This window comes from Lynx rufus, unplaced genomic scaffold (genome assembly GCF_022079265.1).
Source record: "Lynx rufus isolate CCGP_SWC_20201006 ecotype Redwood Valley unplaced genomic scaffold, mLynRuf1.p SCAF_5, whole genome shotgun sequence".
NCBI classification, from domain to species: Eukaryota; Metazoa; Chordata; class Mammalia; order Carnivora; family Felidae; genus Lynx; species Lynx rufus.
In genome coordinates, this window is record NW_025814867.1 from 102058681 (window position 1) to 102130769 (window position 72089).

Genomic DNA, 72089 nt, shown 5'->3' on the forward strand with positions numbered 1-72089 from the left:
AATTATAGTGGGCTTCTAATCAGAAACTATGTCAGCCAGAAGATAATACAATGACATCTTTATGGTGCCAAAAGTGAAAAGAAACACCTTCAAAATGAAGATAAAAACTTTTTTAGCCAACATTGACAGAGTCCCTTGATGTAGGATAAGAAATATTTAAAGAATTTTTTCAAACAGAAGACATATGATATGAGGTAGAAACTTAGATACTATGGATGCATGCACACTGCCCCCCCCCACACAACTAAGAGTACTAAAATCATAACATTGTAAGCAAATGTCAAATGCAATTTTTAAACTTTAATTTTTTCATAAGATAATTGACTAAGGTAAACATAGAAACATTGTATCATGTGGTTTATAACATGTAGAATTAAAGTGTATAACAGTAACACAATTTAAAATATAAGGTAAATTCCAATATGTTCACAATTTATATGTGAACTGGCATTACATGCTTGGGAGGTAAACTATGCAAGTTAAAGATGTGTATTATAAAGCCTAGAAACTAAAACAAAAATTAAAATGTGTATAACTAATAAGCCAATAGTGGATATAAGATGATAATAAAAAATTCAAGTAATTTAAAAGAAGTCAGAAAAAGAAGGAACAACAACAACAACAAAAAGAACAAAGAACAGATTCCCCAAGTAGAAAACAAAAAAAAGTAAAGCGGTAACTTTAAACCCAACAATACCAATAATTGCATTAAATGTTCTAAATAGTGAATTAAAAGATAGACACTGCTAGTCTATATAACATGTACCTTGTAAAAGAAACATATTTTAAATGTTAAAGACATAGGTTAAAACTAAAAGGACAGAAAATAATATATAATGCAAATACTGAGCAACAGAGATCTGGAGAAGCTATATTAATACAAGACAAAGTAGATTTCAGAACAAAATTTAACACTAGAAGTAAAGAAGATACACACACACACACACACACACACACACACACACACACTACAATTAGACAGGAAGTTATAACAATCCTAAATGTGTTTGAAGCTAATGACAAAGCTTTAATACATAAAGAAAAAATATTAATAAAACTCAAAGTAGAGATAGACTAATTCACATTTATTTTTAGAGTCTTCAATATTTCTCTTTCAGGAACTCATAGAACAGTTAGATAAAAGTATCAGTAAGAATATAGATGATTTGAGCAACACTATCAACATATTGACCTAAATGACACTTATAGAATACTCTATTCAGCAAGAGCAAATACACATCCTTCTCAAGTGCACATAGAACATTTATGAAGATGGACCATATTCTGAACCATAAAAGAAATGTCAATAAATTCTCAAGATTGAAATCGAGCAGAATGTTCTCTGATCATAATAGAATTAAGCTACAAATCAATAATATGAAGATATATTTGAAAATCCCTAAACATTTAGGAATTAAACAATATACTTCGAAATAATCCATTAGTCAAATAAAAAAAATCACCAGGAAAATTAGAAACTGCTTTGAATTATAATAAATACTTTGAAAACAAAACATACCAAATGTGTAAGCTGTAGTTATTACTGGGAAATTAACAACATTAAATGTTTATATTAGAAAAGAAGAAAGGTCCTAAGTCAGTGACCATGAAAATTTTAAAAAAGGAGAGACAGAAAATTAAAATGCAAAGCTAGCATAAGAAAGAAACTTAAAGTAAGAGCAGAAACCAATGACAGTTAAAAAATAGAAAAGTCAAAGAAACTAAGAAAGATCAACAAAATTAAATTCCTAGTCATACTGGTCAAAAACAAAAAGGAAAGAAACACAAATCATCAATATTAAAAATAAAAGAGGAGACATCACTAGAGAACTGAGAGGCAAAAAAAGAATGATAAAGGAATATTATAAACAAGCATGCCAATAAGTTTGATAATATGGATGAAATAAACAAATTCTTTGAAAAAGCAACTAATTGAATTCATTAAAGAAATAAATACCAGGATTACTACTTCGATAGCTTTTAAACAAACTGAACTCAAAGTTCAACCTTACACAAAGTTTAAAAACCTGCCCCAAATAGCATTCCTGTGAATCCTACAAAATATTCAAGGAAGAAACAATGTGGTTTCTACCCTAACACTACCAAAAATTGAAGAAAAGAAATATTTTTCAATTCACTTTTTGAGTTCAGCATTACCCAGAAATAAAAGGCAGGCAGACATTACACAAAAGAAAAAGAAGAACTACAGACTAACATCTCTTATGAAGTCAGATGCAATAGGTTCTTAACACAACACTAACAACTGCTCCACCACATGTTGGTGGTCCTAGTCCAAGTGGCAAGAAAAAGCCATTGGAAACATAAGAATTGGAAAGTAAAAGGTAAAAATTCCTTTGTCATATAATAGTTGACATATGATGAATGATGAATTTAATCATCTACACAGAGAAGCCCAAGAAGTCTACAAAGACCATGGGATATAAGATCGATATAAAAAAAAAAATCAATAGGAGTGTCTGAGTGGCTCAGTGAGTTGAGCATCCGATTCAGCTCAGGTCATGATCTCATGGTCCATGAGTTTGGGTCCTGCAATGGGCTTGCTACTGTCAGCACAGAACCTGCTTCAGATCCTGTAGGCCCCTCTCTCTCTGCCTCTCCCTCTCTCAAAAATGAATAAACACTTAAAAAATCGATAATGTTCATATATATATAATTTAGACAAAATATTTCCTAGGAAATTGAAAGGATCCTATGGAATAGCCATAGCTCTTCCTTTCTCAGTAAGTAAGATCTCTCACACTCAATTTGATTTCTGATATATCATATACTCTATAGAATCCTCACAGTGAAAGATAAGGAAGGTTGCCCATTTTTACATTGCTACATACATTCCCAATGAAATTAGATTAATAAATTGGTTGCAAAAACATCCTATACTGGTTGAATCATTTGACTTCCTAATGTTGCACAATAGATCATCTGAAATACATATTTCTTTGTGCTTGACAATCTCTGACGAACTCTTCTCTTGCAGAATTCTTAAGGTTCTTTGCATGTCTCACATCAAATTCCATCTTCTCAAAGAAGTCTTTCTTAGCCACCATATCTAAAGTAACCCTCCCTTACTCTTTTCCAGTCTATCACAACCTCTTATTTTTATTTTTTATATTTTTTTATATTTTTTAATTTTTAAATATTTATTTTTGAGAGAGACAGAGCGCAACTGGGGGAGGGGCAGAGAGAGAGAGGGAGATACAGAATCTGAAGAAGGCTCCAGGCTCTAGGCTGTCAGCATAGAGTCCAATGCAAGGCTCAAACTCATGAACCACAAGACCATGACCTGAGCCAAAGTTGGACACCTAACTGACTGAGCCACCCTTATTTTTATTTTTGAAATATTCATTACTATCTGTAGCAATACACACACACAGCCATGATGTTTATTACCTGTCTCTCCCACTAAATATGAATTCCGTAAGAGCAGAACTGGAGTTTTTTGTTCACAACAATGTCCCTAGTACCTAGAATATAGTGCATATTTGAAGCTCAATAAATCTTTGTTGAATTAATTAATGAATAATATTTATCAGTTTATGAAATTTCCTTGTCCTGTTATTTATGTATTCCATTTTATTTCTAGAATATAAATTCTTGAGGATAATAATCATGTGTGTCCTCTTTACTGCTATATCACTAGATCTTATAACGGTTCATAGCTCATAGGAAACCTTTGTTTTTTTCTAAAATTCCAGGAAGCACCTATGAATCCATATTTATAAGTAGGTAATAACCTTCACTTCTTCAAATGTCCTAAGTCCCAATAAATAGTTAAATGGCATTTTAAAATTCCTTATGAGGCTGCAGTAGTATTCTTCATGAAGGCAGTTAACTTCATAAATAGTCCAAGCTGTACATGATAACATGTGACTTGAATCATAAGATTTGTTTATACCTGGCATTTGTGTCAGGGGATGCCATAGTTAATTAACTAAATTGGTTTCATTCAGGTTACACCTGTTCCTAATATCCAAGGGATTTTTTCTTAAATGGCATTTAATATTAAGGTGTCCTGCACCTCCTTTTAGGTGGTGGGTGATTGTTTTGAGGTAAGTATTATATTATTTGTCTCAAATTTTTCCTTCATCATTTCTTAAGAAGAAATAGTACAGAGAAATTTAACTGCGGAACTAACACGAACATTTCCAGAGGTTAAGGGATGAACATTTGCATGATATAGTAAGTGTAGAAGAAGTGGCAATAAGCAAGTATTTAGCAAACATTTAGTGATCAATGAAGAATTGAGGATACCTTCGGAGACAGGAGAAACAATAAGCCAATACTCCCTTAAAGCTGATAGGCACCCTACAGGCATCTATGAATAAAAATGACAAATGAGCCAAAGGCTTGACAAGTGATGTTGTATATAATTTTTAACAATGAAGCTCAAGAAACTTGAAACTAAAAAACAGCAATATTGTCAAGATAGGCCACATACATACACTCAAAGGCAAAAGAGAAATAATCATAGTTTGGCACACGAGAGAGTGATTTTTTTCTGAGACATCTTTTGGAAATAAGAAACAGGATTTCTCTACTGAGATCCATAACCCTTGAAAAGAACAGGGTCTGTTAACAGTTTATGAACAAGAGGGGAGAGGTGTCACCTGGACCCACATACAACTGGTTGAAGGTGGTGAAATTCTATGATTGTGCCAGTTCAGTATCTTACTAATTTTCAAAGTATGAACAGTTCAGTTATTAGAAAATGTGCTTTGAAAAGTTTGGTAAAATAGCTTCTAAAGCCCATTCATGTCTGTGTATTATCGGCTTCAGTGAAGCACATTTGCTGTAGCTCTGGGTGAGCTTTGTGATTCTTCATTCTTAATGTTATTCTAATTTTTCTAGGGCTTCAAGAAGAGAGTTAAACTACAAGGAGCCTGGCACATTCTACAATTCCATTTCTTCAGAAAATATCAAAGATAGGCATGTCAGTGTGGTGCCTTGAGAGAAGGAGGGATTATTATGTACTTTCCATTATAATCCTAAGCATGTTTTATTCTATGCCTCAAGGTCTTTGGCTTTTAAAATTGATAGTTCCCTTAAAAGGTAGACTGGTTAAGATATTTTAGTCAATCTCCATTCTTGGATTCATAAAATACATTTTCCCAAGAAACCAGGTACACTCACATCTGTCATATTTATCTCTCCGCACTTAAAGAAGATATGGCTTGTACTAGCTATGTCTTCCTTAGTAAGAGTTCTGACTTACTGCCATCTTATTTTCCTACACTTTTCCACTTCATTTAAAAAAAATGTTTTGGAATAATTTACTACTTTTTACTGAAATGTTTAGTAAGAATTAAAATACAGTAACCATTTTCCTTTAAGAAATTTCTCTCTATTAACTTAGGGACAGCAAAAATGTGCGATTGACTCTTCCATCAGCATCCTGAGTATGCAAATTTTAAATTATATTGTCCTCACCTCTTTTTAAGGGTTAAAATAGAAAAGGATGCTGAAAAGTAGCTGATTAATCCTCTGACCATCTCATTACAGCTATTTTTCCACATTAGTGCATCTCTTAGATAAAGTTTGTATTAAAAACCTCTTGCCAAAAAAATGATATATTTCATTATCTCTTTAAGCAATAATCGACAGGTCTATTCATCAGTAATACTCCAATGAACTTCCCTGGAAGTATTTGCTCCTTGTTTTGTATCTTTCTTTTCTCTTTTTGCTAATACAACTAAATGAAACTGTCATTTGGTGCTAGATAAGCACCAAATAAGTGAATCAGTGGCAGCCGTTTCTGAAGACACCATATCTCCTGAGGCTTTATTTCCACATGGTGTGGGAACAATTATCCATTGTGATAACATCAAGGCTACTAATTGCTTTTGTGTTCAAGGTGTAAAAATCCGCCGTGGCAACAGCTGAGCACTTGGCTTTAAATCTTTGGGAATTCCTTACTCTGTGTTGTTTCTTCCTTGAACCTCTAAATGTTCCATGTACAAAGTTAGTCCATGGGGTGTGTGTGTGTGTGTGTGTGTGTGTGCACACGCGCATGCATGTGCACATGTGTGGGACAGACAGTGGAAACCAGGTTTATGTTTCTAAGTTGATGACTTATGGCAATAAGAATCTAACCCTATTATCACTTGACAGAGTTCTAAAAGACAATTTCATCCATTGAGTATAGTCGTTCAATCAAAGGAGGGATGCTATTTAGGGTGGGAACACTGCCACTGGTGAACTATTGAAATAGACTATAAGTTCAATTTCCTATAACATTCATGGATACTTTAAGTAGTTTGCTTTAGTCATTTTCTTCTTTCTCTTTTTTCCCCTATTTCATTTGATGTGTGTGTGTGTGTGTGTGTGTGTGTACTTGTATGCTATACTGTGTTTTCCTTTGTTGCAATTAAATATTAAGATTATTTCTGATGTTTAAGTGTCATCCAAACTTCTTACCCTTCTTTCACAGATTCTCTTTTTATTAAGGCTAATTATTGATCCACTAGATTAGTCCCTCCTCATAATTACATCCCTGTATTTCTTTTGTTCTTTGATGACTTCTGTTCTTCATAATTGACATATAAGATGACTTCTTTTTTTTTCTTTTCTAAGAAGTTAATGGATCATTATCTCTGTAGGTTAAATTGATCAATTTCTGTGCTTGAAGCTGTGTTTGGATATTCTCATTCTCTGTACTAGTTTTACTCCTTCCATTTATTGCTTGGAGCCTGGAGTAAAGAAAGTTCCAAGCAAAGTAACAGTTAAGGCAGATGAGTTTCTCACTCAATAATTTTTGGTGGCTAAAATATTTCTTCCAGATTTTATCTTTTTCTGTATTTAGTCTCTGACCCCCTGCCCCAAGGAGCAAAAGGGTAAAAAGAAGTGAAGGAAATGTCAATGAAAATCAGAGTACAGTTATTTAGAATATTTCCCTCATTCAGAAGTCAATAAGTATATGCCAACTGAAAATATAATAATGACATTAATGGCAGGGCAACCAATAAAGGAAAAGAGTAGAAACAGACAGCAGTAGGAATCCAACTGCCAATGTCACTCTTATCTGAAATTCTGTGATATCAACAAATAATTATTGAGTAGTGTTTGAAAAACAATAGGCTGAGCCCTTAGAAACATGAAGGAAGGAAACACAAATTTATTGATTTCCTATTTTATGTTCATCTATTTCCTAATAGTGTATTCTCAATAATGCTTGAAAAATGCTAAAACATCTTTTCAAAATAAGGTAACTGAGGTTTAGAAATATAAATACCTTACCCATGTTTATACAACCAGTAAAAATGCAGACTTAATATTTGCAACCACTTCTATCTGATATCCAAGTGCATGCCTTTCTAGTACATAACACTTACCCCTTACTAAAAGTTAATCAAAAGAACATATTCCAAACCATGTGGGAGTTTAATAAAAGAACAAGTTAATGAACCATTAATACAAATATCTGCAGCATGGAATATTTGACTAACAAACTACATATAGTACTAAAGATTTCAAAACATGGTTCTAGGTATTCTGATTGAGAAATATCCTTTTTAATTCAGGGGTGCAAAATATAATAGTACCTGAAAACCACTGAGCTAATACAAAATAATTTAAAAATTGCAGGTCAGAATAAAACCTAAATTGGAGCATTTTAAGCTCTGGCAAAAACAATCATTTGTCCCCCTTCAGTAGTATTATATGCATTATCCAACTATTTCTAAGCCTTCTTGAATCTTAGAGTAGAGATTTGGATACAAATATGTAACATTTATCTACATTCCCAATGTCTATGGACAAGAACTGTATTATTTTAACACCTTCTGTAGCATTAAATACTGCTAAAAGTTGCCAATAAGAGAATGGTAATTAGTGGTCACAATGACAATTGTCAAAGTCTTTCTTCTTTCTCAGCTTTTCTAAATTGGAAACATGTGGGCAACCATAGACTAGCAGCATTTCAATAGAATTTGATCAGAGTTTTTCACATTTGCAAGAGAATAAGAACCTAGAGTAAAATCATTTAGTACTTCAAGTCCTACCTAGTTTGCAAAGACTCCCGAATTCTGCTGGGCATTGAATTCAAATTTAAATCAGCATTCACTGCTGCCCCTCTCCTTTCAGCTAAGAAAGGAATTAACAGGTGACCTCCCTGTACTCTTCTGTCTGTACCACCAAGAATGGCATCATACATAAAATAAAATAATATAAGCATGGAAGTTTGAACCTAACAAAAATTCCATGAGTTTAAAAAAGACACAGCTTGGCTAGTGGGTGGATTTAAAAACATTTTTTTTTTTGGTGCACCATCAGTTTCTTTCTTTTAGGTTCCATTTGGTTATCTATTTCCTCCGTTTTCTTCAGATATTGTCTCTGCACTTGTTTCTTGGTTGGATCATATTTTTAAATCTAATTGGAGAGGCCACCTGTGGATTCCACCTTCTGTCTGCTAACATTGCCACTGAAAGCTTCCCTTTGTTCTTTTCCCATTCTGGTTTTGTGCAATTTCACCAGCCTGATTTTTTTTAAATTCCACACTGACAGAATATAGACTTCTGTAGAGAACAAGACATGTATTTCAGGATACTTAGAAATCTCTGTGGGGCTAATAGTGGGGAGCTTTATGCTGTTTCAGAAAAGGAAACTTATAGTCTATTTTTGATTGCAGAGAGACATTAACCTATCCTTATTTTCATGGAGTTAGGGCCTGCTTTATTTATCCCTAACTTATGGTTGTCCCCATATTAAGTCAACCCTCTAAAAGGCAATCCAGGGGTGCCTGGGTGGCTCAGTCGGTTAAGCATCTGGCTTTGGCTCAGGTCATGGGTCAGGCCCCACATAGGGTCCTGCGCTGACAGCTCAGAGACTGGAGCCTGATTTAGATTCTGTGTCTCCCTCTCTCTCTTCCCCTCCTCCACTTGCACCCTACCTCTCTCTCTGTCAAAAACAAAATAAATGTTAAAAAAAAAAAATTAAAGGGCAATCCGAACCACCTTAGCCAGCACTATTTCTCCTTGCTACATTGTTCTTTTCTCCTTTTCGCGTTGTAATTCTTCATATCTCTAATCATCATTTCTCTATCTACCCCTACCAAAGTTCAAAGCCAATCTAGGACAGGCTCTTTAGTGGCAGAATTAAAATATGAACTGTGAACAAAGGAAGGGTTTCTTCTCCCAGTATGCCTTTTGCTTCCTACAGAAGGCAAACAGTGTTTCCATAGTATCATTACCATACACCCACCAACGCTCTTTTATTTTATACTCCAGAATCTGAGTTGTTTACTTACTCATATTTGATACTTTATATCTATTATATATGCTAGACTCTGTTTTAGATTCAAGGGATACAGTAGTGAGAAAAAAATAAAAGAAACTCCATGTGCCCTTTAACCATATAGCTTAGTATGAAAACATGGACATCAGAGAGGAGGAGCCAGTATGGCAGAACAGCATGAAGTTTTTTGTGTGTCTTGCATCCATGAAATACAGCCAGACCAATAATAAACCATCCTACACACCTAGAAAACTGACTGGAGGATTAACACAACAATCTGCACAACCTTAACCACAGAATTCAGCAGGTACACGGCGCAGAAAACGGAACTTGGGGAGTGAGAGGTGCAGGAAGGGAGGTACTTTTGTGAGCCAAGAGAGGATTGAGACTGGGGTTGGGGGAAAATGTGGGAAAAGCACCCCTCCTCAAAAGCAGCTGGAGATAAAGTGGAAAATTGGAAACAGAGGCAGAGACTAAACTAAAAAGGAAGAAAGGAGAGGGTTTAAATTCCATTAAGACCGTAAACAAGGGGAGCACAAAGTCTGCAACTCTGCAGCTCCATACCTGGCAGTGCTCTGGTGGGAAAGGTGAATCCCCAGGAACAGAGTGGGGTCTGGGAGGATCTCGGGCCACACGGGGAAAAGCGGTTCCACTGCTGGAAGGACATTTGGTAGAGACTGTTGAAGTCACCTGGTCCCAGCAGACCCCAGAAAACAGCCACATTCGCTGGTGCTAGAACAAGGTCGTTAAGGGTGAAGCCTGGTGCCAGATGTGTGTTGTGATCTTCCTTAATCCCTGAAACGCTGTTGCTACACTATCTCGCAAATTTTTTCTGTGGCGGGCTGGCACCTGTCTGTAGTCTCAGGGAACGGGCAGCAGCAGGGTCCAGCAAGTGTTCCAGGGTGCAGCTGGCATTCGGCCATTGCTCGGTGAGACCCTCCCACAGAGGGGCGGAACGGGTCAAAGCCGCAGTCCTTCAGAAGTAAGGGGCTGGGGAAAACAGCCGCATCTGAGACAAAACTCAGGAGAGAGGTACTGCCTGGGGGCTTGGTCATGGACAGTGAAAAAGCAGGGAGTGGACAAAAGCTGAAGACAGAGGACAGGTGCACGATTGCTGATCTGGGAGAACAAAGGGCGGCAGTGGGTGACACCATGTTCCTTCCCGCGCATGCGCATACGTACCTACTAGCACCAAAACACTCCACCTCAGTAGGCTAGCAGCGCCATCTAGCGAAAAGCTGAGCCGTTACACTGAGCCCTGCCCAACTGGGCCAACTTCGCTCTCCAACAACGCAAGTCTCACCGCCGGCTTAGTTTATGGACTATAAAGCGTTACACAGACTGACTTCTAGGGGAAAACGAAGTAATTTCAGTCCTACTTCAAACTGTTAGCAGGTCCACTCTTCAATTTTCTTTCTTTCTTTTTTTCTCTTTCACACTTCTTTTTCTTGAATACAGAAAGAGAAAAAATTCATTTTTATTTTCAATTTTTATTAAAATATTTTCTTTAATTTTTATTACTACACTTTTTACTTTTGTGTAAATTTTTTCAAATTCTATTTTACTTCCATCATTTTATTTTAGTCTACTTCAATGTATTCACCTTTCCAAATTTTCAATCACCTTTTTTCTTTTTCTTTTTTCCTCTTTTTTCTTTTCTTTTTCTTGAACGCAGAAAGAGAAAAACTTCATTTTTACCTTCAATTTCTATTAAAAATATTTTTCCTTAATTTTTTACTGTATTTTTGCTTTTATGTAATTTTTTTTTCAAATTCTATTTTACTTTGATCATTTTGTTTTAGTCTACTACAGTGTATTTACTTTTTAAAATTTTCAAACGATTTCCTTTTTTACTTTTTTCTTTTTTCTTTATTTTTGTTCCTTTTTTTTCTTGAATATAGAAAAAGAAAAAAATTCATTTTATTTTTAATTTTTTTTTCAACGTTTATTTATTTTTGGGACAGAGAGAGACAGAGCATGAACGGGCGAGGGGCAGAGAGAGAGGGAGACACAGAATCGGAAACAGGCTCCAGGCTCTGAGCCATCAGCCCAGAGCCTGACGCGGGGCTCGAACTCACGGACCGCGAGATCGTGACCTGGCTGAAGTCGGACGCTTAACCGACTGCGCCACCCAGGCGCCCCTATTTTTAATTTTTAATAAAAATATTTTACTTTATTTTTTTCTACTATATTCTTTACATCTGTGTATATTTTTTTCAAATTCTATTTTACCTCCATCATCTCATTTTAGTCTACTTCAGTGTATTCATTTCTTCAAATTCTCAAACGATTTCCTTTTTTTTCTTCCCCCCTCTTTTTTTCTATAATCGGTCAAACCACTTTCAACACCCAGACCAAAACACACCTATGATCTAGCATTATTATTCGATTTGTGTGTGTGTGTGTTTAATTTTCTATTATTTTAATTTTTTTTATTTTAATTTTTCTACCTCATTAATTCCTTCTCTCCCTTCAAAGTTACAAAACGAAGGAATTCACCCCAAAAGAAAGAGCACAAAGAAACGACAGCCAGGGATTTAACCAACACAGATACAAGCAAGATGTCTGAACCAGAATTTAGAATCACGATAATAAGAATACCAGCTGGAGTCAAAAATAGATTATAATCCCTTTCTGCAGAGATAAAAGAAGTAAAAAAATAGCCAGAATGAAATAAAAAATGCTATAACTGAGTTTCAATCATGGATGGATGCTGCGGCAGCAAGGATGGATGAGGCAAAAGAGAATCGGTGATATAGAGGACAAACTTATGGAGAATAATGAAGCAGAAACAAAGAGGGAGATTAAGGAAAAAGAGCATAATTTAAGAATTAGAGAAATCAGTGACTCATTAAAAAGGAACAACATCAGAAACATAGGGGTCGGAGAAGATGAAGAGAGAGAAATAGGGGTAGAAGGCTTAAGTGAGCAAATCATAGTGGAAAATTTTCCTAACCTGGGGAAAAACACAGACATCAAAATCCAGGAAGCACAGAGGACCCTCATTAGATTCAACAAAAACCGACCATCAACAAGGCATATCATATTCAAATTCATAAAATACTCAGGCAAGGAGGGAATCATGAAAGCAGCAAGGGAAAAAAAAAGTCCCTAACTTACAAGGGAAGGAAGATAAGGTTTGCAGCCACCTATCCACAGAAACATGGCAGGCCAGAAAGGAGTGGCAGGATATATTCAGTGTGCTGAATCAGAAAAATATGCAGCCAAGAATTCTTTATCCAGCAAGGCTGTCATTCAAAATAGAACGAGAGATAAAAAGTTTCCCAGACAAACAAAAATTAAACGAGTTTGTGACCACTAAACCAGTCCTGCAAGAAATTTTAAGGGGGACTCTCTGAGGGGAGAAAAGATGAAAAAAATATATATATATACACACACACACATATGTATATGTATGTATATATATATATATATATATATACATATATATACACACATGTGTATACATATGTATACACACACATATATATATATACATATATATACACACATGTGTATACATATGTATACACACACATATATATATATATATATATATATATATATATATACCAAAAGCAACAAAGATTAGAAAGGACCAGAGAACACCACCCAAAACTACAACTCTACAAGCATTTTAATGGCAACAAATTCGTATCTTTCAGTACTCACTCTAAACGTCAATGGACTCAATGCTCCAATCAAAAGACACAGAGTAACAGAAAGGATAAGAAAACAAGATCCATCTATATATTGTCTACAAAAGACCCACTTTAGATCTAAAGACACCTTCTGGTTGAAAATAAGGAGCTAGAGTACCATCTATCATGCTAATGGTCAACAAAAGAAAGCCAGACTAGCCATACTTATATCAGACAACCTAGACTTTAAAATAAAGACTGTATCAAGAGATGCAGAAGGACATTATATCATAATCAAGGGGTCTATCCACCAAGAAGACCTAACAATTGTAAACATTTATCCTCCTAATGTGAGAGAACCCAAATATATAAATCAATTAATCACAAACATGAAGAAACTCATCGATAGTAATACCATAATAGTAGGAGACTTCAACCCCCCACTCACAGCAATGGACAGATCATCTAATCAAAAATCAACAAGGAAAAATGTCTTTGACACACTGGACCCAATGGACTTCACAGATCTATTCAGAACATTTCATCCTAAAATAGCAGAATACACATTCTTCTCCAGTACACATGGAATATTCTCCAGAATAGACCATATACTGGGACACAAATCGGCCCTAAGTAAGTACAAAAAGATCAAGATCATACTGTGCATATGTTCAGACCACAACGCTATGAAACTTGAAATCAACCACAAGAAAAAATTTGGAAAGGTAACAAATACTTAGAGACTAAAGAACATCCTACTAAAGAATGAATGGGTTAACCAAGCAGTTAAAGAGGAAATCAGAAAGTATATGGAAGTCAATCAAAATAATAATATCACAACCCAAAACCTCTGGGATGAAGCAAAGGTGGTCATAAGAGGAAGGTATATAGCAATCCAGGCCTTCCTACAGAAGGAAGAAAGATCTGAGATACACAACCTGACCTTACTCCTTAAGGAGCTGGAAAAGGAAAAGCAAATAAAACCCAACACAAGCAGAAGACAGGAAATGATAAAGATTAGAGCAGAAATTAATGCTATCGAAACCAAAAACAAGCAAACAAACAAACAAAAAAAAACCCAGTAAAACAGATCAATGAAACCAGAAGAGGGTTATTTGAAAGAATTAACAAAATTGAGAAACCACTAGCCAGTCCAATCAAACATAAAAAGGAAAAGACTGAAATAAATAAAATCAAGAATGAAAGAGGAGAGATCACAACCAACGAGCAGAAATAAAAATAATAAGAGAATATTATGAGCAATTATATGCCAATAAAATAGGCAATATGGAAGAAATGGACATATTCTTAGAAACACATACACTACCAAAACTGAAACAGGAACAAATGGAAAATTTAAACAGACCATAACCAGTAAGGAAATCAAATTAGTAATCAAAAATCTGCCAAAATCAAGAGTCCAGGGCCAGATGGCTATCAAACATTTAAGGAAGAGTTAACACCTATTCTCTTGATGTTCCAAAAAACAGAATGGAAGGAAAATTTCCAAACTCTTTCTATGAAGCCAGTATTACCTTGATTCCAAAACCAGAGACCCCACTAAAAAGGAGAACTATAGACCAATTTCCCTGATCAACATGGATGCAAAAATCCTCAACAAGATATTAGCCAATCGGCTCCAACAATACATTAAAAAAAATCATTCACCATGACCAAGTGGGATTTATACCTAGAATGCAGGGCTGGTTCAATATCCACAAAACAATTAACGTGATCCATCACATCAATAAAAGAAAGGACAAGAACCATATGATCCTCTCAATAGATGCAGAGGAAGCATTTGACAAAATCTAACATCCTTTCTTGATAAAAACCCTCAAGAAATTAGGGATGGAAGGAACATAACTCGAGATCATAAAAGCTATATATGAATGACCCAATGCTAATATTATCCTCAATGGGGAAAAACTGAGAACTTTCCCCCTAAGGTCAGGAACAAGACAGGGATATCCACTCTCGCCACTGTTATTCAACATAGTTTTGGAAATCTTAGCCTCTGCAATCAGACAACACAAAGAAATAAAAGGCATCCAAATAGGCCAGGAGGAGGTCAAACTTTCACTCTTCGCAGATGACATGATACTCTATAGGGAAAATCCAAAGGATTGCACCAAAAAACTACTAGAATTGGTTCCTGAATTAGCAAAGTTGCAGGATATAAAATCAATGCACAGAAATTGGTTGCATTCCTGTACACCAACAATGAAGTGACAGAAAGAGAAATCAAGGAATCAATCCCATCTACAGTTGCACAAAAAACCATAAAATACCTAGGAATAAATCTAACCAAAGAGGTGAAAAATCTATACGCTGAAAACTATAGGAAGCTTATGAAAGAAATTGAAGAAGACAAAATAATGGAAAAAGATTCCATGTTCCTGGATAGGAAGAAGAAATATTGTTAAAATGTCGATACTACCCAAAGCAATCTACATATTCAATGTAATCCCTACAAAATCACACCAGCATTCTTCACAGAGCTAGAACAAATAATCCTAAAATTTGTGTGGAACCAGAAAAGTCCCCGAATAGCCAAAGCAATCTTGAAAAAGAAAACCAAAGCAGGAGGCATCACAATCCCGGACTTCAAGCTATACTATGAAGCTGTAACCATCAAGACAGTATGGTACTGGCACAAAAACAGATACTCAGATCAATGGAACAGAATAGAGAACCCAGAAATGGACCCACAAACTTATGGCCAACTAATTTTTGACAAAGCAGGAAAGAATATCCAATGGAATAAAGACAGTCTCTTCAGCAAGTGGTGCTGGGAAAACTGGATAGCGACATGCAAAAGAATGACCCTGGACCACTTCCTTACACCATACACAAAAATAAACTCAAAATGGATGAAAGTCCTAAATGTAAGACAGGATGCCATCAAAATCCTCAAGGAGAAAGCAGGCAAAAACGTCTTTGACCTTGGACGCAGCAACTTCTTACTCAACATGTCTCCAGAGGCAAGGGAAACAAAAGCAAAAATGAACTATTAGGACCTCATCAAGATAAAAAGCTTCTGCACAGCAAGGGAAACAATCAGCAAAACTAAAAGGCAACAGACAGAATGGGAGAAGATATTTGCAAGTGACATATCAGATAAAGGGTTAGTATCTAAAATCTATAAAGAACTTATCAAACTCAACACACAAAACCAAATAATCCAGTGAAGAAATGGGCAAAAGACATGAATAGACACTTCTCCAAAGAAGACATCCAGATGACCAACCAACACATGAAAAAATGCTCAACATCACTCATCATCAGGTTTTGATACAAATCAAAACCACAATGAGACACCACCTGACACCTGTCAGAATGGCTAACATTAAAAACTCAGGCAACAACAGATGTTGGCAAGGATGTGGAAAAAGAGGATCTCTTTTGCATTGTTGGTAGCAATGCAAGCTTGTGCTGCCACTCTGAAAAACAGTATGGAGGTTCCTCAATAAACTAAAAATAGAACTACCCTACCACCCAGCAATTGCACTACTAGGCATTTATCCAAGGGATACAGGTGTGCTGTTTCCAAGGGACACATGCACCCTCATGTTTATAAAAGCACTATCAACAATAGCCAAAGTATGGAAAGAGCCCAAATGTCCATGGATGAATGGATAGAAAAGATGTACACACACACACACACACACACACACACACACACACACACACAATGGAGTATTACTCAGCAATCAAAAAGAATGAAATCTTGCCATTTGAAACTATGTGGATAGAACTGGAGGGTATTATGCTAAGTGAAATGAGTCAGTCAGAGAAAGACAAAAATCATATGACTTAAGTCATATAAGGATTTTAAGAGACAAAACAGATGAATATAAGGGAAGGGAAATAAAAATAATATGAAAACAGAGAGGGAGTCAAAACAAATATGGAGAGCAAACAGAGGGTTACTGGAGGGATTGTGGGAGGGGAGATGGGCTAAATGGGTAAGGGGCACTAAGGAATCTACTCCTGAAATCATTATTGTACTATATGCTAACTAATTTGGATGTAAATTTTAAAAAATAAAAAAATAAAATAAAAATCTGGACATCAATGAAAGAAATGCACACACACATATAAAATATTCCTGTGATAAGTACTACAAAGATTATATGATGCACACTGTATAATCAATCATAAAGGGACCATTACAACAAGAACATTTAACAATTATAAATAATTATGTACCCAACATAAAAGCACTCAAATGCATATAGCAGCTAATAACAAAGATAAAAGAGGTAATTGATATTAATACAATAATAGTAGGGGGTTTTCATACCTGACTTTCATCAATGGATAAATCATGTCAACTGAAAATCAACAAGGAAATGGTAGTTGTGAATGCCACATTGGACCAGATGGATCTAACATATATATTCAGAACATTCTATCCTAAAACAGCAGAATATGCATTGTTTTTTAGTTCACATGGAACACTGTCCAGAACAGATTACATATTAGGCAACAAAACAAGTCTCAACAAATTGAAAAAGACTGAAATACCACCAATCTTTTCTGACCACAACACTGTGAAACTAGAAAAATATCACAAGAAAACTTCTGCAAAGACCATAAATTCAAGAATGTTAAATATCATGCTTCTAAACAATGAATAGGTCAACCGAGAAATCAAAAAATACATGGAAACCAATGAAAAATGAAAATACAATTTTCAAAACCTTTGTGATGTAGCACCAACAGTCCTAAGAGGGAAGTTTATAGCAATTCAGGCCTCAAGAAGGAAGAAAAATCTCACTCAACAACCAATCTTACACCTAAAGGAGCTAGAAAAAACAACAAACAAACCCAAAACTAGTAGAAGGAAGAAAGGAAATAATAAAGATTAGAATAGAAATAAGTGAAATAGAAACTTTAAAAAATCCATAGAACAGATCAATGAAACAGAAGATGGTTCTTTGAAAAGATCAATAAAATTGATAAACTTCTAGCCAAACTCATCAGAGAGCGGTCCCAAATATACAAAATCACAAATGAAAGAGGAGAAATAACAACCAACACCATAGAACAAACAATTGTAAGAGAATATTATGAAAAATTATATGCCAACAAATTGGACAACCTAGAAGAAATGGATAAACTCCTAGAAACATATAACTCCCTGAATGTAAAGTGGAAAAATAAATTATTTGAACAGACTGATTACCACAATGAAACTGAATCAGTAATTTAAAAAGAAAAAAACAAAAACCAAAAACTCCCGAGCTCCTGGGTGGCTCAGTTGGTTAAGCATTCGACTTCAGCTCAGGTCATGAACTCGCCACTGGTGAGTTTGACCCCTCATTGGGCTCTGTGTTAACAGCTCAGAGCCTGGAGCCTGTTTCAGATTCTGTCTTCTTCTCTCTCTGCCCACACTTGCACTCTGTCTCTCTCTCTCAAAAGTAAATAAACATTAAAAAAAACTAAAATAAACAAAACACCTCCCAACAAACAAAAGTCCAGGACCAGATGGCTTCACAGGTGAATTCAACCAAATATTTAAAGAAGAATTAATATCTATTCTTTACAAACTTTTCCAAAAAAACAAAGAGGAAGGAAAGTTTCTAAATTCATTCCATGCAGCCAGCATTACCCTAAATAGATAAAAACAGCACACACAAAAAAGAACTTCAGGCCAAACCTCTGATGGACATAAATGCAAATATTCTCAACAAAGTATTAGCAATCCAATTACAGCAACACATTAAAAAAATAATTCACCAAAATCAAGTAGGATTCACTCTTAGGATGCAAAGCTGATTTAATACTCACAAATCAATCAATGTGATATATCACATCAGTGAAAGAAAAAGTAAAAACCATATGATCATTTCAGTAGATACAAACAAAACGTTTGACAAATTCATTCCAAAACTCCTCAACAAAGTAGGTTTAGAGGGAAGATACCTCAACATAATAGAGGCCATATATGAAAAACCCGCAGCAAACGTCATATTCAGTGGAAAAACTGAGAGCTTTTCTCCTAAGGTCAGGAACAAGGCAAAGATGTCCACCTTCCGTACTTTTATTCAACATAGTACTGGAAGTCCTATCCATAGCTATCATACAAGAAAAAGAAATAAAGGTCATCCAAATTGGTAAAGAAGAAGTACAACTTTCACTGTTTGCAAATGACATGATACTATATATAGAAAACTTAAAAGACTCCACCAAAAAAAAAAGAAACAAAACCTATTAGAACTGATAAATGAATTCAGTAAGGTCACAGGATACAAAATCAATATACAGAAATCCATGTATTTCAGTACACTAATAATGAAGTAACAGAAAGAAATAAAGACAACAATCCCATGTACAATTCCACCAAAAATAAAATACCTAGGAATAAACTTAAACAAGGAGGTAAAAGATCTATACTTTGAAAACTATAAAACATCGATGAAAGAAATTGAAGGTAACACTAACAAATGTAAATATATTTTATGCTCATGGACTGGAAGACCAAATATTGTTAAAATGTCCATACTACCCAAAGCAATCTACAGATATAATACAATCCCTATCAAAATACTAATAGCATTTTTCATATAACTAGAACAAATAATCCTAAAATTACTATGGAAGCACAAAAGACCCCAAACCCCAATACAATCTTGAAAAAGAACAAAACCGGAGGTATCACAATCCCAGATTTCAAGATATCGAACAAAGTCATAGAAACCAAAACAGTATGGTACTGGCACAAAAAATAGATATATAGATCAATAGAACATAATAGCCCAGAAATAAACCCATAATTATGTAGTCAGTTAATCTTTGACACAGGAAGAAAGAATATGCAATGATAAAAGACAGTCTCTTCAACAAATGGTGCTGGAGAAAATGGACAGCTACAAACAAAGGAATGAAAAAGGACAACTTTCTTATACCATACACAAAAATAAACCCCAAATGGATTAAGGATCTAAATGTGAGGCTGAAACCATAAAAATCCTAGAATAAAGCATAGGAAGTAATTTCCCTGACACTGGCCACAGCAATATTTTTCTAGATATGTCTCCTGAGGCAAGGGAAACAAAAGCAAAAATAAACTATTGGGACAGACTATATCAAAATAAAAAGCTTCTGCACAACAAAGGAAACAATCAACAAAGCTAAAAGACAATCTACTGAATAGAAGAAATTTGCAAATGACATATCTGATAAAAGGTTACTGTCCAACATATATGAAGAAGTTATGCAATGCAACACCAAAAAACAGATAATCTAATTAAAAATGGGTAGAGGACATGAATACACATTTCTCCAAAGTAGGCATACAGATGACCAACAGACACATGAAAAGATGCTCATCATCACTTATCCTCAGGAAATGCAAATCAAAACCACAACAAGAGATCTCTTCATCTGTCAGAATGGCTAAAATCAAAAACACAAGAAACAACAAGTGTTGACAAGGCAGTGGAGAAAATGGAACACTTGTGCACTGTTTGTGGGAATGCAAACCAGTGCTGCCACTGTGGAAAACAGTATGGTAGCTCCTCAAAACATTAAAAATATAACTACCATGTATATATAAAATTACTCAGTCATAAAAAAGAATGAAATCTTGCCATTTGCAACAACATGGGTGGATCTAGAGAGTATAATGTTAAGTGAAATAATTCAGAGAAAGAGAAACACCATATGATTTCACTCATATGTAATTTAAGACAAAGAAAAAAAGAAAAAAAAGATACAAACCAAAAAGCAGACTCTTAACTGTAGAGAACAAACTGATGGTTACCAGAGGGGAGGTGGGCAGGGGGATGGGTGAAATAGATGAAGGACATTTAGAGTATGCTTATCATAAGGAGCACTGAGTAATGTATATAATTACTGAATCACTATACTGTACACCTGATACTAATATAGCACTCTATGTTAACTATACTAAAATTAAAATAAATTATATTACAAAGGTAAATAATAGGGAAAATTACCCTAATCATGAAGTAACAATTAGTCTGAATCCGAAAAAGACCAAGAGTTAAATAGGCCAGAAGAGAGAAAAGGGTATTTGACGGGTGAATAGTATCCCCCCACAATTCACATCCACATGGAACCTGAGAATGTGACATTATTTGAAACTAGGGTTCTAAACGTAATCACATTAAGATGACATCAAACTACATTAAGGTGGGCATCAATGATAACTTTCTAAGAAGGAAATTTTGAACATGAAGATACACACAGAAGGAAGATGATATGAAGATACATAGGGGATAAGGCCATATGAAGACAGAGGTAGAGATTGATGTTCCTACAGGCCTAGGAATGATAGGCACTGCTGGTGACCATCAAAAGCTAGGAGTAAGAGACAGTTTCTCCCTTATGGAGTCTCCAGAAGGAACTGACCCTGAAGATATCTTGATTTTAGATTTCTAGGACCCAGAACAGTGAGAGAATAAATTTCTTGTTTCATCACTCATCATCAGAGAGATACAAATCAAAACCACAATGAGATACAGCCTCACATCTGTCAGAATGGCAAAAATTAACAACTCAGGAAACAACAGATGTTTGGGAGGATGTGAAAAAGGGAGAACACTTTTGCACTGCTGGTAGGAATGCAAACTGTTGCAGCCACTCTGGAAAACAGTATGGAGGTTCCTTAAAAAATTAAAAACAGAATTACCCTATGACCCAGAAATTGCACTACTAGGTATTTATCCAAAGGGTACAAAAATGCTGATTCAAAGGGGCACATGCACCCCAATGTTTATAGCAGCACCATCACTGATACCCAAGGTATGGAAAGAGCCCAAATGTCCATCGACTGATGAATGGATAAAGAAAATCTTCTTCTATGTATACATCTTCTATGTGTACACACACACACACACACACACACACAGTGGAATATTACTTGGTGATAAAAAAAGAATGAAATGTTGCCATTTGCAACAACATGAATGGAATTAGAGTGTATTATGCTAAGTGAAATCAGTCAGTCATAGAAAGGCAAATATTATATGATTTAACTCATATGTGGAATTTAAGAAACAAAACAGATGAATAAGGGGAAGGGAAGGAAAAATAATATAAAAACAGAGAGGAAGGCAAACCATAAGAGACTCTTAAATAAAGAGAACAAACAGGGTTGCTGGAGGGGAAATGGATAGGAGGAAGGGCTAAATGGGTAATGAGTCAATTAAGGAGGGTATTTGTTGGGATGCGCACTGGGTGTTACATGTAAGTGATGAATCACTGGGTTCTACTCCTGAAACCAATACTACACTATAAGTTAACTAACTTGAATTTAAATAAATAAATTTTTAAAAAGACACCCAGTTTGTGGTATCTTGTTACAACTACTATAGGAAACTAATACAGGGTATAAAGGAGTTATTAAAAAAATATATAAAGGGAGTTTGAAAGGCTCTATTGCTGCAGAGATCATGGTACCTACAGCTTAACTGTAGATGGTTTACAGTTAAGGCTTAACTGGCAGATAGACCAACTGTTCCTATCTTACATTCACTCTTGCATTCATTATGAGATTATATTTCCCACAGGCTGCTCCCAGACAATGAAATATCAAGATAGGGCTATGAATGCAGGCTCATTTCTGTGAGATGTGGGACTTTTCTTTTCATGGGTGACATTGGGTTAATGACATCCCATTGAACTGGATGAAGCTTTCTTCGTACTGTTCTGGAGTCTCTGCCTCTTCTACACAGTCTTCCTATTGCTCCCTCTCCTTCACAGGTGTCAGACATGCATCATGTTACTAAGGCTCTCCTCGCCTTCTCAGGGTCCCTTTCTTTTGCCTTTTTCAGGTGTTCCTCCAATAAATATCTTGCATAGCCCATCCCATCTTAATGTCTGCTTCTCAGAGACCTGATATAACACAAGTGGTGTCAGGAGTGAGCCAAGGAAACAGGCAGTAAGATGAAGTTTGGAACTGTCCTATTTGCCACTTGGAAGGCAAGAGGATGCCCCTGTGTAGCATGTGGGACATTAAACTGATTAAAGATATCCATTGGAGGGAAATTCCCTTTAAAATGTTTGAAAAATGGGAGTGAAATGATGCTGTAGTCACCATGAAAATACACTTTTCAAACCTTCAATTACAGGGAACTCACTCCAGCTTCTGTATACCAAAATACATCACATTTAGATCAAGGTCATGCTTACCATAGGCTGCTCCCAGCCAGTGCCTGGCATTTCAGGGGTTGTAAGGCAGGCCTGTTCCTGGGAGATACAGGACTGCTCTAATAGACTGTTTTAGCTGGAGGACTCTCTTTTGGGCATAATCAATGCTTCCTTAGAATTCACAGCAGTCTAGGGCACTTTCACCTACCTTCTGACCCCCTTACCTCCCTGCACTGTCGTCTCAGAATACCCTCCCCAGATATTTCCTCTTCCTCTTCATTTTATCTCCTAGATATTTTACTAATAAAACCCCCTTGCACATTTAATCCCATCTTTCTGTTTGCTTCTCAGAGGGTATGAACTAACATAAACCCTGCCAGAACAATGGAGTTGGCTGGTTACTGCTAAATTGTATGGTTTCCCAGAGGTACAATATTGCTGTAAACAGCTGTTAAAACTAAATGTGAGAGCTATAGAGCCTCTTTGGTAGATTTTAAAGAGGCCTTATGTTCCTCAGTAGAAGTGCTAACACAACTAAGAAGCATAACTAAGAATCTGATAGGGTCTCAAAGATCCACAAACATTTAAATGCCAAGGTAAGTTTGTCAATGCTAAGATCAGAATCTTATTGGAGAAAATCTTAGGACCATAAAATATGGCCTGAAGACCCCTGGTTGGATTCTCCTAAGGATGTTGTACCTGTAGACTCCCCTGATCTCTGAGTTTTCAGATGTGGCCCACTTTTTCCTAATAAGAGCTAGTACATTCCAAGTTCCAGAAGACATGGTAGAGGTCTAACAGAAAAATAGGTGCTTCTCTCAGGAGATGTATTCATCTTCTTTCCTAGCTGCCATGGCTTAATCCCACCAGAGTCTGGTAGGGGATGTGATGGGCCTAATAAGGGAGGAAATATAATATGCACTGAAGTAGATGCCAGGATTAGACAGCACATACCTGTAGAAGTGCCACTGGGCTTGATGTTGAGGATACTTAATTGAGGAGGTTGGATATAAAACTGAATTAGCAAGAATCCATTAACATGAAAGCAATTTATCAGTACATAAGAAGTAACTGCTTGGCCAGAAACCCACAGGATAAAGCAAAGTTGCTGTTAGGGTGGCCCTTAGAAACCTGGAGAAAGCAATGGCTGAAGCTAAGCCTCTGGAATGATACTATTCCTTTAGAGGATGAATGAGATAGTTGTTGGCAAGTCAACTGCATTTCCATCTTTTAAGAGCCAACAGTACATTTGAACAGGGACAGATAACCTACTGCAGGGATAAATTTGCCTTTCCTGCTCTTACAACCTCACCCTGAATGACTATTCATGGAGTTACAGAATGCACAATTCCCAAGTATGGAATCACACACAATGTAACATATAATTGGGACCCACTTTACAATGAAGAAGGTACATTAGTGGACCCATTAGCATCCTGGGTAATATCACATACCATACAATCCAGAAGCAGCTGGCCTCAAAGAGCATTAGAATGGGCTTCTTAAAGGCACAGGAGAAAAATTAACTTAGAGAAAACATTCTAAAAGATCGGGGTGCCACCATTTAGGTAAAATACATGCATTAATTTAAAGATCTTTATATGGTGCTATGTCCTCCAAAAGAAGAATACATGGATGCAAGAAACCAAGAAAGGAAGGGAGAGAGACTCTATGGCTATTACTCTCAAAGACCTACTGGAAGAGTTGGGGCTTCCTATCCCCACACCTCTAGGGTCTGCATGGTTGGATGTTCTAGTTCCTAAAGTGTAGCAGTTGATTGAATAGTCAACAATAGGCCGAATGTCCTGGTCTCTCATCATCTAATTAACATTTGTAGAATGCTGCACTCACAAACTATATAAAATATTCTCTCAAAGGCACATGGACACATTCATCAACATATACCATATAAGATATCACAGAAGATTAAAAGAGTATGAAGCTACAAGAATTAGTTCCTCCCCGAAACAACTAATGAGCTAAAGAGACCTGCCTGAGTCAATTATTCTGGCATCAAGGTTTGAAAGCATAGGATTGTCCCTGAAGTCTGGGTAGAGAAAATTTGCATCTGGAATTCTATGACATAATGGCTATGGAAGATGGGGATCAGGACCAGCTAAGACAGCCATGACGATATTTGGAGCTTCTTGTGTACAGAAACCAGCCAGTAAGAATAAGTCACCAAGCTGACAGTCTTCCTTCATATGTATCAAACCTGTGCTGCAGTTTGAGGTTTTCTCCTTTTCTTGTTTGGGCCCCTTCCCTTTATCCTTCCCAACCATCACTTGTACATCTGGTCGTGTCTTGGCGTCTGCTTCCTGGAGGACATGAACCAACACAGTACTTGAGAGGAACTGAAACAGCAATGTGTTGGGAAAAGCAAATGAAGGGAGGTATGATACCAGATGAGACTGTAGATGCAAAGGAGACCTAAATTATCAGACCACGAAAGAACTTATGTTTTGGATTTTGGTCTTTACCCTAAGAAAACTGAGAAATCTCTTTAAGAAGCCGATGCTAACGAAATCCTGTAATGGCATGTTTACTTGAAATATGAACTACAGGGAAACACAATAGGCAAAATTAAGCTATTTAAATCTATGAATGATAACAAGTCATCAGTCTTTAATAACAATTGAGACCAATAAAAAGCCACTTAAAGAAAGACTTCATTAAAAGGTACAAGTTGATGTTCTTGACTCAAAGAAAAAAGAAAGGAAGAAAGAAAATACCTTAAATAACTTAAGCACAGAAAGAACATCCTTGGAATAGTCTCAACAGTTTATGGAACTGACAAAACCTCTGGTGGCTCAGTGTGGTGGCCATGAAAATGTACTTTTGGAGATACTCCAATGTTCACAAATCAGACCATGTGCCCTCCAAGCTGCTCCCGGTCATAACTGAACACAGCTAATGTACTACATAAGGTTGGCTATTTCTGCCGAATGTGGGATTCCTCTAATGTACAGTTTTTTTCTTAGGGACATCCCACTGACCTGGCCAAAACTCTCTCAGAAATACCCAGTCCTGTCCTTCTTCTTCTCTTTTCATGGGTATCAGATCTATATCACAGTCTAAAGGCTTTCCTGGTTTATTGCTACTTCCTCACTCTTCTTCATCCTCTTCAGGGAATTTCCCCCTATTAAATCTTTTCCAACATCTTAACCCATCTGGTATGTCCTTCTTAGAGGCTACTAAGGATTTACAAATGGACAAAATCCAAAGAAGAATGACTGAGCCAAAAGCTATCACTAAGTTTACCTCACAGGAACAGCCAGGTCGGACACTGCTGACGGCAACACTGTCACTGCTCTGCTCACTGTCACAGTGGAAGCAGTCACCAGCTGCCAGACTCTTGATACTGCCTCTCCTGCAGCCACCCCCATCATAATAAATACCTTCTCAGTTGTACCTGCACGTCACATTATTCCCTCAAGATTCAAAGTGCCATAAAGTAGTGAATGATTAGCTGAGCATGAATATGTGTCTGGACTACCAATGACAGGAAAAGGAATGTTGTTCCTTATTATTATCAGAGGGAGGTATTGTACTGCATTCTACAAATATTTCATGCAATGAAGAGCTAAACTAAATAAGTAGAGGATTAGACATTCAAAGGAAAACCAAAGTATTCACAGGAAATGTAGACCAAAATTTCTAGGCAAATAGTGAAAAAAAATGTGTTAATTATGACTACAGAAATTTTACTATGTTTTATATTTTAAAAAATATTATGTATCTGTCATATATTTAATGTGTATTTATGAAAGTAGGATGTGCATTAATTTTTGGAAATCGTAAATTGTTTGTATGTGATTATTCCAGTCAAATTTCATCTTAACCCCATATAATATTTAAATTTTAACTTTTAAAACACAATACTAACAATGGTCATTTCTACAGATTATTCGAGGACTTTATCAATTTTCTTGATAGCCCTTTCTAATCCTTTGATATTCAAGTCATTATCTTTGAAATGCCACTCATATCATTATTATTTTACTTGACTGTTAACTGGTTTAATTTTGCCAGTCCAAGAAACAGTAAAGTTCTATGTGTTCTGGTTCAGATTACCTGCACTTGATGACATCCACCATTGAATTCAGTTGCAGAGACAACTAAGTAACTTCTGTGTGAATTCTTTTCTCCATCTAAAAGTAGGGATTATAGTGCCTCCTCCTTCTTCTAGGTATTTTGTGGGGATTGAATAAGTGTATATCTCAGAACAGTGCCTAACACATAGTAGGTGTTAAGTGTAAACTGTTATAATCTTTATTTGACAGTATTTTGCGGGTGATGTCAGAATATTCTCAACATCATTTCCTCAGACTTCCTGAAGCCAGGCATCAGTTCCAAGTTTTACACTTTAAATTTGGAACTGACTTGCATTTTTAATAATATTTTAGATGTTGAAGGTATATACAGAAATAGATGATAGTAATAGATATATGGGTATGCACATTAGCAAGAAATTTATTCAACTGTTGATAAATTAATTGGCGTAATGGGTTGGGATAAATGCCATGTTAAACTGAGAAGGATGTTTGAGTGTGGACTAATTAAATAAGTGGTGGTTTAATTAATGCATATTTTTATATTATGACTGTTTATATGCATTTCTCTAATGGATTTATGGAAAATAGAATCACAGTTACATAAAATAAGGAAGAAGTTGTGAAAGAGAGGGATTGAAGAAGTTGTGAAAGAGAGGGATTCTAGGCTGAGGTTGTATTTTTGTTTACCTATTTTTAACTAAATATAAGTAATCTAATCTATTTTCCCTTAGTTACTATTTGACAATGAATGTTCTAGAAAGTAAAAATGTTTTCTCCCTATTTTAAAGTTTGCAAAAGCTCAAAAAAAGAATAACATTCATTCAGATAAACTTGATTTTAAATATTATTATCCTGAAAGCTCTTAAAAACAGCATAGGAAATATTTTATAAGGAAACAATATACATGTTTTTCTTTTGAGCATCTCAGAGAACTTCATTAAATTTTTATCTCATTTACTATGTAAATTTGGCATGAGGAAAAACTTTAGAGATTTCTTTTTCAGTCCTCCTAGGATGGACTAACATCCTTAATGCATGATACAAGGACATTCTCACATTGCCATAGTCATCTCGGAGTCTGCTTTGCTTTCTACTCTCTAGGAAAGTAGCCTTTTAAAATTTCCTCTTGCAGACCACACTCTTTCTTCCCATAGGGACTTTGCGCATGTTATTCCATCCTCCTAGATTACTCTTTTCCCCAATCTCACCTTTGCCTATTAACCTTTGCTCATTCCTAAAATTTCAGTTTAATTATTAAGTTCTTAGGGAAATCTTTCCTGATCATCAATTTTTCAGTGCTCTTGAACTACGTTACTTTCCCTCACGGCAATTCTTTTTCATTAGTTATTAGTGGTTGTTTACCCTCCACAGATTATAAAAGTCATTAAAATATAAAACACGCCATTATTTTTCCTGGCTGTATCCCAGTGCCTAGCAGAGTTCTGGCCACAGAGCAGGTGCTCAATACATATTTATCATGTAAATAAAAAAGACATTTCATGCAAAATAAGTTAATGAATGGGTTTCATGGAATCAAAGAGCCTATTTAAATTTTATGCAGTTGTGTGTGAGCATATTGTAAGGAAAAGAAGCAGTAGTTTTTGTTGAACTTGTACCAGTGTTTTTATAATAAGGATTGAGGACAATGAAGATTCAGAAAGGTTAAGATCCTTAACCTTTTTTTTTTTTTTTGCTCATTCAACAAGTTTTTATGAGCACCTACCCTGTGCCCAGACTGCATTAGGTGCCACAGAGAATACAACAGAAGTAGAAGGTATGGTATCGGCACTCAAGTAGCTTACAAGGCTAGAGGATATCAGATGGACGTGTGATATAGGCAGCATGGGACACACAGAGTGCAACTTTCAGACAGTGTGGAGGCCGAGACGCTGACATGCCAGCAGTTCGTGACACGTGGTCTCTGGAGCAGGACACTGGCACAGGGCCCGGAACAGGTGGGGACAAAAGCTGTGGGATCTGGGCACGAGAGGGCCCTGGACAGAGGCTGGGTGATGTGCTTATTGGACATGAGCCAATAAGCAGAAAAGCTAGGGCTTAAACCCAGTCTTTCTGCTTCTAATTCCAGGAATAGTGTAATGTACACTACATCTTTTAATATTTATTCAAAAGCAATATTTTTAACAACATGGTATATTTTGCCCACTATCCTAGGTGGTAGAGATTCAGAGACAAAAGGTACAGACCATTTCAGACGCTACTCATAGAATGATGATTACAACAAAGAATACATTCATTAAATACAAGACATTACTAAACTAGAAATAATAGAATATTTCTATCTCTAAACTCAACAGAAAAGATATATAAATACATACACGTGTAAACCCATTTATTAGTTTTCACAGAGCATCTCAGAACACTATATTTTCGATCCTTTCCAACAACCCTGTGAATTGTTTGTATAATCTTATTTCCCTTATTTTTCAGATAAGGAAGCTAAAATACTAAATAAATTAAATATCTATTAAGGAGATACAGAAGTCATTCATATGACTAGAACTCCTGGTACTGAGTGTCCTAGATGCGTCTCTTCTCAGTAAACTTCACAGTATTAAGGAAATAATGTTTTAGGAAAACAGAAAATTCAAGTTTCCAGACTGCTAAACAAAGGATACTTTTCTCATCATGGTAAAAAATTATGGTAATGATCGTGATGCCCTTATATGTATTTTTAATAATAAAGAATGCTCTTTTGAATGTCATGATATAGGAAATCTATCGTTGGTAGTACATTTCATCACAATATGGCTGGCTGATCTCGGATACATTGATGTTATATCAATTGCAGTGTATTGAAGTATGGTGAGAAATTTGGCCATATGCTGAAGAACTCTGTCTCCTTTTTGAATGAGTAGGTAATATGGCTATTTTTGTTCTGTATTATTCGATTAAACAGCACACACACACACACAGAATCTTAGGTTAAGGTAATAAGGGCAACTGATACCTGGTCCAATTCACATCATTTCAGAGTAAGCCTACCTTTGAGGCTCATCAGCAAACCCCTTCCCATTTCGTTCTTGACTATTCAAATTCTACATGCTTTCAATGTCTAGCTCAACTCATTCCCTCTTTGATTAGTATTCAGTTAAGTATGCCAACCCATTACAATTTTTCTCTTCCCAAATCTCTTTGGGTCTATGCCAGTGATTCTCAGTCTATTTTTATCCCCCAAACCTCAGACATTTCCATTCATAACCTACTCCCCCTAGATATACCCGTATTTTGATATCCCCCCAATTTTTTTCAGCAATACAAAACAAATAGTCACACATTTTCTGACATAGAACACATAAGAATATCCACAACATATGAATATTAATAGCCTTTCAAAATGGTAAAACATGGAAATCTATAACATAATAGTAATAGCTAATAGTAATAGTGATAGTAATAGTATAGCAAATCTACAGTATTTGCCATATGTCAGGAGCCCTAAGTCATTTATTCTTCACGACAACTTGAAAAAGTAGGAATACTACTATCCTCATTTTCTGGAGGAAATAAAAGTACAAATGAGTTAAATGACTGGCTCAAGAAAACACTACTAATAAATTGCAAAACTAAGACCTGAATTTATGCAACTTGAACCCATAGCCTATGCTCTTAACAGAAAATTCACTCGAGTTCGTGCATGATTTTCAAATTTTACCAGCTGAAAATGCAACTCTTCCTTTCCCGTAGAAAAACAGATTGGAATCAATTGAGATAATATTATTGTAAAATGTTTAATATATGAAAAGAATTCAAAACCCTAAGGAATTTAACTTTTATTAAAAGCAAGTTTCATGTGCATAGTGTATAGCTGATAAATTAAGAAATATAAGCCCAGAGTTACTTCCTTAGATTATAGAAATGACTGTTTACTGCAGTAAATTTGTAAGCAGCAGAGCCTAGCATTTATGCTGCTCTCATATGCTCATAATGCTAAGACAGTTGCTGAGTACATTGTAAGTTATTTAATTGATAAAAACTTTCTGACTTACCTTGTTAATTCTAAGAATATCATTTTTCAAACTTGGCTGCACATTAAAATCAACAAGGGAGCTCCTTAAAAAGCAAGTATCAAGACCTCACTCTCCCTGAGATTTTGATTTAATTTACTTCTGGTGGGTGTATGCATCAGGTGATTCTCCTTTGTGTTAAGGGGTGAAAACCAAGGATCTAACAAATGGTTACTTTCTGCAGGAGCGGGTGCTGTTAGTGTTGGAAGGAAAGAAAGAGTAGCAATAGGAAACACTAAAGGGAAGGAAATAGTTTTTTTAAAAAGTCATTCATTTCATGATGAAAGTACCTTTCACCTTAACCCCTACAGTCAATTATTTTTTTTTCCTATGAGTGAGCTTTTTGCAATCATTTGTGCCTTATATTCTCATGTAATACTAGAGTATATGCAGTTTCTGTCTCCAAAATAGTCCCCTAAACCTTAATTTTAGATTTGAAAAAAATATTGGAAAGACTTTTTAAAATCTTAGAATTAATATGTTACTGTTGTAGATATACTGCCAGGAAAATTATATTTGTCTGCTGAGTATATGAACGTATAAATCAATTGATGAATATTGCAGTTTCTATCTGAAGTTGGGTTCTGATAACCATGTAACCCAGCCCCTTTGAAGCAAGTCCACTAGCCTTCAGTGACCTATGTCGAGAAATCAAAATGCATACACACTGATCCAGACCTTCTAAATCTGCTTCTACCAGCCCTATTCTCATATTGCTAGGATATGTGATTCATTTGCTGATATTAAATTTATGATTTCAGTTCACTCCCCAACTGTACGGATATTCATCTCATTACCATTTAAAATTTCCCATCAATTAACTTATCATGTTTTACCATTTATTATTGCTTTTTTGTCACTAATATATCAAAAAGTACTTTCACTTACAGAGATCACAAGTTATGACAGCTTCCTCTTCCTACTCTTTGTTGATATTTTTTTTTTCCTTTTCCAGTGTGTGTTGGTTTCATTTAGAGGCAAAATCTAATCCAGAATTTGCTCAGGAAATACTGTTAAATTTTGAAAAGAAAACCTATGGTAATCCAGAAATCTGTTTCATTGTCTATAGTTTAACAAAATGTTGCCTACACGATGAATGGCTTTGGGGCATACAGAAAGAAAAATATATTTGTCACTTAGGGGAAATAAGAAACTTGGTGACTAACCAAAAGATCTATTCAATATATCTTATTTTCTATTTATTGAATATTGTTGGTAAATAACATCTTTAGAGGTTTTGATTAGATTTTTGAGCACATAGTGTTATTTCTTACCCATGATTCTTTGTATTTGACATGTAAAAAACCAGATTAAATTGTCTGCATTAAATAGAAATAATTCATCTAGTAAATTACAGAATAATCCTTTCATTTCCATTGTTTAATTTTCTTATTGCTTTTTCAAAAATAGGTTTTTAATAAATCATGAAGATATTACTTACATCTTTAAAATTAAAGTAATATGGAAATTTTCTATCAAAATAATATTGTTAGGTTCAAAATACCATCTTCCGTGTTCTTATTTATAAATGTTCATTATTTTTCTCTATAAATTTATTTTTTCTCAAATTAAGATTAATTTAAATCTTAAGACAATTTTTATGATACCATTTTCATTTTTTCCCTCATTTAAATGAAAATTAATAATAAAAAGAGTTCTATTTTCAAAAATGTAAATTTTGGAAGATCCAGTTTTGTCTTAATTTCAGTATTTCACCGCATTCCAGAGAACGTATTATTAAAATTTTACTTATTTGGCTCTTTATTGTTTTTTGTAACAACCTATGAGTAAATATATAAACATGAAAGCAAATTATAAATTGATTTCACTATCAATTTCTGCTACTCCATGTGTTAACTCTTAGCCCATATGATATGTGAGATATCTTTCAAAACAGAAAGAGAATAAAATTCTTATTTACTATTTCAAAGTTAAAAATTATTGTTGACTCTGGTTATACAGGAGGAATGAGCAGAATATTATAGAAAAATTTATCAGATCTCTACTTATGTTGCCATTGTATCTATAAGGGTTATACATCATTTATACTAATAATTCTGCTATCCTCCATTTTTCTGTGCCAAAATATGATTAAAAATACCCACATACACATAAAATAATATGCACAAGATATATTTGCATATATTGAGGGACTTGGAATTCATAATAAGCCAGTATACCACAGTGTCAGGTGAAATTAAATTTTAATATAGTCATTCAACAAACACTTTATGATCTACTACAGTGTGAACAGGCCTTGTCCTTCTAGGGCTTAGAGTTGGGCAGATGAGACATTTCAAATATTGTGTGTTCTGCCCAAAGTAAATATTGAATATTTTCCATTTATTATTTTGAAAACTAAACTACAGAATTTATTTGGATTTTATCAGTTTTTCTGTTAATGTCCTTTTTCTGTTCCAAGATCTAATCCCGAACCCCATAATGCATTTAGTTTTTGTGTCTCCTTGGCTGCCTCTAATCTCTGAAAGTTCTATCTCACCTTGTCTCTCATAATATCCTTTAGACTTCTGAAGAGTATTGGTACTTCGTAGACTGTCCCTCATTTTGTTTGTCTGATGTTTTCTCATGATTGAGGTTACACATTTTAAGCAAGAATACCACAAAAATATCATATCAAAAGTATATGATGTTGACATGGATGGATCTAGAGAGTGTAATGCTCAGTGAAATAAGTCAGTCAGAGAAAAGCAGAAAACATATGATTTCACTCACATGTGGATTTTAAGAAACAAAACAAATGAATGACGGGGGAGAGAGAAAGAGAGAGAGAAACTAAAAAACAGACTCTTAAATATAGGAAACAAACAGATGGTCACCAGAGGGGAGTTGGGTGGGGGTACGGGTAAAATAAGTGAAAGGGATTAAGAGTACACGTATCTTGATGAGAAGGGAGTAATACATGGAAGTGTTGAATCACTATATTGTACACCTGAAACTAATATAACACTGTATGTTGTTAACTACACTAGAATTAATTTTTTTAAGTATATGATGTTGATATACGTCACTATTGGTGATGCTTTCCTTGACACTTGGTCAAGGTGGTGTCACCAAGGTTTTCTATTGTAAAATACTATTTTTCCTTCTGTAACTAATGACTATCAGGAGGGGATACTTTGGGACTGTGCAAATACCCTGTTTTCCTCATACTTTCACCTACTACTTTTAGCATTCACCATGCAACAACTATTACTGTGTTGTTCTAATGGTGATTTTCTATATCCCTTGTTTCTACCACAATAACTGCAATTTTTTGGTAAGGAAACATTATCTTCTCTTCTCCATTTATTCAATTATCCAATGATTTATTTACATCATGAATATTTTATTTTAGAGGTTATAATCTAATAATAGTATTGTTATTCATTTTATTACTCAATCTGTCCAAACTTTGCAATTAAGACCTCCTTCAGGTTGGCTCCTTTGCCCCTTTAATGGGTCCCCATTCTTTTTTGAGCATTTTTCTGCCACTACAAATGCTCTAAGTCTATGTTTTCTCTGTTCCAGCTCTGTAACCAACCACTTCAAGAAACTCTGGCTCCTTTTCTTGAAAATGGTCTTCAGAAGCCAAGATCAGAGTGGTAGGTGTATTCACTTCTACTTGGGCGTAATTTATTTTAATCTCTTTAAGGAGCAATGCTAGATTGCATGCTCACACACACACACACACACACACACACACATACACACACACACACCCTTCATATATCCTTTATCTACACAAATGTATATTGATTTATCTATATATATATGTATTTTTTAAATCACAAATCATCTAATATTTCTGATTCTAATATTATACCACAAGGCTTTATTCTAATCTTCAGCCATTCCTTATTTGTAACTTCTTTTTCTGACAGGAGACACAGTTTTAGAATGACAAACCCATGACCCTGTGAGAAACTGAAACTGTGAAAGCACAATATTCCTGTATCATTCCTTTTGTCTTTAGCCTATATTCAGTCAAAGTTCTGTTTTCAAAGTTTCTGAGATTAGTTATTTTCTTCTCCATTATTATTGTTATGTAATTCATTTGTAATAAATTAGGTTTATTTGTTTCAGCTTGTATTCCATTTTGGGTCCCCTCACATTTGGATTTAGTTGTATTTATTTTTAATTTACATACAGTATAATTCTTTGTGGTATACCATTCCATGGGATTTGACAAAACATGGATTTTTTTTATTAAGAAGAATTCAATCTCAATGGTTTCATGCTTCTAATTTTCTTTTAATGTTATAAGTCCAACTTAATAGCCACATGGGCTTAAGAAGAGATGTGACTAATTGGGTCAGCAAGAGACAATTAAAAAAAGGAGTGAGAAAGAGTGAAGAAAAAAAATAGATTGCTCAAAAAAACTATGGTCTTCAGCCATTGTCAACTGAACTTGAGCAGATGCTGCACGTTTCCCATAGCAGCACACTTTGCCAATAATTTCTCATTTGCTGTTGTCTTCTTGATGGGGGTGGCATTAAATTAGTCATGCTCCTAGTTTAAAGATTCAACTGTAAGTATTTAGAACTTATATTTAAACACAAACCAACAAAGCAATGGGTCTCAGAGTTTCTAGGAGAAAAGGACAGAGCTTTGAAGATTTACTTCATTTGCATGTGTAAGTAGTTATGGTAATAAAATATGATTTGAAAGAGAGATCTATAGAATAGGACAATTTATAATATCCAGCTTAGCTTTGTGCAACTAGTTATTTTCTTTTAGAGTCAATTGCTCTTCCACTTTCCTAAATAATTACTTAATATCTTCTTTCCTCAATATTAAAAACCTCCCCCACCATCTGCGTTCTTCACTAGGTGACCTTGCTTCACATTTCACTAAGAAAATAGATGTAAATAATAGATGTAAATAAAAATAAATTTTTTACAAGTCTTTAAAACGTCTGCCATCTACCTATCCACATATTCTGTTTTCTCTCCTATTACAATTAGATGGATAGATAGATAGATAGATAGACAGACTGACCAACATTTCTTTGCTCCAAACAAGGGCTTACCCAAGCATATTGATTCAGAATTGCCTCCTTGCGCACACAGTAACATTTTTTTTCTCTCTGTACTACATCACTGGTATCATAATACAAACATGATAATGCTTCTATAATATTTTGTATCTTTTAGAAACCCTATCAATATAAGAGTTTTCTCTAACTTCTTTCCTCCTCTTTGTTTCACTGAAACTGCTCTTGATAAGGTCACAAATAATCTCCATCCACACTGTTAAATCTAACAGATAATTCTAAGTTCTCATCTTACTTGTCTCTGTAAAATTGACACTGTTTTTATCACTCCCTTCTCATGTAAGCAATTCCGTCATTTGGCTTCCAGGACAGTAAACTTATTCTATCTCAATCTTAGTCTCACTTTATGGTTCTCTTCAGTTTCCTAAAGAAAGTAAGTTTTGGAATGCCCCAGAATTCAGTTCTTGAATGGATTTTCTTTTCCTCTTACACTTACTTCCTTGGTAGCCTCATTTAGTCTTATGCTTTCAGTACCAGCTGTATACTTATGGATTGCAAATGTAAATCTCCAACCTGGACTTTCCCTGATTTTCAGACTTAAAAATACAAATTGCCTACTTAACATATCCACTTGGATGTCTAATGAACATCTCAAGCTTAACATGCCAAATTGAACTGATCTTTTCCCAAATCTTTCTATTCCTGTAGTTCTTATCCAGATCAGCAACTGGTAACTATCCTTAATTGTTTAGGCCTAACATCTTGGAGATATCTGGCCTCCTCTTTTGCTCATATATGTCATCTACTCTTTAAACAAATATTGCTAACTTTACCTTTACATCAAGAATTTGATAACTTCTCACAATTTCTACCGCTATCTCCCCTGACCAAGCTACCCTAGTCTCTCATCTGAAGTATACAGTGGTCTGCTAGTGGGTTTCCATGTTGGTACCTCTTTTCCACTGCTATGTGGCTTAAAATACTAGTCAAAACAAGCCTCTTAAAAGGTAAATGCATTCTCTACTCAAATCTCTCCATTGTCTTTCCATTTAATTCAGAATAAATGCCAACAACTCTATAGTAACCTACACTGACCCCTGGCTATCTCTTGACCTTCTATCTGGCATTTCTTGCCATATTCCAGCTAAAGTGGTCACAATTCTGTTCCTCAGATACACTGGACTTCTTCATGCCTCAGGGCCTTTTCCTGCATTATTCCTTTGCCATGAACTTTCTGCCATCTTTATATTACCACTGCTGACTCTTTCATCCACTTCAAGTCTTTGTTCAAATGTCATCTTCTCATTGAGCCATTATTTTAATGAACTCAGAGCTTAAAAGTGCAGCTTCTTCACTCTTGTGATTCCATATCTGTATTTCCTTACCTACTTTTCTCTGAAGCACATATAGTCTGTCTTAAACAATAATATGTGTCCCTGATTTGTTAAATATCTCTCTTCCCCCATAAAAATGAAGGTAGAGATATTTGCTGTTGCATCCTCAATAACTAGAACCATATCTGTGACATTATACTCAAAAGACTAATAGGACTTTCAAATATCCTGAACAGTACTAACCTCTCTTCTTGCGCTTGCTATTACCTTAGTTAAAACTTCCATCTTTTCTGTAGACCTTCACATTAGTTTCCTACATGATCTTCATGATTTCTACTTTTGTTCTATTTGGCAGAGACTTTTTCTAATTTATCATATCCATCTTAAAGACCTTTAAAGAGTTCCCACAATTTATTTCAGTGATTTTCAAACTGTGTTCTATATAAATCTAAAGGAAACCTTTTATCTATTGTACAAAAGGAAACAAACCAAGGGTGGGTAAAAAGATGGGTAAATGTATAGCCAATAATATAGGTGTTCAGATAAGTCCTTGTTTGTGACTTCTAATGTTTCTATAAATAGATTAGGAGGCCATTTGCCTGGAGCAAGGTCAAGGGAAAGTGTGAGGGTGTGAGATATATAAGATCATAAAAATTTAAATAATAGCTGTGCAGGAAGGGTAAGAGAATAGACCAGAGAGATTTATAAGCAATATAAGACAATCTAAACCCTATTTCAATTTGTGGATCATACATTTATATTAGCATTACTCTGCATGATTTGTTGATTTTTCTCCAGCCCAATTCAGCTACCTGGGAGTGGAGAAATGAAGAGGGCTAGTTGAATGCATCCAGGGTTGGTTTTTCCACCCGGATTTACCATGAAAAGACAATAGTACAAGTGAGCTGAAGAGACTGTTGACAGAATGAAATTTAGGATAGTCTAAAAATACAAACAGACAAACAAAAAACAGGTATTATGATGAATTTTATGTCAACTTGACTGGACTAAGAGTTGGCCAGATAGCTGGTAAAACATTATTTCTCAGTGTGTCTATAAAGGTGTTTCTGAGAGAGATTAGCATTTGGGTTAGTAAATTGAGAAAAAAAAAAAAGAATTACCCTCACCAATTGGAAAGGATAGTATCCAATCTCTTGAGGGCCCTCATAGAACAAAAGAGTAGAGAAAGTGTAAATTGTCTTTCTTTTTCTGAGCTGAGACATCTGTCTTCTCAGACAATGGAGACCCTGATTCTTGAGCCTTCAGATTCCAGGACTTAAACTAATGCAAACCCTCACCCTCAGTTTTTAGGTCTTCCACTTTGGATCAGAGTTATACTATGGGCCCCTGGCTCTCAGGCTTCATTATACCACCAGCTTCCCTAGTTCTCCAGTTTGCGGAGATCTCAGCCTCCATAACCCCCATAATAAATCTCTTGTCTGTCTGTCTATCTATCCTATTGTTTCTGTATCTCCAAAGAATACTGAATAATGCATCAGGATAGGGATGAGAAGTGGTAATACAGCAGAGAGTTAAGAGATAAGAACAATGTTAAACTATGGGGCATAGACCTATTTGTTTGTCATGGAATTTATGCTTTGATCATGACAAACATTTTTGTTTTTGAGAGAGAGCGTGTATACACGCGAGTGCGCAAGCAGGGGAGGGGCAGAAGGGAGAGAGAGAGAATCTTAGGCTCTATGCCCAGCATAGAACCTGACACAGGGCTCATCCCACAACCCTGGAACAATGACTTGAGCCGAAATCAAGAGTCGGATGCTCAACCTGCTGAGCCACCCAGGCGCCGTGATCATGACAAACATTTTTAGTGAGATTGAATAGAAAAGAAAAACAAAGTTCATTCTATATAACAAAGGTAAGTATTATTTTAAGAAAAATAATTTCCGACACACACACGCAGATTTAGTTATATTCAGGCTTATAATGTAAAAATGTAAGTAATGATGTGAGTTATAGTCTAGTAAGTTTTAAAAACACTGGAACAGAGCTCCTATGAAATCAGAGATCTGGCAGATAGAAGGAACTCAGTGACAGAAATAATTCCCATTAAATTCCTATTCTAGAACCCCAAAGTCAGGGTGTAAAATGAGATGAAGAATGGGAACAAAAAATGAGGTTGACAAAGGGTGAAGAAAACAAAGTCTGGCTTTGTATTTCCCGTTCAGTGAGCTGCTGCCCTCTTCCTCTAAAATTATTCATGAAGAAGACTGGAAATGTTATGGATGTCAGGAACTAAGAAAACAACTAGGGAGCATCCCCCAGTTTGAAAGCTGTTCTAAACTGGTGTGTAGTGTGCATAGGTGTGTGTGTGTGTGTGTGTGTGTGTGTGTGTGTGTTGAGCCAGCATGAGGAAAATGCACTGAAAGAAAGCTTGAAGAGTCTCCCCTCTCCATTCTTGCAAGTTAACCCTGGGGCTACCATTCCTTGTCTTCATACCACATAAATCGCTGGAAATCAGGTTCCTGGGATTCAAAGGGAAAATCAAGGCTGCACAAAAACTGCGGGGATGAGAAATTGATGAAACAAGTGTGGGGTGGCTAGTGTTGCCCAAATAACCATTTACTCATTCTGTCCATCTAAACACTAACTCTGGAGATTTCAACCTAGGAGGATTGCTCTTGTCCTTGCTATTTCTCCCTAAAGTAAAATCCTGACCGGAGTAGTTATACAGAAAAAAAGCAGCAAAACAGAGTGATGAGCAATATTTTTATGGCTCTGGTGCTTTGCCTTAAGGATCATAGTCTCCCTGACCAAAGACTTACAGGAAGCTAGTTATCAATACACATTACATCCTTAATGTACAATTCTACACTGTTGACGTTTCAGGGGAATATGGGTAAACAAAAAAGGAAAGTGAAAGCAACCATTTGGAAAAAAAAATTGTTAAACTTATAGAAACAAGAACTTAAAATAAGCATGAAAAAATATGCTCAAGATATAAAATATTGGATTAGTAATCCAAACAAAAAATCTTTCCTAAAAAAATCAAGTAGAATTATTAGATACAAACATTGTCGAAATTACAATGAAGAGTACAATATTTATAACACACAGCAGAATAGTTGGATACAGCTGAAAGGTGAATAGTAAATTGTATATCAGATTGAAGGGCTTACTTAGAAGATGTTAAGAAAAAGCAAAGTGATAGTTGAAAACAAAGCTAAAAAATATAGACTAGAAATAAAAGTGTCATCACCTTGACAATAATAGTCCCCAAAAGAGAGGAAGATAAATGGATAGAACTAAATATTTGAAAAAATAATAATAAAGATATATTTTAAGAATTAACATGGGTGCCTGGGTGGCTCAATTGGTTAAGCACCCGATTTCAGCTCAGGTCATGATCTCATGGTTCGTGGGTTGGAGTCCCACATCAGACTGTGCTGACAGCTCAGGGCCTGGAGCCTACTTCAGATTCTGTGTCTCCCTCTCTCTCTCCCCCTTCCCTACTCACACTCTGTCTCTCTCTCAAAAATAAATAAACATTAAAAAAATAAAAAGAATTAACAAAAATAATAAAATACATTAGGTTGAGAGAGCCATAGACTAAAACCTATACCTGAGCACATTATACAGAATGTAAGGTATTAAAGACACAGAGAAAATTCTCGAAGACTTAAAAAAAAACCCAGATTATTTAAATGATAAAAGAACCAAAATGATACAGACTTCCTAAGAGCAACACTGGGTATGAGAAGACAGTACTAACATGTTTAAAGTGTTAAAAAAAATGGAAACCATAATCTGTTATTCATCTAAATTGTCATTCCAATAGGAGACAAATAAATATGCCTAATATTCTTAGGCATATGTGATCACAGGTTTACTACAAAAAAAGCTACACTAAAAACTCTGAAGGAAGTTCTCAAATGTAAGGAAAAATAAATAGAAAATATTTCCAGAAATTAGGAATGTGAGGGCAAAGCATTGCTTGATAAGGTTTACTGTGATCAAAAACATATATACAAACACACATACATATACATATATACATATATTTTAAGTTTCCATTTTACCAAAACTAAAATGCCAGACAAAATCAACATGTCGACTGTGAGACTTGGGGGTTATTGTCTTTTTAATTGTAGATATTCTGTTGTATCTAATTGTGATTTTAACTTGGATTTTCCTGATAGCTAATGATGTTGAGCATCCTTTCAATTCTTACTTGCCATTCATGTGTCTTCTTCTGTGAAATGTCTGTTTTAGTATTTTGATCTTGCCCATTTCTCACTGTACTGTTTGCTTATCTTTCTGTAATTGCTTCTCTCTCTGTCTCCTCCCCCCTCTCTGTACACACACATATACACATAGATACATATACACATATATAAAAATCAGAGTAGAACAAGTCCTCCAGCTTTGTTCTTATTCTACAAAACTGCTTGAACTATTTTATTTATTTATTTATTTATTTATTTATTTATTTAAATTTATCCCAAGTCAAAGTTTTTATTTTTTATTTATATCTTAAATTATTTTTAATTTAATTTAATTTTTTTAAATTTACATCCAAATTAGTGAGCATATAGTGCAGCAATGATTTCAGGAGTAGATTCCTTTTTTAATTTATAAAATTTATTGTCAAATTGGTTTCTATACAACACTGAGTGCTCATCCCAATAGGTGCCCTCCTCAATGCCCATCACCCATTCCCCCCCCCCCATCAACCCTCAGTTCTCAGTATTTAAGAGTCTCTTGTGGTTTGCCTCCTTCCCTCTCTGTAAATTTCCCCCCTCCTTCCCCTCCCCCCTGGTCTTCTGTTGAGTTTCTCAGGATCCACACATGAGTGAAAACGTATTGTATCTGTCTTTCTCTGCCTGACTTATTTCACTTAGCATAACACTCTCCAGTTCCATCCACGTTGCTACAAATGGCCAGATTTCATTCTTTCTCATTGCCAAGTAGTATTCCATTGTATATATAAACAACATCTTCTTTATCCATTCATCAGCTGATGGACATTAAAGCTCTTTCCATAATTTGGCCATTGTTGAAAGGGCTTCTAAAATATTGGGGTACAAGTGCCCTATGCTTCAGCACTCAGGAGTAGATTCCTTAATGCTCCTTACCCACTTAGCCAATCCCCTCTCCCACAACCCCTCCAGTAACCCTCTGTTCTCCATATTTAAGAGTCTCTTATATTTTGTCCCCCTTCCTGTTTTTATATTATTTTTGTTTCCCTTCCCTTATGTTCATCTGCTTTGTCTCTTAAAATCCTCACATGACTGAAATCATATGATATTTGTTTTTCTCTGACTGACTAATTTCGCTTAGCATAATACCCTCCAGTTCCATCCACGTAGTTTCAAATGGCAAGATTTCATTCTTTTTGATTGCTGCGTAATACTCCATTGTATATATATACCACATCTTCTTTATCCATTCATCCATTGATGGACATTTGGGCTCTTTTCATACTTTGACTGTTGTTTATGGTGTTGCTATAAACATTGGGGTGCATGTGTCCCTTCGAAACAGCACACCTGTATCCCTTGGATAAATACCTAGTAGTGCAATTGCTGGGTCATGGGGTAGTTCTATTTTTAATTTTTTGAGGAACCTCTATACTGTTTTCCAGAGTGGCTGCACCAGCTTGCATTCCCACCAACAATGCAAAAGAGATCCTCTTTCTCTGCATCCTCACCAACATCTGTTGTTACCTGAGTTGTTAATGTTAGCCATTCTGACAGGTGTCAGGTGGTATCTCATTGTGGTTTTGATTCGTATCAAAACCTGATGATGAGTGATGTTGAGCATTTTCTCCTGTGTCATCTGGCCATCTGGATGTCTTCTTTGGAGAAGTGTCTATTCATGTCTTTTGCCTATTTCTTCCCTGGATTATTTGGTTTTTGGGTGTTGAGTTTGATAAGTTCTTTATAGATTTTAGATACTAACCCTTTATCTGATATGTCATTTGCAAATATCTTCTCCCATTCTGTCAGTTGTCTTTTACTTTTGCTGATTGTTTCCTTCACTGTACAGAAGCTTTTTATTTTGATGAGGTCCCAGTAGTTTATTTTTGCTTTTGCTTCCCTTGCCTCTGGAGACGTGTTGAGTAAGAAGTTGGTGCGGCCAAGGTCAAAGAAGTTTTTGCCTGCCTTCTCCTCAAGGATTTTGATGGCTTCCTGTCTTACATTTAGGTCTTTCAACCATTTTGAGGGTTTTTTTTGTGTATGGTGTAAGAAACTGGTCCAGGTGCATTCTTCTTCATGTTGCTGTCCAGTTTTCCAAGCACCACTTGCTGAAGAGACTGTCTTTATTCCATTGGATATTCTTTCCTGCTTTATAAGATTAGTTGGCCATACATTTGTGGGTCCATTTCTGGGTTCTCTATTCTATTCCATTGATCTGAGTGTCTGTTCTTGTGCCAGTATACAATCATTTGCATATATTTGGAAGTAATCAAATTTAGAGGGGACACTAATAGAGTTAATCCAATTAATGAGTCAAACCAAGTATCTGTTAGATCTTTGAATCTACTCTATACCTTTACAACTCAATGACAATTTAGTGTCCCTTGAACATTTCCAGTGATGAGAAATACACCTCTTGTTAAAGCAACCCATTATAGTTTCTTTAAAAGTGATTCTAAATATTAGAAGTTTTTTTTGTTAAAGTAAAATTTATAGTCTTGCATTTTTCATCTACCTCCTACCCCCTGAAAGCCTTAAAAAGCAATCCTAATTGATCTTTAATATAAAAGCTATTCGTATTTTAAGACTACTATCAAGTGTGTGTGTTTGTTTTCTGACTGGCCTTTCCTCAAATTAAATATCCCTAGTTAATCCAATAGTTAATTTTGTGGTATGGGGTGAGGTCCCAGCAATCCATTTGGTTGTTGTCCAGACAAACTCCAGCATATGAATATTCCTCTCTCATAGGGGATGTCCAGAGCTAAAGACAATGCTTACAGTATGGACTTTATAGTATTCAATATTTTAGTAATATTATCTCCCTAAACTCTGACAATTCTATATTCTCACAATTTCGTCCTACAGGCACTTGGAATGGATGCTCAACAATTAGATGAATGAGTTCTTTGATTAAATATACCTGGAACAGGTGATCAAGATTATTTGTCTTTTTCTGAACATTCTTATAGTTTTATTTCACAGTTAACTTAGAGTTCCAAAACAATTGCTCTCACAAGGAAGAGCTATTTGTTGAAAATTTCTCATTTTTTGTGCCTGATTTTATGTTAACATTAATTTCCACATTTAGACTAGATATCCACCACATTGGGGGAACATAACAAACATCTCCAATTCTAATTGGATACAGGCTTAGTTAATCAAGAGAAAAGGTCAACAATTAACATAAATGAACATAAACATTTTACCCTGATGTAAGCCAGGTAAAATAGGAACTTTATGCAATCAAAGAGGAATGTAAATCCATATTATTAATTAACCCTTTATCCAACAGGTAAGTTCAAAGTTTTTAGTTGTTTATTTTCAAAGAGGAATGTGAGTATACAGCAAAAAATGCAGTATGCTTCAAAAACAACAAATATTTGGAAATGGGTAGAATTACTTGATATTTGGGTTTAAAATCACTTTAATAGTACCTAATTTTCCAAAAAAAGCAAAAATACATAACAGATAATTAAGTTTTTACTTATGCTTAAATGGCTATTAATCTACAAAAGGATTCTTCATCATAGTTTACTTGTTGGGAAACTTGAATATAATTAAACACATTAATTATGAATATTTCAGCTGGTCAAATAGTTATGTCTGATTAATACATGTTAAATTGACCAAAGAAAGTAATGTCAACAACATGGAAGGATAGGAAGTTCCAGCCTTCATTTCTCCACAGAAATACCAATTTAACATATACAAAAATGTACAAAAATGCCTTCAGGAAAGCTCCAGAATCCAAGTGAGGTTTCAGCATCCTGGAGGAGCACAGAAATGAGAAAATATGCATTGAAAAGGGCAAGATAAAGAGTACTGCTTTACTCCTCCCCTCTGGTAGTACAGCACAGCTCAATAGGGGAGAGTGAAATGAACATTTGATTTCCTTAGCCCTTCAGAAACCTCATTCTGTCACATTTCACCCAGAACACTGGGAGAAAGAGCATGGCTAGATCACTTGGGGGTAGGTAGCTAAGAATTAAAAAAAAAATGTGTGGGAGCTCTCAACAGCTGGTGTGAGAATCTGAACAACTAACTGGTCCATGTACCCTGCCCCTAGCCTCAGGGAGCAGGCTCATCACCTTGGCACTGGCACCAGGCCCACCCACTTCTAGACCTTGGCAGCTAGCCCATCATACACTATGTCAACTGGCCTGCCCAGAATCTCTGGTCAGGCTGACTGGTGAAGGGCTTTCCCTGCTGATCTAGTCTATAAAGACTAGAAAAATTGGATTGCTTCCTCAAATGTGCAGACACCAACTCAAGGTCACAGGAATCTTTAAGATTCAGAAAACCATGATATGCACAAAGAAACAAAATAAAGTTCCTATAACCAACCCTAAAATAATAGAGATCTAAAAACTTCCTGCCAAAGAATTCAAATAGTCATCTTAAAGAAGCTCAGTGAACTACAAAACATGGACAACTAAACAAAATCAGGAAATAATACATGACTCCGAAATATATTATAAAACTACAGTATTCAAAACAGTATGGAACCAACATAAAAACAGATATAAATAATGGAACAGAATAGCCCATATGTGTTCAACAAGATTACTTCAACAACGGGGGCACCTGGGTGGCTCTGTTGGTTAAGCGTCCAACTTCGGCTCAGGTCATGATCTCCCGGTCCATGAGTTCGAGCCCTGCATCGGGCTCTGTGCTGACAGCTCAGAGCCTGAAGCCTGTTTCAGATTCTATGTCTCCCTCTCTCTCTGACCCTCCCCCATTCATGCTCTGTCTCTGTCTCAAAAATAAATAAACGTTAAAATTTTTTTTAAATTAATTAAAAAAAAAGAAATATCTTTAAAAAAAAGATTACTTCAACAAGGATGCTAAGAATACACAATGGGGAAGGATATTCCCTTCAATAGATGGTGTTGAGAAAACCGAATATCCACATGCAAATGAATGAAATTGCAGTTTTATTTTATACCATACATAAAAAAAACTCAAAAAAAATTGAAGACTTAAACATAAGAACTGAAACCATAAAACTCCTAGAATAAATTAGGGAAAAGCTGTTGACATTGGCCTTGGTAATGATTTCTTGGATATGACGCCAAGAGCATAGGCAACAAAAGCAAAAAATAGACAAGTAAGATTTTATCAAACTAAAAAGATATGCCACAAGAAAAAAAAATCAGTCAAAAAGAAAAGGAAACCTACAGAATGGGAGAAAATATTTGTAAATCATATGTCTGATAAAGGGTTAATATCCTAAATATATAAGGAACTCCTAAAACCCAATAGCAAACAAACCAAATAGCTCAATTAAAAAATAGGCAAAAGATTTGAGTAAACATTTCTCCAAAGAAAATATACAAATGGCCAATAGGTTTATGAAAAAAATGCTTACTGAACATCACTAAACATCAGGGCAATGCAAATCAAAACCAGAGTAAACTATTATCACCTCACACCTATTACGATTAATATTATCAACAAAACAAACAAAAACAAAAACACAAGAAAGCAAATGCTGGTGAGGATATGGAGAAAAGAGAATCCTTGCACACCATTGTTAGGAATCTAAGTTGGTACAGTTATGAAAAAAAGTATAAAGGTTCCTTTAAAACTTAAAAATACAACATATAATCCAGAAATCTCACTTCTGGGTATGTATCCAAAGGAATTGAAATTAGAATCTCAAAAAGATATCTGCATAACTACATTCATTTCAGGGTTATTCACAATAGCCTAGATGTAGAAGAATCAGCCTAAATGTCCACTGATGGATGAATGGATAAAGAAAATATGGTATGTACATACAGGGGAATATTATTTAGCTCCAAAAACAAGGAAATTCTGCTACATGCAACAACATGGATGAAACTGGAGGACATTTTGATAAATCAAATAAATACCAAAGGACAAATACTACATGATACCACTTTTCTAAGGAATCTAAAATATTCAAACTCATAAAAGCAGAAAGTAGAATAGAATGGTGGTTGTCAGGGGCATGGAAGAAGGGGAAACGGAGAGATATTAGTCAAGGAGCACAAAGTTCAGTTATACAAAATGATTGAGTCCTATAGGTCCACTGTGTGGCATTGTGCCTATGGTTAACAATATCGTATTGTATACTTAAAAATTGCTAAAAATATAGATCTTATGTTAGGTGTTCTTATCACAAAATATAATAATGGTAATAAAAAAGAGTGAGAGGAAACTTTTGGAGATGATAGATGTCTTTATGGCATAGATTTCAGGGATGGTTTCTTGGATGTATACTACCCCCCAAGTCACCAAGGTGTACAGCCTTTTGTGTATCATTTGTACTTCAATAAAATGCTTTAACAAATCAATCAGTAATTAAAGGCGCAAATAAAACTGACTTATAGACTATATAACTAAAAACAAACACAAAATTATGATGTTGAATCATATATTTTGATAAAGGAACTAATCATTGTTTTATGAGACTGATCAAGGATTAAAACTTTCATTATCTAATTTACTTTCTGATGATTAAAAATGTTACCTCTTTTTTAAAAAAAATTACGCTAAATTAAAGGGTGAATTTTAGTGTATGTAAATCATAGCTTAAAAATCAAAAGCAAACAGATGAAGATGTAGGCAAAACACATATACACAGAATGAAATACCACTTACTATAATGACTAAAGTTAAAATGTCAAAATATTGATGAGGATGTGAAGCAACTAAAACTCTCATACACTGCTGGAAGGGACTTAAAATGCTACAACCACTTTGGCAAACTAGTGTTTTATATGAGTTAAGCATACACTTTAACCATATAACCCTGCATTTATACTCCTAAGTATCTATTCCTCAACACATATCCATAAGAAGATTTGTACACAAATGTTCACAGCAGGTTATTTTACAGAGCTCTAGTACTTAAATGCCTGTCAATAGATAAATTGATGAACAAATTATAGTATATCCTTAGTTTCAATTATGGCATATTGTCTTAGTATTCCATGAAATACTACCAAGCAGTAAAAACAAATGAACTACTGATAAAACAACATGAATATCAAAAACATTATGCTGAGTGAAAGAAGCCAGATAGAAAAAGAGTATATACTCTTGATTCAAATTATATAATATTCTAGAATGATTCCACTTATATAAAATTCTAGAAAATGCCAACTAATCTATAATGGTGGAAAGCATATCAATGGTTTCCTGGGACAAGGGAAAGGAAGAGGAATGGTAGAACTAAAAAGTAGCACAAAGAAACTCTTAGAGGTATTTCAATCAGATTCTTGAAGGATAGAAATATTCTGTATCTCAGTCTTGGTTTCACGGGTTTATACATCTGTAAACACTCAGCAGATTGTACACTTTAAATAAACACACTTTACAGTATACAAATTATACTCCGATTAACAGTTTTTAAATTAAAAATGAAATAAGTTGAACTAAGAACATTCACTGATGCAACATGTAATGATGACCTTGAGCAAAAAAAAAAAAATGTTGCCTTAAAAATTACTATTTTCCAAGACTTTTAAAACAAACTTTTGCAGATATTGAAGACACATCTAAGGATAGCAAAGTAAGAATCATAATTTAGAATTTAGAGTGTTTCATAAACCACTTCTACCTGAAATTGGAGGTCAGATATAAGATACCAATTTTGGGCTTAAGTACATTGAAGGTAAATTTGCCATTCACTAAGATCAGTGTTCCTGATGGATAACAGTGCAATAAGTGTAAAGAAAGAAAAAAGAAAAGACTATTTTAATTAGCTTCAGCCGATACAGACAGGTGGCATGTTTGCTGAAAGTAACTGGTTCCTTGGTATTCATAGTAATACCTTTACTATAATTCTGGAAGACAATTACTATGAGGGTTGCACAGCCAGTGTTCTGTATGAGGCTCTAAGAGCTATGGATCTCAGGGCTATGATTAAACCAGACAGTTACTGGATGTTACCCTAGGCAAAAGAACATTCTACAGGAGAAAAATAGAATAAAATAAAATAAAGCAGTTCTATTTTGGCAAAAAAGTAATAATATCCTCAGTCCTGGGCACTTACTAAATGTTTCATATATTTTATACCCAAACCTTTAAAATAACAAGGCAAGGCATTCCAACTTTATAAATGAGCAAACTTATTCATAAAGATGCATAAGTAACTTGCACAAATTTTGATAGCCAGAAAGTTTAACATCGGGGTTTCTACTAAATGAGTCCTACTTATTTTTAAGGACTTACATTTTTCACTGAAACAGGATGTTTCTGTGCAATACTGCATAAAGATATAAATAAATAAGGCTACTTTAAAAAGTTTACAAGCTTTGATAAAATTGCCAATATTCTGAGACATTATTGGTTTGTTTGATGGAAAGCCATTGGGATCACTTTTTTGAGAAATGTCTTTATCGTAAGTGCTCTTATTCTCCAGAAACATTGAGAGATTCCTCCTGGTAGGAGAGGAACCACTATAAACTTGTCCAAATCGTGCAAAGTTTAATTGTATTAATCACTCCATACTACAGCCTGCAAACAGATTTCAGGATTTCTTTTTTCAGGAAATATTTACAAGTTGTTGTCATTATGTGATGTTGAACTAAAACTTTAAAACCAAATAAAGTAAAATTATGCAACATTAAAAATAATAAATTTGGGGGGCACCTGGGTGGCTCAGTCGGTTAAGCATCCAACTTCAGCTCAGGTTATGATCTTGTGGTTCATGAGCTGGAGCCCTGAATCAGGCTCTCTACTGTCAACACAGAGCCTGCTGTGGATCCTCTATCTCCCTCTGCCCCTCCCCTGCTTATGGCGCGTGCGCACGCACGCATGCATGTTCTCTCTTTCCCTTTCTCCTTCTCACTCTCTTAAAAAATAAATAAAAACATTAAAAAAAAACACATGACTGGGATTGGCTAGGTGTCAGAGACAGTTAAAATGTGAACAATGAATATTTGGAAAGGTGAAGCAAAAAGAGAAAGGAAATTGGCTCTCTGGCCTGTGGAGTGAGGGTTGTAGTGGTGGGAAAGACCAAGTGGAAGCCACTAGAATTGCCACTACCTAGAAAAACTGTAAACCAAAACCAGTATCTCATTTCTGGAGGGATTTCAAGTTCCGCATCAAGAAACTGAAAAATGCAGGGGTGGTGATTGCTACCGCATCCTCATTCAATATTCCTAGTTGGCCTGTGTAGAAAACAGATGGATCTTGGAAAATAACGGTGGATCGTTGTAAGCTTGCCCAGGTGTTACTGCCAATTGCAGCAACTGCAGCTGCTGCATCAGATGTAGTTCCTTGCTTGAGCAAATTAACACATACCCGGTATCTGGTATACAGCTATTGCTCTGGCAAATGCCTTCCCCTCCATCTCTGTCAATAAAGCCCATCAGAGGCCGTTTCTTTTCACCGGCAAAGCCAGTAATACACCTTCGCTGTCCTACCTCGGGGGTGTGTAACGTCTACAGTGCTCTGTCATAATTTAGCTTTTAGCGACTTTGATCATCTTTCCTATCCACAAGATATAACAATGGTCCATTATGTTCATGACTTTTATGCTGACTGGACTTCGTGAGCAAGAAGTAGCAACCATTCTAGCCTTATTGGCAAAACATTTGTTTGTCAGAGGGTGGAAAATAAATGCAACAAAAATTTAGGGAACTCTTCACCTTAAAATTTCTAAGGTCCAGTGGTATGGGGCATGTTCAACTATCCCTTATAAGGGTAAGTTGTTGCATCTGGCCTCTCCTACAACCAAAATAGAGGAACAGTATCTCGTGGGCTTCTTTGAAATTTGAAGGCAATTTATTCTTCACTGGGGTGTGCTATTCTCCAGATTTACCAAACAACCGAGAAAACTGCCACTTTTGAGTAGGGTCCAGAACAAGAAAGACTCTACAACAGATCCAGGCTGCTATACAAGTGGCTCTTCCACTTGACCATATGATCCAGAAGTTCCAGTGGTATTCAAAGGGTCAGTGGCAGATCACGATGCTCTTTGGTGCCTATGCAGGCCCCTACAGGTGAATCATCGTCCAAACCCTAATGATTTTGGAAGAATCCCTGCCATCCTCTATGAACAACTACACTCTGCTTGAGAAATAGCTTTTGGCCCCCTACTGGACCCTAGTAAAAACTGGATGCTTAACCATGGGCTACTAAGTAACCATGTGACTGAGCTGCCCATGATTAAAATGATATAACCCAATAAGCCATAAAGTTGGATTCATCAAATGGAAGTGGTATATAAATGACAGGGCCTGAGTAGGCCCTGAGCCCTTGGAGGCTCAAGTATATTACAGGGAGCAGTGACCCAAATATCCATGGCCCCCATTCTTGCTACACTGCTGTCTCTCTCCAAGCCAGCACCAAGCATGGCTCCCTACCATCACTTGACAGAGGAAGAGAGGACTCAGGCCTGATTTACAGATGGTTCTGAACAATATGTACACACCATCTGAAAGTGGACAGCTGTACCACTACAGACCCCTTCTGACATATCTCTGAAGGACAGCAGTGAAAGAAAACTTCCCAGTAGGCAAAACTTTGAGTACTGATCCTGAGAGTTCACTTTGCTTGGAAGGAGAAATAGCCAGATGTACAATTAAATACTGATTCATGGGCTGTGGCCAAAGGTTAGGCTGGATACAAGAAGCAAAGAAGGAACTTGATTGGAAAATTGGCATCAAGGAAATTTGGGAAAGAAGGAAAATAGATCTCTGTGGATGAGTAAAAAACATGAAGATATTTGTGTCCCATGTGAATGTTCACCAGAGTGACATTAGCAGAGAATTTTAATTATTGAGTGGATAGGATGACCCATTCTGTGGATACCTGTCAGCCTCTTTCCTCAGCCAATCCTGTAATTGCCCAATGGACTCCTCAACAAAATGGCCATGATGGCAGAGATGGAGGTTTCACCTGGGTTCAGCAACATGGACTTTCACTCACCAAATCCACCTGGCTATGCTACTGTTAACTGTCCAATTAGCCAGCATCAGACCTCAACATTAAGTTCTGAATATGGCACCATTATTTGTGTTGATCAGCCAACTATCTACTGGCATGTTGATTACAGTGAGCCACTTACATTATGAAAGGAGCAATGTTTTACTCTTAATGAGGTAATTACTCAAATATGGATTTGCCTTCCCTCCATGCAATGCTTCTGCCAGAATACCATCTATGGACCTCCAGAATGCCTTATCGACCATCATGGTATTCTATATAGCATCACTTCTGATCAAGAAACTCACTTCAGGGGCACCTAGGTGGCTCAGTTGGTTAAGTGTCTGATTCTTGATTTCAGCTCAGGTCAATATCTGATGGTTTGTGAGTTTGAGCCCCGTGTCTGATTCTGCACTGGCAGCATGGAGTCTGCTTGGGATCCTCTCTCTCCTTCTCTCTCTCTCTCTCTCTCTCTCAAAAAATAAATAAATATTTTTTAAGGAAACTCACTTCATACCAAATGCAGTACAGCAACAGGTCCATGCTCACAGAATTCACTGGTATTAAAATGTTCTCCACTATCATAATGAGAGAATGATGAAATGGCCTATTGAAGACTGAGTTACAATGCCAGCTAGGTTGCAACCTTTCAAGATTGGGGTAAGGTTCTCCAGAACATTGTATAATATTTGAATCAGCATTCAAATGGTGCTGTTTCTCCCATAGCCAGGCTGAACTTATCTAGGAATCAAGGTGTAGAAATGAGAGTGACACCATTCACTATTACTCCTACTGTTTGTCTAGCAAAAAAATTGCTTGTTATTACTGTGACCTTATGCTCTGCTGGACTGGAAATATTAGTTTTAAAAAGAAGAATGCTTTTACCATGAGGCACAGCAGTGATTCCACTGAATTGGAAGTTAAGACTGTTGCCCAGCCACTTTGGACTCCCATCCCCCTAAACCAACAGGCAAAGAAAGGAGATACTGACTGGCTGTGGTGATTGATTCTGACTGCAGAGGGAATATTGGGCTGCTACTCCACCATGGAACTAAGGAAGAGTATGTCTGGAAAACAGGAGATTCTTTAGGGCATCTCTTAGTATTACCATGCCCTAGGATTAAAGTCAATGTGAAATTACAATAATCCAACCTAGGCCGGACTACTGATTGCCTAGACCCTTTAGAAATAAAGGTTTGGATCACCCTACCAGGCAAAGAACTATTTCCGACTGAATAACCAGTGCCTGCTGAAGAACAGAGAGTACAAAATGTGCAGTGGAAGAAGGTAGTTACAAATGCTAGCTACAACCACATAACGGGTTAAAGAAATGAGTACTGTTGTGAATATTTTCTCTTTATTTTGTTTTGATTATGTCTATGTACATATATAACAAATGTCTTGTTTTCTTCCTTGTTTTATTTCCTTATCATGTAACATAAGATGTGTTGACTTTATATCATAGTATTTAAATATTGTTAATTTTACATCATAGTGTTTAAGTTATGGGATATCAAGGAAAAGAGTAAACATCACTCTTCCAGAAAGGGGTTAGTGAATTTTTGGTTATATATAGCATAGTTGAATCATGTTAGGTGGAATTATGGCCTTATTATTTTCTTTATTTTAGATAAAGTATGGTTAAAAGAGAGGCATATGTATGCCACATTAACAAGCAATAGACTATGATGGCTAATTTTATATATCAATTTGACTAGGCCACAGGGTACCCAGATATTTTGTTAAACATTATCCTCACTGTGTCTATGGGGATGTTTCTGGATGAGATTAACATTGGTATCAGTAGCTTAAAGAAAGCAGATTGCTCTCCCCAGTGTGAGTGGGCCTCATCCAAACCACTGAAGGACTGAATAGGACAACAATGCAAAGGGAGAATTCACTCCCTTTATATGACTCTCTTTGAGCAGGGACAGCAGTCTTCTCCTACCTTCAGATTTGGACTCAGATTAGAATTTACATCATTGGCTCTTCCAGGTCTCAGGCCTTCATACTCAGACTAGACCTGTACCACTAGCTTCCCTGAGTCTCCAGTTTGCCTGTAGATCTTGGGATTTCTCAGCCTCTATAACTGCAAAAGCCAATATATCCCCTATTTCTGTTTCTCTGGAGAAACTATTATAGGAGAAGCACGCAGGAAGGGCAAACTCTATCTGTAGGATCAGAGAAAATTTTTCCAATCATTTATATACTATAAACTGTAAGTAGTTTATATTCAAGTAGCTTTTCAAGAAGTATGGGATGACAAAGAGAAGTAGCTTAGAAAACCATGCAGTAAAGAGTTTTAATTTTTATTATGGGAAAAACATAAATACTGATGGCAGAAAGCCAGATGAGAAATAAAGATTGATGATACAAGAAAAAGATGGTACAATCAACAGATAAGGAAAAGGTGATAATATCCTGATAATAAGACAGAAGTTGTGGGGGGGGGGGGTGGGAGGCTTCTAGTATAATGAAGTTAACATTTTAATAAGAAAAGGAGGCCTGAGGAGGGGCCAAGATGGTGGAACAGCATGGAAGTTTTTTTGCATCTCTCATCCCTGAAATACAGCCAGATCAACACTTAACCATCCTGCATACCTAGAAAACTGATTTGAGGATTAATAAAACAATCTGAACCATAGAACTCAGCATGTATGTGGTATGGAGAGGTGAACTGGGGGAGGGAGAAGCTGTGGAGGGCAGGGAGCTATTTTTGCTTGTGGAGAGAGGACAGGGATATGGGGAGAGTACAGGAAAGCATCCCCCCACCTGAAAGCAGCTGGAGAGAAAAGAAAGAGTATGCAAGGGGCTGAACAAAAAAGGGGAGAAAGGAGAAAGAAGACAGTTTAAATTCCACTACGATTCTATAAACAGGGGAAGTGCAAAGTCTGAAACTTCGCAGCTTAATACCGGGTGGTGCTCTGTGGGAAGGGCAAATCCTCAGGGGCAGAGAGAGAGAGGTCTTTGGGGTCCTTGGGCCACAGAGGGAGAGGCGGTTCCCTTGCTGGGAGGACATTTGGTAGAGGCTGTGCAGCCACCCTACAGGCAAAGGTCCCAGCAGACCCTGGAGAACAGCCACATTCGCTGGTACTGGAACAAGGACATTAAATAGGAAGTCTGATGCCAGATGTGTGTTGAGATTTGCCATAATCCCTGAAATACTGCTGCTACACAATCGTGTGAACTTTTTCTGGGGCAGGCTGGCACCCAGTTAGTCTCTGGGCATCAGCAAGAGCATGGTCCGACAAACGTTCCTGGCAGTGGGTACGCACCCGGCCATTGCTCAGTGAGACCCTCCCCCAGAGGGTAAGAATGGGTCAAAGCCACAGTCTCTCAGAAGTGAGGGGTTGGGAAACACAGCTGCATCTGAGATAAAACTCAGGAGAGAGGTGCCGCCTGGCAAGCTGTCAGCTTGGTCATGGACAGTGTAAAAGGGGGGAGTGGACAGAAGCCAGAAGCAAAGAAGGGGTGCGTGATTGCTAGCTGGGGAGAACACATTCCGATACTAGAAACCGGGTAGCTGGGTGATGCCATTTTCACTCTTCCCATGCATGAACATACACACCTAACAAGTGCCACAACAATCCACCCCAGTGAGCTAAGCAGCACCTTCTAGCGGAGAAAGGAGCCATTACACTAAGCCCCACTCAACTGGGCCAACTTCGCTCTTCAGGAACACGAGAAGTCTCTCTTCCTGCTTAGTTTACAGACTATAAAGTGCTTCAAAGTTTGACTTCTAGGGGACCTAATGTAATTTCAATCGTATTTCAGTCTGTTCGTTGGTCCATCAATTCAATTTTTTATTCTTTTTCTTTTTTTTTCTTATACTGGAATACAGAAAGATAAAACAATAAATTTGGTTTATTTTCAATTTTTAGTGAAAATAATTTTCTATATTTTTTTCTATTTTTATTTTTTTTGTAATTTTTTCAAATTCTATTTTACTTCCATGATTTTATTTTACCCTATTTCATTCTATTCATTTTTTCGAATTTTCAAATGTGTTCGTTTTTTTTCTTTTTTTTTTCTTTTCTTGTCTTTCACTTTTTTTCTCTAATCTATCAAGTTCCTTTCAACAACCATACCAAAACACACCTAGTATCTAGCATCATTTATTTGATTTTGGGGGGACTGCTTTTAATTTTTTAATTTTAATTTTTTTTACCTTATTAATTCCTTTTCTTCCTTCAAAATGACAAAACAAAGGAATTCACCCCAAAAGTGAACAGGAAAAATGACAGCCAGAGACTTGACCAACACAGATACAAGCAAGATGAGCCAGATACAAGCAAATTCTGAACCAGAATCTAAAATCACACTAATAAGAATACTAGCTGGGGTTGAAAATAGATTAGAAACCCTTTCTGTGGAGATAAAAGAAGTAAAAGCTGGTCAGGATGAAATAAAAAATGGTTTCACAGAGCTGCAATCTTGAAAGGATGCCACAGCAGCAAGGATGGATGAAGTAGAGCAGCACATCAGTGACAGAGAACAAACTTATGGAGAATAATGAAACAGAAAAAAAGAGGGAGACAAAGACAAAAGAGCATGATTGAAGAATTAGAGAGGGGTGCCTGGGTGGCTCAGTCAGTTGAGCATCCGATGTCGGCTCAGGTCATGATCCCACTGTTCATGGGTTCGAGCCCTGTGTCGGGCTCTGTGCTGACAGCTCAGAGCCTGGACCCTGCTTTGGATTCTGTGTCTCCCTCTCACTCTGCTCCTACCCCACTCATGCTCTGTGTCTCTCAAAAAAAAAACATTAAAAAATTTTTTTTAAATAATTAGAGAAATCAGTGACTCATTAAAAAGAAACAACATCAGAAACATAGGTGTTAGAAAAGACGAAGAGAAAGAAAAAGGGGTAGAAGTCTTAAGTGAGCAAATCATAGTGGAAAATTTTCCTAATGTGGGGAAAGACACAGACATCAAAATCCAAGAAGCACAGGAGACTCTCATTAGATTCAACAAAAACCGACCATCAATAAGGCACATCATAGTCAAATTCACAAAACACTCAGGCAAGGAGAGAATCATGAAAGCAGCAAAGGGAAAAAAAGTCCCTAACCTACAAGGGAAGACAGATCAGGTTTGTAGCAGACCTATCCACAGAAACTTGGCAGGCCAGAAAGGAATGGCAGGATATATTCAATGTGCTGAATCAGAAAAATATGCAGCCAAGAATTCTTTATCCAGCAAAGCTGTAATTCAAAATAGAAGGAGAGATAAAAAGTTTCCCAAACAAAAATTAAAGGAGTTTGTGACCACTAAACCATCCCTGCAAGAAATTTTAAGAGGGACTCTCTGAGGAGAGAAAAGACGGGGTGGGGGTGGGGGGAAGACCAAAAGCAACAAAAACTAGAAAGGCCCAGAGAACACCACCAGAAACTCCAACTGTACAGGAACATAATAGCAATAAATTCATATATTTCAGTACTCACTCTAAACGTCAATGGACTCAATGCTCCAATCAAAAGAAATAGGGTAACAGAATGGATAAGAAAACAAGATCCATCTATATGCTGTTTACAAGAGACCCACTTTAGACCTAAAGATACCTTCAGATTGAAAGTAAGGGGATGGAGAACCATCTATCATGCTAATGGTCAACAAAAGGAAGCCAGAGTAGCCATACTTATATCAGACTTCAAAATAAAGACTGTAACGGAAGCTGAAGAAGGGCATTATATCATAATCAAGGGATCTGTCCTCCAAGAAGACCTAGGAATTGTAAACATTTATGCTCCAAATGTGAGAACACCCAAATACATAAATCAATTAATCACAAACATAAAGAAACTCATTAATAATAATACCATCATAGTTGGGGACTTCAACACCCCACTTACAACAATGGATAGAAAATCCACAAGGAACAATGGCTTTGAATGACACACTGGACCAGATGGACTTAACAGATACATTCAGAACATTTCATTCTAAAGCAGCAGAATACACATACTTCTACAGTGCACATAGAATGTTCTCCACAACAGATCACATACTGGTACACAAATCAGCCCTCAACAAATGCAAAAAGATGGAGATCATACTATGCATATTTTCAGACCACACGCTATGAAACTCAAAATCAACCACAAGAAAAAAATGCGGAAAGATAACAAATAGTTGGAAACTAAAGACCATCCTACTAAAGAATGAAGGGTTAACCACGAAGTTAAAGAGGAAATTAAAAAGTACATGGAAGGCAATGAAAATGATAACACCATAGCCCAAAACCTCTGGGACACAGCAAACATGGTCATCAGAGTGAAGTATATAGCAATCTCAGTCTTCCTAAAGAAGGAAGAAAGGTCTCAGATACAAAACCTAAATTTACTCCTTTAAGAGCTGGAAAAAAAAAAAAAAACAACAGCAAATAAAACCCAAAACCAGCAGAAGACAGGAAATAACAAAGAGTAGAGCAGAAATAAATGCTATTGAAACAAAAAAAAAAAATTAGAACAGATCAATGAAACCAGAAGCTGGTTCAAACAATTAACAAAATTGATAAACACCTAGCCAGTTTGATTAAAAATAAATAAATAAATAAAATCAAGAATCAAAGAGGATAGATGAGAATGAACAGCAGAAATAAAAAACAATACTAAGAGAATATTACGAGCAATTACGTGCCATAAAATGGGCAATCTGGAAGAAATTGACAAATTCCTGGAAATATATGAACTACCAAAACTGAAACATAAAGAAATAGAAAATTTGAACAGACTCATAACCAGTGAAGAAATAGAATTAGTGGTCAGAAATCTCTCAAAAAAACAAGAGTCCAGGTCCTGATGGTTTTCCAGGGAATTCTACCAAACACTTAAAGAAGAGTTAACACCAATTCTCTTGAAGCTGTTCCAAAAAATAGAAAGGAAGGACAACTTCCAAACTCTTTCTATGAAACCAGCATTACCTTGATTCCAAAACCAAAGACCCCACTAAAAAAAAGAACTATAGACCAATTTCTGTGATGAGCATGGATGCAAAAATCCCCAACATGATGTTAGCAACTGATACAACAATACATTAAAATAATTATTCACCATGACCAAGTGGGATTTATACCTGGGATGCAGGGCTGGTTCAATATCCACAAAACAATCAATATGATACATCACATCAATAAAAGAAAGGACAAGAACCACATGATCCTCTGAATAGATGCAGGGAAAGAATTTGACAAAATACAGCATCCTTTCTTGATAAAAACCCTCAAGAAAGTAGGGATAGAAGGAGCATACTTTGAGATCCTAAAAGCCATATATGAATGACCCAACTCTAATATCATCCACAGTGGAGAAAAACTGAGAGCTTTCCCCCTAAGGTCAGAAACAAGATAGGGATGTCCACTCTCACCACTGTTATTCAACATAGTATTGGAAGTCTTAGCATCAGCAATCAGACAACACAAAGAAATAAAAGACATCCAAACTGGCCAGGAGATCAAACTTTCATTCTATGCAGATAACATGATACTCTATATGGAAAACCCAAAAGATTCCACCAAAAAACTGCTAGAACTGATCCATAAATTCAGCAAAGTCACAGCATATAAAATCAATGCACAGAAATCAGTTGCATTCCTATACACCAATAACAAAGCAACAAAAAAGAGAAATCAAGGAATTGATCCCACTTACAACTGCACCCAAAACCATAAAATCCCTAGGAATAAACCTAACCAAAGAGGTGAAAAATGTATACACTGTAAACTATAGAAAGCTTATGAAAGAAATGAAGAAGACACAAAAAAAAAATGGAAAAATATTCCTTGCTCCTGGATAGGAAGAACAAGTATTGTTAAAATGTCAATATTGCCCAAAGCAATCTACATATACAATGCAATCCCTATCAAAACAACACCAGCATTCTTCACAGAGCTAGAACAAACAATCCTAAAATGTCTACGGAACCAGAAAAGACCCCGAATAGCCAAAGCAATCATGAAAAAGAAAACCAAAGCAGGAGGCATCACAATCCCGGACTTCAAGCTATACTACAAAGCTGTAACCATCAAGACAGTATGGTACTGGCACAAGAACAGACACTCAGATCAGTGGAACCGAATAGAGAACCCAGAAATGGACCCACAAATATATGGCCAACTAATTTTTGACAAAGCAGGAAAGAATATCCAATGGAATAAAGACAGTCTCTTCAGCAAGTGGTGCTGGGAAAACTGGACAGCAACATGCAGAAGAATGCACCTGGACCAGTTTCTTACACCATACACAAAAAAAACCTCAAAATGGATGAAAGACCTAAATGTAAGACAGAAAGCCATCAAAATCCTTGAGGAGAAAGCAGGCAAAAACCTCTTTGACCTTGGCCACAGAAACTTCTTACTCAACACATCTCCAGAGGCAAAGGAAACAGAAGCAAAAATTAACTATTGGGACCTCATCAAAAAAAAGCTTCTGCATGGCAAAGGAAATAATCAGCAAAAGTAAAAGGCAACCGACAGAATGGGAGAAGATATTTGCAAATGACCTATCAGATAAAGGGTTAGTATCCAAAATCTATAAATAATTTATCAAAGTCAACACCCCAAAAAACAAATAATCCAGTGAAGAAATGGGCAAAAGACATGAATAGACCCCTCTCTAAACAGGACATCCAGATGGCCAACCAACACATGCTCAACCAAAAAAATGTTCAACATCACTCATCATCAGGGAAATACATAACAAAACCACAATGAGATATAACTTCACACCTGTAAGAATGGCTAACATTAACAACTCAGGCAACAACAGATGTTGGTGAGGATGCGGAGAAAGAGGATCTCTTTTGTACTGCTGGTCGGAATGCAAGCTGGTGCAGCCACTCTGGAAAAAAGTATGGAGGTTCCTCAAAATTAAAAATAGAACTACCCCATGACCCAGCAATTGCACTACTAGGTATTTACCCAAGGGATACAGGTATGCTGTTTTGAAGGGGCACATGCACCCCAATGTTTATAGCAGCACTATGAACAACAAAGTATGAAAAGAGCCCAAATGTCCATCAATGGATGAATGGATAAAAAAGATGTGGTATATATATATATATATATATATATATATATATATACACACACACACACATATATATATATATATATATATATATATATACATACATACAATGGAGTATTACTTGGCAATCAGAAAGAATGAAATCTTGCCATTTGAAACTACATGGATGGAACTGGAGGGTATTATGCTAAGTGAAATTAGTCAGTCAGAGAAAGACAAATATCATATGACTTCAGTCATATGAGGATTTTAAGAGACAAAACAGATGAACATAAGGGAAGGGAAGCAAAAATAATATAAAAACATGGAGGGGGACAGAACATAAGAGACTCTTAAATATGGAGAATAAACAGGGTTACTGGAGGGGCTATGGGAGGGGGGATGGGCTAAATGGATAAGGGGCATTAAGGAATCTATTCCTGAAATCATTGTTGCAGTATATGCTAACTTACTTGGATATAAATTAAAAATGAATAAATTATCTAAAAATGAATAAATAAACATTAGAAACTAATAATACTAAATGGGGACACTGTTAGTAACTCTCCTGGGACAACATGCATAAACTGAGACTGTCCTGGGCAAACTGGGACTAACCTAATAAAGAAAAAGAAAACCAAAATGGGTGCAGAGACATTTTGTGGACAAGGAGGCAGCAGGTTTAGTTTATTTGATGATTTCTATGTACTCTTTGAATTATAGTCATCTAGTGAGACTGGAAGCTGAGATAAAGTCATTTAGTAAGAATTAAAGTGGGCAGATGAGAATGTTAGCATTCAGAGAGTAGAAAAGTATCAAAGTGCTAGCTGTGGCAAAGGAGAGAGAACTAACTAGAATACAAACATATTAATTGATGATATGAGTACTCAGCTAAAATGGAGAACACATATTTATAATGCAGAACAAAATTTCTATTTGTGGTTTTTACTCTAGTAGGGCTGAACAGCCACATTACAGGTACAGAAAAGAAGCAGGTTGCCTGATTCAGAATCGGGTTTTTCTAGTTGAGGTCTACATAAGGAAAATAAATACCAGGCAAAAAAAATAGCACCATCTCTAAAGAAGGAGTTGATGTATGTGTTGTTGCAAGGAAAATTTTAAATTTGTATTTCATTTTGTAATTTTTATCCTTCCAATTTTCCATTTTAAAATAATTCTAATAATTATTTAATATTTTAATTTTAAATAATTATTTAATATATTTATTTAATAAAATAACTTAAAACTAATATTATATTTCTATATTATTATATACTTCATATTACTATATATATATATAAGGAGGAGGTGGGAGGAGAGAGAGAAGGAGAGGGTAAAGTGTTCAAAAAAGTTTTCCTGATATCAGTGTAAAACTTAGATAAAATATATATGAAGATACATTTATCCAAATCTACAATATAATCAATAATGCTAAATATGACAGCTGGCTTCATTAAAGCCTCTAATCCATGGTTTCCTTTCCTTTTTCTCACACCCTTCCTATTTATCTTAAACATGTGAAATGAGCATAACTGAGTTAGATAATTGGAAGTATAGAGCTTTCATCACTAAGAATGATTCCAATCTCAGAGCTCTAAAAGCTAAACCTTTCAACACTTGATCAAGAAATGCACAGAGTAGCTATGGAAACACTAATATAAATGAAGTGGGGGTAATGATCCTGGAAAAAAGGAGGCCAAGAAAGTGAGAGGCCAGGTTTTTACATAGGCCTTTCACACAAATAGCAAAATTGGCTAATAATGACAGGAAGAAGATGATCCAGGTGACAGACCTCAAGAATGATGATGTGGGACCAGGTGGTTTGTAAGAATCAGCCCCTCTGATGATCAAGGACATAAAGGAGAGTACAAAATGTGATATACTGAATCTGGAGGACAAACATTCAAAATAAGTTTTGTAATAAGTGGTGAGTGAGTTTCCCAGGCAAAAGATATGAATGGGATGAGGCAAGGATTGATGGGTTACTGAGGACAGTGTGGTCCTGACAGGCTGCCAAGATAGTCAGGGTTGTTTTCTCTTTGTTGGAAAAAGAATTTCAATGTCAGTTACAGCTTGCATGGATTTTAGTTTTTAGGTTTCTGGGGGCTCTGCTGGAGAGGGGAAACCCCATACTCTCTGGAAGGGGTCCATTTCTGTCTAAATTGACTATAGGCCTCTAGCTTTGATACTGTTTATCCATCAAATCAGGGAGTGGTGAGAGACCTGACCTGTACATGAGATGAACAGGCAAAGGACCCCGATTCCAGAGGCCATGTTCACCACTGAAGACTGTTACAGCTTAGAACTTACTGACCTTGAAGTCCAGAGCTTAGTCGTAGGAGTAGTGGTATAGGCACAGAGGAGATAATGGTCCTGGGGAAGACATGATAAAAACGTCATGAAATTGAGAGACTGGGGCATCCCACAAAATATCCTACAAAATATGTTACTGTGTAGGTGACAAGATAATATATCTGATCAACAGTGTTGCTTAGATATTCATCTAATTCTGCAAGTGAAAACATTCAGTCAAAATAAGCATTTATACATTAAAGTTCCAGCACAAGAATTGTAAGACAGAATTACTTGCTTCTCTGCATTGCCTCACATTATAGAATTTTCTTCATTTTGAAGGACAAAGAAATGGAGGCAAAGAGTACTGACCTGAAATTTAGTTCCTTCTACTGGCAAACTCCGTATCTTTGAATAATTTAGTTAACTTTTCAGGTTCTTCACCTAGAAAATAATGTTATAACAGTTATAATTTAAATATTAATATGTATAAATTAAATATAATTTAAATATATATTTTTAAAAATCATTTTCACCTAGAAAATGTTATAACAGTTATAATTTATATATATATATTTAAAACCATATATATATATTTAAAACCATTATAATGTTAAATTAACTAAAATGTATTTTTATTTTTTATTTTAGGAAGAGAGAGAGAGAGCCTGTGGGGGAGAGGAAGAGGGGGAGGGAGAGAGAGAGAGAGAGACAGAATCTTAAGCAGGCTCTACACTTAGTGTGGAGTCCAACACGGGACTTGATCCCATGACCTTGGGACCATGACCTGAGCCAAAATCAAGAGTCGGACACTCAACTGACTTAGCCACGCAGGCACCCTGAGTAAAATATATTTTATAGCTCTTTGAGAGAAATATGTTGGAGATTAAATGATTTGCCAAATTTCACATAATTCTATACTAAGTTATTATATGTTGAGTTGGATTTAGAGCCCAGCTCTCTCAGAGCATTACATGATTCTACAAATTTGAGTTATGACTGTTAATGGCATTTACATCCATTTTACAAAAAGTAATTTGTGTATCAAAATGAATTCATCTTAGAAGAGAAGCTGGGAATAAAGCCAACTCTAGACCAGTAATAACAACCAAGTCTCATCCCAGTTTCTGAAAAAAATCCAGGAATACACTAATCCTGTGTTGACAAAGAACTGTTCCCTATAAATTTACTATGAAATTCATTCTACATACAAGGAATAAGTATACATGGGTAAACATGTCAATTTGTTATTTATTAGTCTTGTGCTTGAGATGCTCAAAGCAGAGATCTGGTCAAGCTGAGTTAGAAAATGTGGTGAAGTATAAAGGCCCAAGAGAAGATGCACAAAACTAAAATTCTGGCATTGCGTTAATCTTGGGATGGATGGGTAGTAGAGGAGATGAAAGTATTAATGAATGTACTTCAACTCATTTGCAAGGAAGAGTGGAGAACAAGATGGATGAGTTCTAAGAGGGCTGTTAATTGGCTCACCATTGCCTGGAGTCGAAGAGACAGTTGCTCATAGACACACACAGAGTGAGCGTCTACACAAAGTGAGCTTACCCATTAGTGAAAGTGGTCTAAGCAATGTTCTCATGTCTGCCCAATCATCTTAGTAATTGTTCCTTTCGTGTACATGGACAGAAAAGGAGAAAAAGAAAGAGGACATGGAAGGAGAGAGCAAAAAGGAAGCAGATATCTTCCTCACATACACACTAATAAAAAGCAGTGCCAGTTTGTCGGGGGTAGGGGTGGGTGAGGGCAGAGATCGAGCAAAAGTTATGCCTACTGCTGAGAGTCAAATATTGAATTGTTACACCGGTGCTGCTCAGATAGGTCTCAGGATTTTGCATTGTTATATTTGTATTTTCTTAAAGGAAGTGGTAGATGTATTCCAGCACCTTGGGTGTAGAAGGGGAGTATCATGCAGAAATTTTGCAGGCAAACTCCTACCCAGACTGGAAATACTAACAAAGTTTCCTAGTGGAAGTGCTACTGGAACAGAGCCTGGAAATATAATATGGTATAGTGAATATATCTCCACCTAGATCTATACGGTGTTCACAATGTGGTACAATTTGTTCTATTCTACATACTTTAACTCATTCAGTCTTTATAAAAATGAATTATTATGATTTCTATCTTACAAGCAAAGAAACTGAAGCACAGTGCTAGTAAGAGAATTAATATTTGAACTCAGCAGTTTGCCTGTAGAATCCATGATTTTCTATTACACTACACTGCCTTCTATGAAGCAGAAAGGATGGTGATTTTTACATAATATGGGATGCATGGAGGTCTAGAGGGAATGGGGCATTTGAAGAACTAAAAAATATTAGGCATTGTCAGGCACGTGTGTGTGTGTGTGTGTGTGTGTGTGTGTATAAAAGAAAAACTATAAACCTTTTGGAAGAAAACATTGATTGGTCAAATTTCTCAGAGAGAATAAAAAAGCACTAAAATAAAACATGTTAAATTGACCTTCACCAAAAATAAAAACTTTCCCTTATCATCACCATTTTTAAAAATGAAAAAGCAAGACACAGACTGGGGAAAAAATGTGTGGGGAGTAGGACAGGGGGTTAGTGAGCCTGAAAAAAAATATGTATTCAGGACATGTAAATAGACTCCTACAAATCATGTAAAAAAAAAACAATTCAATAAAAAATGAAAAATAGTATCGAGAAGACTCTTCACAAAAGAAGACTTACAATGCTTAAGATCATTCGTTACCAGCACAATGAAAATTAAAATCATAATTTGATACCATTTTACACAGAGGAGAATCACTAATTTTTTTAAAAGCAACACATCAAGTATTGGCAACAATATGGAGTAAGATGAACTCACACACCGTGGGTGGAAATGTAAGATGATGCAGCCACTTTGAAAAACTGTTCAGTAGCTTCTCATGCAAGTAAGCACACACTTATGTGACTCACAATTCCGCTTTTAAGTATTTGCCCAACAGATTTTGAGAACTATGTCCACAAAAAGACTTCTACATGAATGCTCATAGAAGATTTATTCATAACAATCCCAAATTGGAAACAACTGGAATGTCTATTAACAGAATAATCAATAAACAAATTGTGGTATGGAATACTATTACGGAATTTTTAAAAAGCAAACTACAGACACATTCAACAACATAGATGAATGGGGGGAAAAGCACCCTGCTGAGTGAAGAAAGCCAGACAAAAAAATTCTATATGGTATGATTCCATTTTCATTTATCCTAGAACAAGAAAAAACAATTTGTGGTTGTAAATATCATGACTTTGACTGCCTGGGTAGCAGCATGCATTGATTAGCAGTGTGGCAGAGGGGACTCTGTGGGTGTTAAAAATGGTTGCTATCTTAATTGACATAGTGACTATACGGGGAACACATTGACTCAATCTCATGGAAATGTACACTGTGTGTGTTTCCCTATAAAAAGCAAACACAAACAACAAGAAAGACTTGAGGCTTCACTTCAGTGAGGTGGGGGCACTCACTGTTATGACTGTGGCAACATTGTGCAGTCCTGGTGGTCCCTCTCACCAGCTAAGTCAATGAATCTTCCCCCCAAACAAGATCACCCGAGATATGATACTCCTTCAAATAAGTTTTTTTTTTTTTCAGGAGACTAGTATACTACCTAAGTGACACAAACTGCTATAACAAATCCTAATTCTCAGTGACTTAATAAAAGTTTCTTTCTTTTTTAAAAAATTTTCTTTAACGTTTATTTATTATTGAAAGACAGAGAGACACAGAGTGTGAGCAGGGGAGGGGCAGAGAGAGAGGGAGACACAGAATCCAAAGCAGGCTCCAGGCTCTGAGCTGTCAGCACAGAGCCCAATGCGGGGCTGGAACTCAAAAACCGTGAGATCACAAACTGAGCCGAAGTCGGTCACCTAACCAACTGAGCCACCCAGGTGCCCCAAAAGTTTATTTCTTGCTTCAAAAAAAAAATCATAATTTCTACCAAGACACCAAACAAGATGAAGATGAGTGATCTCTTTACAAGTGAAAAATCTAGGCAGTGGTTGATTAACCAAATAATAAGTTACCTGAAAATTACTGCCTTTCCTGATATGTTTCTTTTCAGTGTGAGCCACACATACCGGGAAAACTGATATGAACATAAACTCACTGAGAGCCTGTGTTTCATAATACTTAACTAACTGTGGTTGAGGAGTGAAACAGTTAAATGATTAAGGCATTATGACTTTTGGTTAAATTTCAATAGGAACATACTCATAACTAGATAACAAATAGACTTCATTTTATACATAGCTGAATCCAGTCCCTTCTAAAATGCCGTCCAGCCAGGGGGAATATGAAAGGCTTTGACTTTTTCTGTTCTCTAGTCTTTTCAGTTTTCAAAAAGCTCTTCACTCCACTGTTGCTAAGAAGAAAAAGAAACTGTTGCCAAGTAACAAGAAAATACAGTGTCAGGCATGTGTGTGTGTGTGTGTCTCCTCAATGCATATCAAATGCAAAACCCTCAGCTGCTCTCAAGGACATGGTGTGAGCGAGATATCACTCAGAAACACTGCAATATCGGAGTTTCAGGCCCTGCTGACCCCATGAAGTTCAGTGCTTCTCTAATAGTGATATTAAGCTGTACATACAATTTTTTATATTCCACTTTGAGGAACAAGTAAATTACTAATGCAATTGCACTTTTCATTTACCTGAAGATCTTGGCTTAATCATGAGCAAGTAATTTACAGGAAGATTATTTTGCTTGTTTCATCTCTTCTTCCTGACCAGAAACAGATGTCATATACCTGACCTGCTTAACAAGTCTTCCTCTTTGTTCACAAGCAATAGATTGGTAAACAAATCTATTATGATTCACCTTGAAGTGATACCAGAGAGGCACTTCATGATTTAAGAAAGCTACAGATGTATGTTCAAGAAATGGACTCATCCAAAAGGCACCACAATACGAAAAATACTAAAGGAACACTCAGTCTGAGTAATCTCTAATTATTACCTACTTGCTATGACCCCTTCTAAGAAAACTTAGAACAACCCTCCATGTTTGTTGCTGTTTATACCATGTGTCCACATTTAAGGCCAAAGCTAATGGGACCAGTGATGCACCTACAGATAACCAATTGCTAGATGAGTTAAGCAACTTAAATAATTCCTCTCAAAAATGTGTTATTAGGAGAACCATAGTCATATAGTGGTTGGCACTGGGGCCACGTAACCGTGGGACCATGTTAAGTTGTATTCAAGCAGGACAAACTCATGCAGGTAGAGAGGAGATAAAGGTAAAGGAAATAAGAGAATGAGAGAGACTGTATCACACTTGAGATTGAAAAAGGCAAAAAATAATCAACGCATGAGAGAAGTAGATATTCATTGACCTTAATAAGACTAGATTTTATTAACATTTGTTAGTTTTATATTTCACTTATTCCTTTCAAATGTGCCCTGTTAAATCCTACTGCTTTGCTCTAGAAAGTTTCTATATCTTCTGGTTCACTGTCAGGTATTAGAATTTACTTTAGTTTAATACTCCATTCTCACATCTCATTCAAAGCTTTTACTCCCCATAGTGCCCCACTCCCATCCACCCTTTCTAGTCACTTGCTGTTTTTATGGCTTGGGGGTAGAGGAGAAAGACATGAAAATGAGGAAATATGTCCAGGCTATCTGAGCAAGGCTATCTCAGGTGATAATTATCCCTGGACGTTTTGGTTCAGTTTGGTCCTATCTGATGCTGGAAATCCCTGAGGAGATGATAAGTGTGATTTTTCTTTAAATAGGTTTCACTTTGATCTAACACCCCTCCACTGTTAATGATCCCCTCAGACAGAGGCAGCTTTGTCCCAATGTGATCCTGCTTGAAATCTAGTTTCTTATCTTTTTTTTTTTAATGTTGGGCATCTCATTGCTTTGTGTGGACAGTATCTGGACAGCTCTATGCCCTCTGTCACTTAATTTCCTTTCTCCTTCCAACAAATATCCATGAACTACTGAGATCCTCTCTCTCATCAACTGAGGGTCAACGAGAACAAGGATGGAACAGAGGCTATCTCCATCTTTTTCCAAATATGCTTTAGCATTCTTCCCCAAGCCCTAAAAGCATGAGATACTCCTCAGCCTGCCAAAATCTGTACACAATAAATGGGCAACATCCCAAACTCAGAGAATACAAGTTAAGGTCTACCGAAAGCCTTCTCATTACCCTCATCTCACCATCACAAAATAATGGGCCTTCAAGTTCTGCAATTTGACCAACATCCACCCAGGGAATGAGATGCCCTGTTATATTTCTTAGAAAACCCCAATCTGTCCTAGTAGTTCTCTTTGATCACCCCTCAAACTTGGCTTTGGTGGTGGTAAGGAGACCTCACTTTCTCTTTCCCACGGTTGAGAAAGGAGGAGGTGTCTGGGGAGGATACTGAATAGCCTCCTACCAGTTTTGGTTTTGTGAAGGGTAGGCTACGGTCTCACTGACAAGACAACCTAAGTGACTCCATCTTTTTTCCACTGTTGCATTTTGTTGAATGGAAGTTGTTGCTTAACTTTTGCTGATGCCAACAGGAAACAGAAGTGCTAAAATTGCTAAGAAACGACTTGATGAGGACTATGAAAATTTTTTTTTCTTAAAAACTGATGAGATGACCTAAGTAAGCCAATGGATTATAAATTCAAATTATTTACCCTCCAATCAGAATAATTAGAAACTAACTTATGGAATTCATAGAAATTTTCTCATGTTTTTCTTTAAAAGCTCCTCACCATTTTTTCTCAATGGGATCCTTTTGGGTTTCTACCTGAATCTGTGCTCCTCAAATTACAATTCTAAGACCTAATAATAAATGCTTTTGCTTACACTTCAGTGCTTCACCATTCCTGGTCAACAGTACACTCCGCCCATCTGTACTTCCGAGACTGTTTCATCTGCCCTCACGTTTCCCTTTTTATTTACTAGGGAAGGAGTGGTGGGACAGTTGTAGGTAAGCTCTATGGAGAGAAGTCTAATCACCATTGTGGATCATTCACTGGAATTATCTTCAGAATATACTGGGCTTTCAGAAGCACATAGAGTCTGTTGTGAGCTTAATTTATAGTTAGCCTTAACTGCAATTACAGACAATTAGAAAAGCTGAAGAAAAAGTTTCCTTCAATATCATTTACACCGACTGATTCTATAGTTTAAGCTACTTTTCTCATGAAATCTGGCTGTATTTCCTGACCTTTGTTTCTGTGAGATCTAGTATTAAAATAAACCAACTACTTACTTTACTAGTTTCTGTGGATTTCTGTTCTTCTGCTGAAACATTATCCAGTGGGAGACAATAGAAAAGTTCCCATAAAAGTCTCTGGGAAGAGATGAAAGGATAATGTCATCAATAAATAGAATCTACTTGAAAGACAAAACTTACACACACACAAATAACAATATACCATATTCAATGAGTACCAAAAGACTTGTGAGACACAACTGTCACTCAAGGAAGCTGCTGGTTCATAGCTGGCGATCATGCCATTTTCTTACAGAATCAGTAACTGGAAAATTGAATCACATTTTCATTTAGGATAGAAAAGGCAGGTTGCCTCTTCATTTTGAAAGCTTTGAATGCTGTCTTTAGGCTAACATCTTTATAGGAATAAGAAAAACATAACTTATATACCTACAAATCACTATAGTGCCCAGGGTACAATCCTTTAAATGATAAAAGGTAAATTCTAAAACTTTTCCATACAGGTAAGTGAGTGTGTGTGTGTGTGTGTGTGTGGTGTATACATATTTATGAATGTATTTTTACATTTATAAATGTAAATGTGTATATATTTATATGTACATTAATTTATACAGATGCATTTTAAACACAAAGTGGTAGAAATAAAGTAAAACTAGACTCATTTATGTAATTCATTTCATTGACTATTATATTTTAATATTTAATATTAAATATTTTCAACACTTAATACTTAAGTGTTGAAAAACATAACTGAAAAAAACTTAGAACAAATTTGACAATTCTAAAATAAAACAGGAAGTATATTTTACAGTCAAGCTTGCCTTGAGGTCAAGCCTCTATAACTTACTATCTGGGTAGCTGTCTTAGCCTGTACAGGTTGCTATAACAAAAATATCATAGTCGTGTTGGCTTAGCCAACATTTATTTCTCATATTTCCGGAGGTTGGAAAGTCCAAGATCAAGGCAACTGAATATTCAGTGTCTGGCAAGAGCTCACTTCCCTCTTCATAGATGACTGCCTTCTCCATGTCCTAATATGGCAGCAGGGACGAGTGCCTGGAGTCTATTGTAAATGACAGACCCAAGTAAGTCCTAAACCTAAA